Raw genomic sequence first — 72,089 nt, 5'->3', positions numbered from 1 at the left:
TGAAACCTATGGCCCACGGGTTTATTTTACATCATATTAGTTTCCCGTCAACTTGCCAATTTCTGTCGCCGTTTATTTTGCAATCTTTACTTTCCAATCTATACAACAAAAATACCAAAAATATTTACTTTACTATCTTTATTAGATCTCACTTTTGCGAGTGACCGTGAAGGGATTGACAACCCCTTTATCGCGTTGGTTGCAAGGTTCTTGATTGTTTGTGCAGGTACTAGGTGACTTGCGTGTAATCTCCTACTGGATTGATACCTTGGTTCTCAAAAATTGAGGGAAATACTTATGCTACTTTGCTGCATCACCCTTTCCTCTTCAAGGGAAAACCAACGCATGCTCAAGAGGTAGCAGCCTCCTCCGGCGCGTCGGAGCACTCTGCCTCCTCCGGCGTGTCAGCGGACTCCGCCGCCTCAGCAATGGCGGAAGAGTGACGCCGCCGCTCCGGCGGCTAGCTCTACAAGCAGGTTGGAAGCAATTCAAATACGGTCCATGTCTCAAGGCTCCAGAAAAGTTACCATATGAGAGGACCGACAAGGAAAACGATGACGTCTGTGCTACCGAAGTGAGGGACCGTTGCAAAGAAACCTCCACCTCCGAAAGAGATGGTAGATCCGGTGGAAGTGAAGCGCTCTCTGGATGCCCTGAAGCGACCACCACCGCCTCCGCCGGATTCCAACTATGTCCACTGTCTTAAAAACACATATGAAGATGCGGGGTGGTCGGGAAGTACTTCCAGTGATGCAAGGTTAGCACAAGGAAGAAGTGGGAAATAAATTCCCCAGCTCAGCGAACAGGCGAACCAATCGTTCCCCCCACTCAAGGTGTCTAGTGATATCGTTGCTAATCATCCGGGGATACTGCCTGGTACCAATCCTGGTGATTACCTTGGCGATGATGTACACTTTGAAATGTTAGAGGTGGTAGAGTTCAGATACGAGTACGGGAAACCTCTCATCAAACCTGATCATCCTCCTCTAACAACGATGATGCAAAGATTGCATGAATGGTACATGAAAACATGCAGCAAGTCTGGGAAGTATACTTTGATGATGGGAATTAAAGAGGAGCACGGCCTTGTTGGAACTGAGGTGATGCCTGTTGAATTTGTGGAGTTATTCCAGTTATACAATCAAGCGGCCCTCGACAAACAACTCATGACTTGCTACAGTCTGTAAGTATTACTTCTGTAATTAAGTCTCTATAACTCAGCTCTTCCATTGCATGTATATATAATTATCCTCACTATATTATGCAGATTGAAGATCGTCGAATGCAAAAAAGCACAAATCTATGACATTGGGTTCATTAACCCAAATACCATAAATGAATGGTCGGTTAAAAACAGAGTCAAAGATACTGAGAAGAACTTGCTACAATCCTTACTTCGAAATCAAAACAAAAGGAAAATACTCTTTCCTTACAACTTCAAGTGAGTGTTACTGTCTTGTGCATATTCGGTTTCGCTTACTCGAGGTTATCGTAATGTAATTGATGAGTTATGCATGCGTGCGCAACTTCCACTTTATTCTGCTAGAAATTAAACTTGACCGGGGAGTAGTAACTGTCTTAGACTCAAGACGGAAAGATCCCCAGGACTATGCGGACATGACTGCAATGCTCCATAAGTAAGTTCAATCGATCATTATCGCACCATATCGGCAACTTTGTTCATTTCCTAATATCAAGTAATTATTTTCTTTGTCTGGCAAGGTTTGGAAAGAGTTCACCATAATTGTTCCAGGACTGCCGAGGCAGCTGCAATTTACACACCTGAAAGTAAGTAGTACTAGCTAGTTCGGCGCATCTCCCATTGATTCTAGTTTCATCAATACCATTTATCATGCTTGATTATCAGTTTGATTGAACTCTATTTCTCGTAAAGTGCTCGTGGCAGGAGCCGGGAATGATTTTTGTGCATACTACGTTTGCGAGTTCATCTACAACGGGACCTCTCAGCGGGGCTACTCTGAAAAACAATATGAAGTACGTAAACAATAATATTCACAATTTTATTTTATTACCATCATTTGTGTTGAGTTTCATTCATATATATGTATTGACCCCTTCTTTAGATTAGATATGGCAGATGCGTGATGAACTCCTACCACATGATCGCATACGAGCAACTAAAGAGGAATTGGCGGGATTCTTTCTTGACCACGTCATCAATGAGAAGGGAGAATACCATCTGGAAATTGATATAGACTTTAGATGTTAGGGATTGTAAGAGATGTTATATTGTATATATGTAGTAGCGTCGGATAGATATACGAAAACTTGTTGTTCGACTAATCTCTCGGAGAAAGAGAGGTCACTTCTCTCTGTATATATATATGTTCATGACGATCTTGTGTAATTAATGGTTCCTTCATTTGCTTACTAGCTAGCGTGTCGAGTTCTCTCTATATGTATAGTAGCTAGCGTCGACCAAGCACGGAGAAAGAGAGGTCACTTCTCTCTATTAGCTAGCTAACACAATATGAAACTCCTACATTAACCCTCCAAAAACCCCCTAACCCCCCTCCCCTTAAAAAAACAAAAACCCCAGCTCCTGCCAGCTACTGACGCGTGGATGCCTTTTGGTCCCGGTTGGTGTTACCAACCGGGACTAAAGGTCCTCCTGCCTTGGCGCCCCACAGCGGCCACGTGGAGCCCCTTCTCTACCGGTTCGTAAGCAAACCGAGACTAAAGGTTTTGGGCTTTAGTCCCGACCTTTTTGTCCCGGTTCCAGAACCAGGACTAAAGGCCCTCTGGAACCGGGACTAATGCCTTGTTTCCTACTAGTGATCCAATGTAATCTTCTTTTGTGGTGTGTTTGTTGGGATACAATGAATTGTGGGTTCATGATCAGATTATTCATTGAACGTAATTGAGTCTTTTCTGAACTTTATTATGCATAATTGTTATAGCTTTTTATTTCTCTCCTATCTATATGTTTGGTTTAGTTTGGTTTGGCTTTGTAATGGTTCAATCTTGCGGTGTCCTCACCCAGTGACCGAAGGGGTAGCCAGGCACATGTAGTGTTTTTGCCATTAAGGGTAAAATGATGGAGTTTAGTGATATTGCTTGAGTTTACTTTGCCTATACCATATCATCTTGCTTAAGGCGTTACTCTATCTTTCATGAATTTATTACCATAGATGCATGATGGATAGCAGTCGATTGGTGGAGCAATAGTAGTATATGCAAGCAGCAGTCGGTCTACTTGTCACGGACGTGATGCCTATATGTCTGATGATTGCTGATACGTCTCCAACGTATCTATAATTTTTGATTGTTCCATGCTGTTATATTATCATTCTTGGATGTTTTACAATCATTTTATAGCAACTTTATATCATTTTTTGGGACTAACCTATTGACATAGTGCCCAGTGCAAGTTGCTGTTTTTTGCTTGTTTTTTTTTACTTTGCTGAAAATGAATACCAAACGGAGTCCAAACACAGTGAAACTTTTTGGAGAATTTTTCTGGGCCAAAAGACACAAGATGGGCCAAAGAAGTACCAGAGGGTGCCCCGAGGGGGGCACAACCCACCTGGGCGTGCCTTGGTGGGTTGTGCCCACCTCGGTGGCCTCCCGCACCGCCTCTTTGCTCTATAAATACCCCAATATTTCAAAAACCCTAGGGGATTCAACGAAATACAATTCCAGCCGCTGCAAGTTCCAGAAACCACTGATCCAATCTAGACACCAGCACTTAGGGGTTCATCATCCTCATTGGTGCCTCTCCGATGATGCGTGAGTAGTTCATTGTAGACCTACGGGTCCGTAGTTAGTAGCTAGATGGATTCCTCTCTCTCTTTTGATTCTCAATACAATGGTCTCTTGGAGATCTATTTGATGTAACTCTTTTTGCGGTGTGTTTGTTGGGATCTGATGAACTTTGAGTTTATGATCAGATCTATGTTTTTATCCATGAAAGTTATTTGAGTCTCTTGATCTCTTATATGCATGATTACTTATAACCTCATATTTCTTCTCCGAATCTTTGGTTTAGTTAGGCCGAATAGATCATTTTTTCTTGCCATGGGAAGAGGTGCTTTGTGATGGGTTCGATCTTATGGTGCTCAATCCCAGTGATAGAAGGGGAAATGACACGTATGTATCGTTGCTATTAAGGATAAAAATATCGGGTCTATTCCTACATGAATAGATCTTGTCTACATCATGTCATCGTTCGTACTGCATTACTCCGTTTCTCCATGAACTTAATACACTGGATGCATCCTGGATAGCGGTCGATGTGTGGAGTAATAGTATTAGATGCAGCCAGGAGTCGGTCTACTAATCTTGGACGTGATGCCTATATAATGATCATTACCTGGATATCGTCATGATTATTTGAAGTTCTATCAATTGCCTAACAGTAATTTGTTTACCCACCATATGCTATTTTTCTCGAGAGAAGCGACTAGTGAAGTCTACGGCCCCCGGGTCTCTTCTTTATCATAGTTTCCTTTGAGATGTATTTTTATTTGCTTTTATTTTCAGATCTATTAATCCAAAAACCCAAAAATATCTTGCTGCAATTTTTATTTATTTATTTTATCTTGTGTTCCCGCGAGATCTATTTATCCAGTCTACTACAATTTTATCTATCTTTTTACCCGGGAGGGATTGTCAACCCCTCTTTTACGTCGAGTTGCAAGTATTTGTTCTTTGTGCGCACATGCCGTTCACGTAGTGTTGCATGGTTCCCCTACTGGTTCGATAACCTTGGTCTCATCACTGAGGGAAATACCTACCATAGCTGGGCTTCATCATCCCTTCCTCTTTGGGTAAATACCAACGTAGTTCAAGCCGCATCAATTGCCATGAATAACGTCATAACTATGCGCTTTTCTATCTGCCCAAGAGTAATTTGTCTAGCCACTGTATGCTATTGTTTCGAGAGAGAAGCCTCTAGTGAAAACTATGGCCCCCAGGTCTACTTTAATCATATTATTAAAATAAAAAATACCTTGCTGCAATTTTATATTTTTTAATTTACTTTTATTTTTATCTATCTATCACTATCAGAATTAATCCTTGCAAGTAAGAGTTCAAGGGGATTGACAACCCTCTTGCCCGTGTTGGGTGCAAGTATTTGCTTTTGTGTGTGTAGGTGCTGAAGACGAGAATTTGCGTGGTTCTCCTATTCGTTCGATAACCTTGGTTCTCGCTGAGGAAAATAATTATCTCTACTGTACTACTCCACCTTTTCTCTTCGGGGAAAATCCCACCGCCGTTTACAAGTAGCACCCGACGAAGTGACGGCATGGCTAGCGCATGTCGGCACCCATGGAGCAACGAGGTCGGCCCAGTTTGACATCGGCGCAACGCATGAATTGTAGGCATGTGTATGGGATCAAAGCACAATACCTTACAAAAAAATTCCTCCAAAAAGGACGGACTTGGGGTCCGATTTGTTTCCGCGCAGAAAATGGATTCAAAAATTGATGCACTACTCGGGTATTGTCCAGAGTTTACACCGTCGAATCGAGCTAAAAAATTTGAGGGCTTGTTTATATAAGAATTTCACAGCAGATGAACGGTTAGATCTTCCGAAAGATGTCTGAGATGATGGCCAGACTCATTGCCCCGACCTCCTGTGGATTCCCATCCAGATCCGACATGGCTCTAGTATATCGGTGGTTGCAAGATCTTCCTTCATCGGGACGCGATGAAATTTTACATTGTCGTTGTACACTCAATTTTGCACAATTTTACCGAAGCAATCGTTAAAGCAACGCTTGAGGAGGCGGGGACAACGGTAACAAATCCGTTGCTAGAAAAATATGCATAGACACACGAGGGCAATGTTGATGTTCAGCCCCCGAGCTCCTAATGTCTACTACGCAACCTTTCTTCTTGTAGACTCTACTGGGCCTCCAAACGCAGAGTTTTGTAGAATAGCAGCAAATTTCCCTCAAGTGAATGACCTAATGTTTATCAATCAGTGGGAGGTTTAGGATGAAGATGGTCTCTCTCAAACAACCCTGCAATCAAGTACAAGAACTCTCTTGTGTCCCCAACATACCCAATACAATGGTAAATTGTATAGGTGCACTAGTTCGGCGAAGAGATGGTGATACAAGTGTAGTATGGATAGTACATATAGGTTTGTGTAATCTGAAATAATAATAAAACAAGGTAGCAAGTGATAAAAGTGAGCACAAACGGTATTGCAATGCTTGAAAACAAGGCATAGGGTTCATACTTTCACTAGTGTAATATCTTAACAGTGCTAACATAATTGAATCATATAACAATCCCTCAACGTGTGACAAAGAATCACCCCAAAGTTCTTATCAATAGCGGAGAACATAAGAGGAAGTTGTTGTAGGTAGAGAACCACCTCAAAGTTATCTTTCTGATCAATCTATTAAGCCATCCCTATATATAAGTGTCACAAACAACCCTGGAGTTCGTACTATAATAACACCATATAATACGCATCAATCAACTCTAATGTCACCTAGATACTCCAATGTAACCACAAGTATCCATGAGTTCATTATTCGGTATGCATCAAACAATTTTAGATTCATAATATTTAATCCAACACAAACAACTTCAAAGAGTACCCCAAAGTTTCTATCGAAGAAAGTAGGATGAAAACGTGTATCAACCTTTGTGCCTAGATTACTCCAATGTCACCACAGGAATCCACAAGTTGATTACCAAAACATATATCATGTGACTCAATAGACTATCCCATTGTCACCATGGGTATCAACATGCAAGACATACATCAAGTGATCTCAAATCCAAAATATTCAATCCCATAATGAAACTCAAAGGGAAAGACTCAATTCATCACAACAAGATAGAGAGGGAAGAACACCCTAGGATCCAACTATATTAACAAAGCTCATGGTACATCAAGATCATGCCAAATCAAGAACACAAGAGAGAGAGAGAGATCAAACACATAGCAACTGGTACATACCTTCAGCCTCAAGGATGAACTGCTCCTTCCTTGTCATGGAGACCACCGGGATGATGAAGATGGCCTCCGGTGATGATTTCCCCCTCCGGCAAGGCGCCAGGAAACGCCTCCAGATAAGATCATTTAGAACAGAGGCTTGCGGCGGCAGCGTGGAAGTTCTAGGTTTCTTTCTGGAGGTTTCCCTATTTATAAGAATTTTTGGCGTCGGTTTCACATCAGGGGTTGTGCCAAGGGACCCACGAGCTTAGTGGACACTCCCTACCCCCAAGGCATGTGGGGTGAGCTCGTGACTCCCTCGTGGGTCTTCTGGTCCTTCCTTGAAGCTTCGGGGGTCTCTAAAAAAATCACCGTAAAGTTTCGTGGCAATTGGACTTCATTTGGTATGAATTTTCTGCGAAACAAAAAATAGCCAAAAAATAGGAACTGACACTGGGCACTAGGTCAATAGGTTTGTCCATCAAAATCATATAAAGTGCACCAAAACCATGTAGAACTTAGGTAAATAAGGTGTGAAGACTTCATAAGTTATAGATACGTTGGAGACGTATCAGCTCCCTGGACGAATTTCTCCATGATATCAGTTGAGATCAAAGTTGACATTGATGAAGACACCCATCCGATCTTGATGATCCGGCATGGGGTGTAGTCCTCTACCTAGCTGAGGTGAAGGCAACGAAGATGCCGACGCCGAAGACAAAGATTCGTTCTGGTGCATAGATCATGCCGGAACCAATCTGAATTCCCATCATACCGTAGCGACTACGCGACTGGACCTGTATGGGCCACCAATAATGGAGTCAAATCTAGTAGATCTCGGGTAGGGGGTCCCGAGCTAGTAGTCTTGGCACGTAGGTAATCGGGGCAGAAGAGTTACCCAGGTTCGGGCCCTCTCGAGGGATAATACTGTGATTGTATTGATTTTGAGGGGGTACAGAGTACATGTGATCGACCATGAGATCGTGTGGGTATGGGTTGAGTTGTTATGAGATGATCTATTGACTAGCCTAGCCCCGGTTTATATAAGAGCACGGGAGGACTAGGATAACAAGAGTCCTAGTCAGCTACGTCGGTGGAGAGAAGTCCTCGTCTTGTATGCCAAGTCTTGTGGAATCTCCCATGTATGCGTCATGGCCTATCCAAAGTGGCCCAGGACAAAATTGACAAAGGGGTCGTTAGCTCAGCCCACCTAGCCAGGAGTCGTCATGGTAAGTACCCCTGGTCCAGCACACCATCAGTCGTGGTCGCTCCTCCCAGCCCCAGCAAGCTCCCTTCATGGGCTACTTTGCGTCCTACTTGATGGCCCTCTTGTCCCCACACCGGGTTTGGATGCGGGTAATGTTTGCCCAGACGTTACCCGTCTCAATATCATTCGCCCAAACCCGTACCCGCACCTTGGGTTTCAAATTGTTCTCATAGCCGTACCCGGTCGGGTGCGGGTAATACTCACAGGTAAAAATACCCATCTCGGCCAACTTACCCAATTCACACTTCATCATGTATTTTTTTAGCATTTCTGCATATATACAGAATATTTCAGCATGTATACTTTAAAATTTAAACACATATATACCACATTTTACCACTTCAGCACATATATATCATGATTTGTTGTGCGATAAAGGGTATTAATTTTCAAAAGTGGATAGTAATAAGCATGAACTAAATGACACCAAACAATGTACAATTGCATTAATGGATGAGTAGCCTGTAAGTGAACTTCTTAGAGGAACATTCATGTATGTTCTTTCTTCTTTTTTCCAATTACAAGAAAAACAAGATGGGCACAATTTTCTCTATTTTTCTATTATTAAAGTTACTTCTGCAACCCCTACTTTGAAATGATCAAATGAAGGTGATTATATAATAAGATCAAAAAAATTAGAGACAAAATGATAAGCTCACAAAGCAAGATCGACATATTTCAACAAGATCATGCACATGAGTAAAAGGAGAAGATTTTGGGTCGGGCTAGCGGTTACATCCCCGTACGTGCGTATGCGGGTCTGAGTATTGCCTTCATGTAATCATACTCGGCTTACCCAATGGGTAAAATTTTCCCCATTTATAAATCCATGGGTATCTATTTTCCCAAACCCTTACCCTAACCGGGGATTTACCCGCCAGTTTTGCGGGTTGCGGGTACACATTGCCATGCTAATAGGTCCCACCCAAGGACGTCGTCATCCTTGGTCCTCGGCCTGGATCTCATGCCTACCCGATGCAAGTGTCACTAGTGCAGAACCGGGCTTTAGCGCCAGTTCGTAAGGGCCTTTAGTGCCGGTTCTGCAACCGGCACTAAAGAGTGGAGACTAAAGCCCCCCCCTTAGTACCTGTTCATCACGAACCAGCGCTAAAGTGCCACCACGTGGCATGAGCCAGGCCCGGGTGCGTGCAGGACATTAGTACCGGTTGGTAACACCAACCGGTACTAAATGTTTGGGTGTGTTTTGGTATTATTTTTTACTTTTCCTTTAATTTTGTGTTTTCAATTTAATTTAGTGATTATTTTAGTTGTTAAATCATTAGGTGAAAGTACCGCAGATTAGTTTCGACTGGATGCATGTGCATCCTAGCTAAGTGATCAAGTATATGCCATATCCATATTATACTTGATGACCTATAATTAAGTGATCAAGTATAATATGGATATGGCATATACTTGATCACTTAGCTAGGATCCATCCAGCTGAAACTAATCTGAGGTTTCTTTTATAAATGATATAATAACTCATCATCATCATCATCATATTAATATAAAAACTCTTCCATCATATCATCAACAACAGTAAATTAGCTAGCTAAAAATCATCATAGTCGTCATTACCACTGTTTAATCATCATAGTCATTACCGCTATCTAATCAGCACCAACACTAGCTTAAAGAAAAAACATTCACTTGTACCAAAAGCAAAGATATCATCGAGTTCAACATGGTCATCATATTATAAGCGTTCATAACACCACAAAAGCAAATCATCCTTTGAGATTAAGTTCAGGACGAAGAACACGGACATGAGAGGACAAAAGTACTAAGAGCATGAACTAGCTAAATCACTCCTGATGCTCTCTCTCAGGTAAAATAGCATAGAACATGTATAGCTCTCCTGATTCATCATACTTGAGCATGCAGATGAACCTGTCTCCTAATCATGGGCTGCGCTTCTCATTGCTGCCCCCTAGTACTTCTCTGCGATCGTTAACAATTTTGCTCCAATCTTTCACTATTAAGCATTCATCGCTTTTAGAAATCCTGAATGCACTCATGTGCAGTATAGGATATCTTGGCCGTAAGCTAACCATTGACATGTGACCTTTAGTCTCGATCCACTGAGGCACAACTGTCATCGGGAGTCCCTGTTGAAGAACATCGTATAGTAATTAATATACTTAGCAATGAAAGTTTAGCAAAAAAATAATGTATGCAAAAGATGCACTGAGGACAAATAGTAAAAATCTTACCATCTTTCGTAAATAGATGTGACCGTAGTTCAATACGATCACTATTGGTCGCACATTTTGAGTGCTAACATTTCTAAGTGCAGGAAGAAAATTTGTCTTAACAGTATGAAGATCCTCAAGCCATGAAACATAATGACTTATCTCCTCGCAGTTTAGTTCAGCTCTGGGATAGTAGTAGGTCCTGTCTACCAAGCGCCGGACATGTTTGCTTGAATGGAAATAAGCTGTCAATAGAAATTAGTTGTTAACTATTTTTGAATAAACAATATCAAAGACATAAATATGGTTGAGAAACTCACATAATGGTAGAACTGGAGGCGTCTGCACATCGACCCAGATGTCTCTATTACCTTCAATATCATCTTCCGGACGAATATCAAAGGTGATAACCATATTAGGCTCAAATGCATAAGCCTTGCATAGTGCTTGCCAAGTTTTGCATTCAAAATAGGTGTACGTGTCTGCATTGTATAATTTGACGTTGAAAGTATAACCATGCTCGGTCTTCGGGTAAACTCTCTTTACCTCCATAGTTTCCATAGCACTGAAACCTATCTTATCCAAGACAAAAATTCTTGCATGGCAGGGGATGCGCTAGTAGAATAGTGAAAATTTAAAATTATAAGTTGAAGCAAATGAAGCATATATAAGTCATGCTTAATTACGAAAAAAGACTTGTCGTTGTGACTTACTGTATCCACTTCGAAGGTCTCATCCAGCTTGATGCTGAAGCACCTATCATCAACAAGGAAATTTTTGTCGCACAGGCCGCGCTGGTCTTCACAGTATTCGCACTTAATGAAATCTTTTTCGTCGTCAGACGACATTTCCTATGTTCATATAGGTGAAACATTAAACACTTACTAGTTCTATTAATTCAACTAATTCAACTACTTCTATTAGTTCAACTAGTTCTATTAATTCAACTAATTCAACAAAGCATTTAATAAAAATAAACTTGTTCTATTAATAATTTTCTTACTAAAATAAAGTAGCTAGTTCTATATAGTAATATTTTAATTAGATCATCAAATCTCAGATATCAAAATTTTCTTACTAAAAATAAATTAGTTCTATTAATTCAACTAATTCAACTAAGAATTTACTAAAAATAAACTAGTTCTACTAAGTAAACTAGTTATATTAATTCAACTAGTTCAAATAATCTCGTATACCTAAATTTTCTTACTAAAAATAAACTTGTTCTATTAATTTTCATACTAAAAATAAACTAGTTATATTAATTCAACTAGTTTAACTAAGCATTTACTAAAAATAAACTAGTTATATTAATTCAACTAGTTCAAATAATCTCATATACCTAAATTTTCTTATTAAAAATAAACTTGTTCTATTAATTTTCATACTAAAAATAAACTAGTTATATTAATTCAACTAGTTCAAATCTCATATATATACCTAATTAATATCTAGCTAATTCATCTAAAATTGACATTAATATTTAACATCTTTTCCATATAATTCATCTAACATTCTTATCTACGTAATTCATCTAACATTAATCTAAACAACAGAAAACAGAAAATAAGTAAAAAAAATATGTGTGTGTGTGTATGTGTGTGTGTACGAGCGGGGGGCGGCGGCGTACGGGCGGCGGCGCGAGACGGCGATGTGACGGGGACGGCGCGACGACGGGCGGCGGACCGGGGGCGACGGCGCGATCGAGACGGCGACGTAGTATGGGGCGGCGGCGACGGGCGGCGGGGGCGACAGCGTACGACGGGCGGCGGGGGCGACGGCGTACGACGGGCGGCGGGGCGACGGCGGTGACGGCGACGACGCGCGGCGGGGGCGGCGAGGGCGGTGGGGCCGGCGAGGGTGGCGCGCGATGGGCGACGGCGCGACGGCGATGTCGCGCGAAGAAGTTGGAGAAGAAGTGGGTCGATGAAACTGATTTTTTCGTAAGTGCCATATATATAGGAGGGGCCTTTAGTACCGGTTGGATCCACCAACCGGTACTAAAGGCCAATTTTCGTCAGGTCAAGCGGCGGGAAACGGCCCCCTTTAGTACCGGTTCGTGGCTTGAACCGGTACTAAAGGCCCACGCATTAGTACCGGTTGGAGCCACCAACCGGTACTAATGGTTGTGCGCTGCCACCAGCGGTGCACAATGTTTAGTCCCACCTCGCCGAGCGAAGGGCAGCCGCACTGGTTTATAAACCCAGCCGCGGCTGCTCCTTCGAACTTCTCTATATAGCAGGCTTCCGGGCCTAACTTCGGCGCGCTGCCCTGTGAGCCTGCTGGCCCTTGTGGGCCTGTATTTGCAAACCCTAGGTCTGGCAGGCCCACTGGGCAGCGCCCCAACAATTTTTTATATAATTTTCTTCTATTTATTTCGGAGTAGTTTTTTTTGCTGTATTTAGTTTCTTTATGAATATAACAATTTTTATATAGTTTTTTCTTTTCTGCATTATTTATTTTTTACTAATTTTTTAATATAGTTTTTGTCTTTTCTGCATTATTTATTTTCTGCATTATTTGTCTTTTCTGAAATGATGATACCATGCCAAGTTCCAACATTTTCAGAGTTCATTTTGTAGCGATTTTCAATTTCACCGTCATTTAGCTCTCTAAACAAATCGGTAAATGACTGAAAAACAACAAATGATGTCAGAACGTGTTGGAAATTGATGACGTCGCTTTGAATGATGCATACTGAACGCAAAAATAGGCTGGAGTTCAAATAAGTTTAAAAAACATTGAAGTGTCCGTGTAACAGATGAGTTCTCGTCCGAAACCCTGATACTCCGAAAGAGATTGTCCAGTTTGTACACGAGGTGCGTCCAGTTTTCGCCGTGACCCTCTCTACTCTTTTGCACATGCTATGCGGGTGAAATAATGATACCATGCCAAGTTCCAACATTTTTAGAGTTCATTTTGTAGTGATTTTCAATTTCACCGTCATTTAGCTCTCTCAACAAATCGGTAAATGACTGAAAAACAGCAAATGATGTCAGAACGTGTTGGAAATTTATGACGCCGCTTTGAATGATGCATGCTGAACGCAAAAATAGGCTGGAGTTCAAATAAGTTTAAAAACATTGAATTGCCCATGTAACAGATGAGTTCTCGTCCGAAACCCTGATACTCCGAAAGAGATTGTCCAGTTTGTACACGAGGTGCGCGCCGTGACCCTCTCTACTCTTTTGCACATGCTATGCGGGTGAAATGATGATACCATGCCAAGTTCCAACATTTTCCGAGTTTATTTTGTAGTGATTTTCAATTTCACCGTCATTTAGCTCTCTAAACAGATCGGTAAATGACTGAAAACAGCAAATGATGTCAGAACGTGTTGGAAATTGATGACGTCGCTTTGAATGATGCATACTAAACGCAAAAATAGGCTGGAGTTTAAATAAGTTTAAAAAACATTGATTATCATAAAAAATACATTGATTACCAATGATCTTTTTTGTACAATCTGAATTGTTAATATGAGTCCTCAACGGTTTCTACACAATGAGGACTCATATTGGGACCACAAATTCTACACATAGAGTTCAATGAAGACCAAGTGCTTGTGATAGTTTGAGAAGTAACATATTTAAGGTGGTAAAAATCTTGCTAGGGGAGCGAGGTGGGACTAAAAACAGCCTGCCACAACCTCTTTACTACCGGTTCGTGCCACGAACCGGTACTAAAGGTGTTGGCCGGGCCCCATTCTCTTTAGTACCGGTTTGTGGCATGAACCGATACTAAAGGTTCACCCCAAACCGGTACTAAAGATCTCCTCCCGCCTAGCTTTTTGAACCGGCACTAATGGACACATTAGTGCCGGCTCAAATGCAAACCGACACTAATCTCATATTTGACCCTTTTTCTACTAGTGTGTCTCCACCACCTCCAGCACCATATTGTTTGCCGTCGTGGGAGTACATGGCAATGCTCCAAGTGCCTCACAGTAGCAGCGCAAAGCTTCCCCAACCAGATACATGCGTTTGAGTGGTACTTTGATAGCGGCGCCTCTTCACATGTGACTGGAAACCATGGTAATCTTACCTTGTCAAATTCTTCTTTATATCTTCATCATTCTACTATTATTGTTGGCAATGGGAATCATCTACCCAGTACTGCTACCGGTTCTACTGTACTTCCCCCTCATAATTTTTATCTACGCAATTTCATAGTCTCTCCATTCATTATTTGGAGCATTATTCCAGTTAGGCAATTTACAAAAGACAATTCTTGTTTAATTGAGTTTTACCCAGTAGGCTTTCTTGTGAAGGGTCTTCGCACTCGGAGAGTCATCATGATGTCCACCAGCTCTGGCAGTCTCTACTCCTTGCACGACGATAACATGCGTTGCGCACCGTTCTCACTGCCACGACTTCGGATTTGTGGCATCAACTGCTTGGTCACCCATGCACCCAATCTCTTTCTATCTTAGTTGGAGATTTTCTTTCATCATGTAATAAAGCTCCACATACTCCATGTACCCCCTATCAATTAGGCCGCCAACCAGCCTCCCTTTTCCGTCCTCGTTTAGCAAATCTTATGAACCATTTTATTTATTTCACTATGACTTGTGGACTTCTCCGGTTGTAAGCTTTTCTAGTTTTCAATACTATCTTATTATTCTCGGTGACTATAGTCATTTTTCTTGGTCATTTCCTTTACGCCAAAAATCTGACACGTCCACCACCCTACTAAGTTTCTTATCTTTTGTTCACACGCAATACAATGTTACTATATGGAGCATGCAGTGTGACAATGGTGGTGAGTTTATCAACTCTTCACTCCGTACATTTTTCTCTACCAACTGTGTTGCTTATCTCTTCTCTTGCGCCACACCTCGCCCAAAAATGGCAAAGTAGAACTTATGATCCGTACCACCAATGATGTCATTCACACATTACTTCTACATGCAAACCTCCCTCCGGTCTTTTGGGTAGAGGCCCTCCACACCTCCACCTACCTCTTAACACTATCATTCTCGTGGTATCATCGGTCCTACGCCATACTACCTACTCCACGACACTCCTCCCTCGTATGATCACCTTCGGGTATTTGGTTTCCTATGTTTTCCCAACTTGCATGCCACCACCGCCAACAAATTATCACCTCGTTCCACTACATGCGTTTTTCTTGGCTACCCTCTCGAACATAAGGGCTACAGGAGTTTTTACTCTCGCGATGGGTGATCGTCTCTCGACACGTTATCTCGGATGAATCAACGTTTCCCTATATCCCATCCACACCATCACCCACACACCTTCCCCTCACACCGGATCAACTAACTCCTATCCCACCTACCACGATCATCTCGGATCCCACCGCCGCCCCAATCAGGTACGGGCCCCACTCTGGTTCCCCAGCTATGTTCGCACCAATCAGCTCCCATCCACCATCCGCCTAAGTACCGACTATGGACAGACCGCCCAAGAGACCAGCCCGCCCTCGATCCACACGCTTGCCTCCTCTGTCCTAGATCTGTCGGGATATTCCTCCATTTCCACACCCCAATCGCATGCCTCCAAATCATGCTTCGTTTACGTGCCCGACCGCACTGATCCGTTGGCAACCTTCCCCAATCTTCCTCGATTTCTGCCCCGCCCTCTAGTCCTTCGCCACGTTTGCCTCGCCAAGCAATTCCGTAGAGCCACCCAGAAACTCCCACAAGATGTCCACCCGCGCCAAACAAGGACATTTTATGCCCCGATTAATCCTTGCCGCTGACTCCTCGTCACCCACATCTCCTATCCCTTCTACACACCGGTCTGCTCTCAAAGATCCCCATTGGCGACAAGCAATGAAAGAAGAATTTGATGCTTTAATTAAAATTTTGACTTGGTCTTTGGTTCCTAGGCCTGCTGGTGTGAATGCCTTCACTAGGAAGTGGATTTGTTTTTGCCACAAATTTAACACAGATGGATCCATGGTGTGGTACACAATGAGATGGCTCGCTCGCGTGTTTACACAACAAGAGGGAGTGGATTATGACGAGACCTCCAGTCTGGTGGTCAAGCCCGCAACCATTCAAGTCGTTTTAAGCATCGGCACGTTCAATTCTTGGCCCAACCATCAACAGGGCATTAAAAATGCCTTCCTTCATGGTGACTTACATGAGACGGTCTCTTGTGATCAACCTTCTGGCTTCATCGAGAACATGGTACATGCCTGCATATGCCGACGAAAATGATTTCATTGGGGTCTCTTTGGTTCATAAGAATAGGAAAGTTATGGAAAATGTCAAATCATGTAGAAAAAGTGATGTCATTTGGTTCGCATGATAGGATTTGAAGTTACAAAAATGTCAAATCATATAGAAAAAGATATGTCATTTGGTTAGTAGGCTAGGATATATTTTCTTCCAGTTACATCCGAGCTAATGATTTTTCTTCCTTTGAAATGTGAAGAGCAGGAGCCAATTCTATATAGGAATAAGAATCCACTCCCACAAACAAAAAGGCTCTAAAGATTCCTTTTTAGAAATCTTATCTCATGAAATTCTTATACACAGGCTCGCATTTTTCTGGATTTATTTTAGGTCTTTCGACGATGTGCGTTTATGAAGGAGATGTCTCCGTCGACTACAAAGATGTTTGTAGCGACTTCATCAATCTTAAAATAATGTGTCGCCTCAGTCTCCCGTAGATACTTATAGAGATAGGGCGTGCGTGCATGCATGCATTTATATGGTAAATGCATATGCGTATGTATGAGTATTTATGGCTGTACTGTGATTTATTTTTTACTTTTCAGATGGTAAATTTAGTTATAAAAAATGTCAGGACGAAATTGTTTTGTGCAATACGTGTGACACTGATTGTTTGATAAAAAAACATTCGGTGCCTTGCGTATCGATGCCTAGGAAGTGCCGTTCTGAATCTCCTGGAAGTTGCCACAAGCAGAATCCCAAGATGTTTCTTGTTACAGCCACACACACACGATGGCTAACAAGGATCAAGCGTGTGCGTGTGCGCGCGCGCGTGTGCGACAAATGATGCCGCCTGGCTAATCTTATCTGGATCATGTCTCGACGAGGAGAGAAGTGCAGGACTCCACTCCGGTCCAGATCCCCCCGCCTCAGTCCTCCTTATCCACAAGAGAAGGGCGTGCCAAACAATGTGCGGCACACTGTTGTTCGATTGCTGCTAGCTACCTACTTGCGGTTATATATAACAAGCGTTGTCTGTTGCGTTGGGTTGCTACATGATAAAAAATTGGTGATATGGGCACTTTGGCTGCATCAATTCAATCATATCTGGGTGAGTACTCCCACCGTTCATAGTGTAGTGCGGATAGATTTTTTACAAGATCAAATTTTATAAAATTTAATTAAATTCATAGAAAAAACTATCTGAATTTTTTTCTATAGAGAGAACTATTTCTATTCATAATATTAAAAATATAAAATATAGATATGTGTTTGACATTCTTGATGTAAATTTTTCTCTATAAACTTGTAATGTTTAGTTTTTAGAAAAATCTATATACACTAGATTATGAAACGTAAGGAATATAACAATTCGACCGGCCGCAGCGGTAGGTGCGGCGTGGGGGCCACCACCCACGGGTCTAGAAGATTGGTTAGATCCGATAAACATATTGAGTTGATATAAGTGCCAGGCTCTATCACTCTATCCTCTTCCCCACTCTGCCGGCCGCCCCCCCTATCCTCTCTGAGCCGAGTCCGATCTGCTGCTCTGCTCCTCCTGAAAGCAGCCCAAACAAGGTAAACGGCGGCGCTGCATCCCTTCCTCTTCTTGCATGTTGATCGCTTTCTTCTCCGCCTGTACGACTTGTTTTTCCTCCCCTTTGTTGGCTGTGATATGAAGATATGATCCGGCGGCTTTTCCTCGTCTTATCCATCCCCCATGGTGTTCCTCCTCAGCTAGATCTTCTGGTCAAACTGGTGCCACGAACTGCGTCTCTGAAAGCCAGGGTTTATATTAGTTCTTTCTTTCTTCGTTTATCTTCTGTTAGGAAATACAGTACTACTAGGGGGCACTTTCACAGACTCTGTTCCATCACAAGCTGGTCTAGAACTCTAGTTACAGGCTTACAGCTGCCGGGATCATGAGCATAAACTTTGTTTCAGATGATTGGTATTTGTACAATTGTACTCTCTAGTGACTGATGTTCTTTGGAGACAGTAGAAGCTTTTATCCAACTCACCAGTAACTGATACAGAGCCTTTTCACTACAATTATGGGAGTGTTAATGCCTTTTCAGGAAAGTGTTAACATCTTTCTCAGCGTGTCGATTTAATATTTGTTTAGCTGTTGCACGTGTTTAATATCTGAAATTGAATTCCGTTAAGAAAAAGGGTTTCCCCCCGCTTTATATTATAAAGCATCCAACCATATATCTAAAATTGAATTCCGTTACTTGTTGATGTTTGAAGGTTGCTCAGTAACCATATAACTGGGTACAAGGCACTCATGTTGCAGCCAGAGGGTTACTGAACACATCACTTTCTTTGTCTTTGGATATGTCTTAACAGGCTCATCACTGAAAAAGGACTTCAAGTACATGGCCTTTAAGACTCTGCAAGCTCCACCCAGTTTAGCAAGGCCAGACAGTTGCAGCTTCAGTCCCTCCAACTCCAAGTCTTATTTTTATCAACCAAAACCTCACTCAAGACCGCAAGCAAGAATCGCCACCAAGAATCGCCTTCAGAGTTCACCAGTCCTGAAATGCAGAGCCAATCCGCGTGGCCGCATCGACGAGGTTGTCCAGTCCCATCAGGATCATCAGACTACTGAGATTCCCATACTTCTGTACCAATCGGTCGTTTTCCCTGGCCAGACGCTGCCGCTGCAGACGGTTGAGTTCAGATACCGCATCATGATGCAGACACTACTACTCCAGGAAGGCCACAGCTTTGGTATCATCTACTCCAGCAGGAAAGACAGTAGGATGGCCGATGTTGGATGCATGGTCCATATCGTTCAGTGCGATAAGCTCGTCAATGACCGCTTCTTCCTGACGTGCGTCGGCGGAGACCGGTTCCGTGTCCTGGAGGTCGTCAGAACAAAGCCCTATGTCATCGCAAGAGTCCAGGTACTGAAAGACAGAGACTCGCCTGATTCAAGTAACCTGGGGTGCCTGATGCAGCAGGTGGAAGGGCGCCTGAAGGATGTGACAATGCTTTCAGAGAAGCTCAGCTGGAAACTAATGGGAGACAAGGCTAGGCAGCTCAGCAGGATGCATTCTCCGGAGTCTTTCTCCTTGGTCGTCGCTCGGTTGTTTGTCGAAGATCGTTCAGAGCAGCAATGGTTGCTCGGGTTAGATGACACAGCACAGCGACTGGTGAGAGAACGAATGTATCTTCAACAGAGGAGCAAGTACCTGGCAGCCGTAGCGGCGATCAGGGACGCCTTTGGGCAACTGTCCTGCAATGAGAAGCAGTAGCAGACCTAGTGCATTGCAGCTGCCATTCTGGTAATAGGAGTATGTTCTTGCTGCATTGTTGTTTGATACTTTGCTTCTGTCGTAATGTGTATATATTGTATATCCTTGAACGTTTGTCTTTGTGGTGAAACTTCACTAATTTCTGGATGTACTCTGTTACTCAATCATGTATATACACACCATCTTCAAGGTTTTCAGAAATTATGAAGAGTATACAGCTACTGATCCAGAACACATCAAACTAAACAACACGCTTTCTTTTGTGTTCCTCTTCTTTTTTCTTTTCTTGGAAGGGGATTCCAATCTTTCATTCAGAGTAACTTGCGATGGCAGGTTTATTGATTGCATGATGTTGTCGCGTAGACAAAAATAAAATATAATCCGAGGACTCTGTTCTTGCTAAAAAGTCCTATAGAATTGGAGTGCAGGAAAGCATCTAATCTCAATTTTGAGAGAATTGTTTTAAGGAGTTGCTCTAGCTAAAAGTCCTAGGGAATTAGGGGTGTAGGAAAACAGTTCGAATAAACTGTGGTGGTCGCATTTTTTCAATTGAAATGCCTCGAAAATTGAAGAAAAATGGTTTCCGAGTAAAATTGGACTGAAATCTTAGAAATTAGTTTGACAATATAATAGGAAGGAGTCCAAAGAGGGGAAGAAAACGATAACACACCCATACTCCGAACCACTTGTTTGCACCACTCATTCATAGTACTTTCTCCCTATTGTAAGTAAATGAAGAGGGAGCTGAAAAACCTGAAGCTGCTTGGGCACATTCATAGAAGCGAACTTTGCTCCAGGATTCCGGAAAAATGAACTAAACTACTCCCTCGGTTCCTAAATATAGGTCTTTGTAGAGATTTCACTATGGACTACATACGGAGCAAAATGAATGAATTTACACTCTAAAAATGCATCTATATACATTCATATGTGGTCCATAGTAAAATTTCTACAAAGACTTATATTTAGGAACGGAGGGAGTAGTTGGGTTGAACAGTCAGTTTAGGAGAAGTGGCAAGTGATAAACACAATTGTATTGTACAGTTTGGTATAGTGATAAACACAATTGTATTGTACAGTTCGGTATACATGTACCCAGTTGTATTGTACGTCCTCTCCTAGATTGTAGGGTCCCAAATCTTGGTCATATAGGTGAGTACGTATGCTTTCATCTTGAATAACAGATCATATATATTTCGAGATTTATACTATTTCTGGTTTGTTCATTGAAGTAATGGTCAAATCAACTGGTTGTTGTTTCTATTAAAAGAACATGGATCTTACTGACTACCAGCATGAGGTAGTGGGCTGGTCAACCATGATTCAAGCATCACTTCTATCTAATTAAATTTGGTCCCTGGTTCCTACTAGGACCAACTCATATATTTTTCATGTTGTTTCTACCAGATTCAGTCTGTAACAGCTACAAATCTATCAGTATGTTCTGAGGTTTGAAATTCGTAAACTATTATGCGGTACCCTTGATAGATCTCGTTTCAAACAGACAAACAACTTAACTCGTTTCAGTTTTCCACTATTTTTTGGTAGTTGTAGTCGTTATCTGTAATTTCCTATGTACATGTGGTGTGCAGTTCATGAGGTACTTCGTTTGAATGACCTGTACTCGAAATTCATGCCAACATCTGAATGCCTGTATATTTCCCTTCCACCCGAGTCTATTTGGAGCTTGGCGCATGATCAGATCGTGGTATCATATAATTATCATGTATAGTCATGTGAGTATCAGAAACAATGTGGACAGTGGCGGAGGACCAAAGAAAATTAAGGTGGGGTGCACTTAAAGTATAACTAAAGCCACAACATTTTTTTTGGATCAGAGGGAGTAGTACAATACAAAATCAAAGTAATCTATACACACTATTTTTTTTCATCATATTGAATAGAATTATAGAACTATAAACATATCTAGTTTAAAGTTCCACTGTAATTCCGGTACTTCTTAAGTTACCCCTGTTAAAACTTCAAAAAGATGCTTTTGGATTCAAATAATAGTGCACTGCAGACAAGTTAAATGGTTTGTAATCGGGAGGGAGCTGGCCCTACTATTATCTTGTGAATTTGTGGTTTTGTTCTGTCTAACGTGGTCTAGAAACACATGCTTGTATTGGAACTTAACTGTCTTTTCGGTTATATACAGAAGTATCTGAAGTTTACTTGCTGATTTGATTTTTCACGTGCGTGTGGCATTGTTCGTTGCTTAGCAAAGGTCAACTTGTAGGTTAGGCCCGTATGCTTCTGTAGCTAGGAAGGAGACGTTTCTGTAAATTTCTAGCTAGGCAACAGAATACTTTGCTCATATAACTTACCGGATGATTTGTATACATCTGATATTTGATTGGTAAAAAGAGAAGGAATAGATATATACAAGACTTCCGGTAAATTGCAACCAAATCATCGGTAAGTTATATGAGCAAAGTATTATGTTGCCTAGTTGCAAAATATTTGGGCAACGAGTGGATAGACACTGTACAAACCAGGGTAGTGTAGAAGGTTGGGTAACCAACCTATGTCAAACCGATATAATCCACCTGCCTTTGCTTAGGTGGTACCAGCAACAGGTGTCCTGCTTTCGTGTAGTTGCCGTGGGCTATAAATAGCATTTCGGTCGCACAGTACTACTCACCCCACCCAGAAAATTCTCCACCCTTGTTCCTATCAAACGGAGGACGGCGACCCATCGGAGAAGATTAGGATGAACTTGAAGAAAGCAGGTATGGCCTGCTAGCTTTGTCCAGCACCGATCTTGCCTCGTGTAGTCTTCATAGAATCTTTGGGTAGTTGTAGCTAGCATCACTCCTCATAAAGGCTACATATTCTTTCTTTTCATCAATCCAGATCCTATGTACTGGATATGATGTTCTTGCTCAGCGCTGGCAGGAGATGTTGTGTTGTTGATAGATGGATAGTCAAGATTATAAAATACTAGGAATTGCATCAGATCGCTTCCATGCTATTTGATTCATACCTTATTTCACTAGCGAATTTATTTGCTGGCTTAAGAAAGAAGCCTGTTGCAGGTAGATCCAGTATGGGTTGGGCCAGAAATTAGAGCGGGATATATAAACAAGAGAAAGAACAGCTTATCCAGTTGATTCAGGCGCTGGACTTGAGAGCGAAAACGAATCTGCTGGATGAAATAGAACAAGTTGTTAAGTCCGAAGCAGAGTTGAAACTCTGTGCTCTTCTTAGAGAAGAAGAAATGAAATGGGCCTTACGCGCTAAGGTTCTTAAGGTCGTTCAAGGTGATGACAACACACAATTTTTTTCATATGATTGCAAATGGCAAACAAAGGAAAAAGAAAATCATCCAGCTTGAGCAAGATAAAGGAACTGTTGTGGGTCACGAGAATCTCAAGTTATATATCTCCAATTATTACAAGCAATTATTTGGGCCTATGGCAAACAACACAGTGTCCCTAGATGAGCTTGTAGTTGGGGACATACCTCAATTGCGGTCAGATGAGAATGAGATTTTATCTGCGCCTTTTACTAGAAGGAGGTTTTCGAGGTGATCTCTCAGATGAAGCCGAATAAAGCACCGGGACCAGATGGGTTTCCGGCAGAATTCTATAAGAAATGTTGGCATATTGTGAAGGATGACCATATGCCTATGTTTCATGACTTCTTTAATGGCCATCTGCAACTCTTTCATCTCAACTTTGGCATGATAACGTTGTTGCCAAAGAAAGAGGAAGCAATTCGCATGGAGCAATTCAGGCCAATTTGTCTTTTGAGTGTGAGCTTCAAGATCTTTACAAAAGTAGCCACTAATAGATTGACATGGATTGCCCATTCGGTGGTGCAACCCAGTCAGACTATTTTTATGCCTCGAAGACATATCCTAGAAGGGGTTGTAATCTTACACGAAACTTTACATGAAATCCATTCGAAGAAACTAGATGGGGTGATCATCAAAATGGATTTTGAGAAGGCATATGATAAGGTCAAATGGCCATTCTTACAGCAGGCCATGCGCATGAAGGGTTTTAATGGGGCATTGAGGAATCAGGTGGATTCTTTTGTCCAAAAAGGTAGTGTCGGGATTAAGGTGAATGATGACATTGGTCATTATTTTTAGATGCATAAAGGCCTAAGACAAGGAGACCCGATGTCTCCTATTCTCTTCAACATTGTGGCAGACATGTTGACTGTGCTCATAGGTCGGGCCAAGGAGAAAGGCCTGGTAGGTGGTCTTGTTCCCCATTTGGTGGATGGGGCATTTCTATCCTATAATATGCGGACGACACTATTATATTCATGAAGCATGACCTTGAGGCGAGGAATATGAAACTAGTATTTTGCCTCTTGGACAATTGTCAGGTCTAAAGATCAACTTTCACAAGAGTGAGTTGTTTTGCTTTGGTAGAGCCAAAGATGAACAAGAAAATTATCGACAATTGTTCGGTTGTGAACTAGGATCATTACCGTTCAGCTATCTAGGTATTCCAATCCATCATAGGAAGTTAACTAATAACTAGTGGAAATGTATTGAAGGTCGATTTGAGAAAAAACTAAGCTGCTCGAAGGGTAAGCTTATGTCATATGGAGGATGGCTAGTATTGATTAATTCAGTGCTAACTAGTATGCTGATGTTCCTTCTATCTTTCCTTGAGGTACCTAAAGGGGTACGAAAGAGACTTGACTTCTATCGATCTTGTTTTTTCTGGAAGTCAGACGAGATTAAGACAAAATATCACTTAGCAAGATCGGATATTATTTGTCGACCCAAAGACCAGGGGGTCTTGGGATTGAGAACCTAGAGATTACAAATAAATGCCTTTTGAGCAAATACCTATATAGGCTATCTCAGGAATCGGATGGTGTATGTGGTCACAAATTGTAAGGAATAAATACTTACACTCTAAAAATCTCGCTCAGGTTACCGTAAGACCTAATAACTCGTCGTTTTGGAAGGGACTCGTGAGAACAAAAGAGACTTTCTTCCATAGGGTGAAATTCGTTGTTAGGGACGGAACGACAACAAGGTTTTGGGAGGATACATGGCCAGGCGACATGCCGCTGGCTCTCCAGTACCCTTTCATGTATCATACTGTGCAACGTAAGGAGGATTACCTGGCAACAGTATTGCAAACGGCACCTTTGAATATCCAGTACATCAGGGCTCTAGTAGGGGAAAGATGGAATTCTTGGCTACACTTGGTGCGGAGGTTGATGGACGTCAACTCTCATACCAGGGAGACACCTTGAACTGAAAGTTAATGGGTAATGGGGTGTTTTCGGTTAAATCTGTGTACTTAGACCTCGTTAACTCTGGCCCAATCCCAAGATCGATACATATTTGGAAAGTGAAGGTGCCCTTGCGAATGAAAATTTTCATGTGGTTTGTACACAAGCAGGTGATCCTTACCAAAGATAATTTACTCAAGCGACGATGGGTCGGCAGTTCATGATGTTGCTTTTGTATTCATGACGAAACAATTCAAACTTATTCATCGATTGCCCTCTCGTGAAATTACTTTGGCGGTCCATTCATATAGCTTTTAATATTATTCCTCCATGCATTGTTTGGGACGTGGCTAAATGGAGTGAAACCTGATATTGCGTCAAGTATTCGGATTGGAATATGCGCACTTCTTTGGGCTATATGGAACTGCAGGAACGATATGATTTTTAACAGATTTTATGTGCTAAACTTTTTGCAGGTTATTTTCAGAGCTACGACATGGATCCATACGTGGTTGCTACTCACTCCTATGGGCTCCTGGGACCATTTGGCTACTGGGTGCAACCAATAGGAGATGGTAGCACGGGCTATCTTCAACCGGTTTTGTTGAGTATTATGTTTAGTTAGGAAATATGAGATAGACTAGGATATGTTCCGGCTTGTCTTCTACTCCAAGTTGACAATGTACTCCTATATATGCCCACGAGGCTCAAGCAATACAACGAACTATTCCACCAATCCTCTCTCTCCCTTCTAACATGGTATCTATCGCAAGTCAATCCTAAACCCTAGCCGCCGCCGCTTCCGCACCCGCATGCCGCCTCCGGGGCGGTCGGCCTCCATGACCGCCGCCGGGGGCCGCGCCACCCGTACCCAGGGTTCGTTCGCCGGTCGTGTTGACCGGCTGCCCTAGAGAGTCTTTTCCCCGAGCCTTGCTCCGGGGTTTTCTCTCTCCCGTCGGTCATCTTGATCGCATGGTTTCTTTTTGGTTTTCCGATCTATTCTTGATCGGTTTGCGTTGCCCATCGCCGCCGTCGACCCCGAGCGCCTCTACTCCTACCCTGGCGCGACCAGCCGGCCTCTCCTCCAACCCGGCGGCCACGCGCGCCGAGGCGGCCCGTCAGGGCGAGCCACCGTCCGCGCGTCGGTCCGCCCGTCGCCCTACGCCGGCCATGACCGCCCTGCTCCGACCGGGACACCTGCATCGCCCCGACCCGCCGGCCTCGCGCCATGGGACGTCCAATCATAGATGTCCCTCGCGCGCCGGCCCGCCCATCGATCCACATCACCCGCCTCCGCCGTGTCTGCATGGCGGTCCGGCGGTCTACCTCGCCGGCCTCGTCCTCGGCTGCTTCGGGACGGCTGCGGCAGGCTGGTCGGCTGCCTCAACTCGGGCGCCGCTGCTCCATTGGTCGCTCGGGCCTCGCTGCCCGGGCGCCGGCATTGCTTTGGCAGCACGGGTGCCGGTGCTGACAAGCTCGTCTGCACGGCGTCCGACGCCTTCCGTCATCGTCGGCTTCATCACGGACTACGCCGCTACCACGCCTCCACCGAGCGGCGTCCCCGACCTCGCGCGCGATCGGCTTGATCACCCGCTCGCCGCTGCGATCCGCCTCATCTCCACCGCGCGACCGACCTGGCCCGTCGGTTACGCACGCCTCCGCAGGTCCCGTGAAGATCGTCCCCGAGTTCAGCGCGCCTCTCCACCGATCGAGCATCGAGCTGCCGTTGCGTCGCCCCGTCGGGCCGCCGCCCCGTGGTTCTTCTCGCGGCTGCATCATCTCGTGCGTCGCCCCTTTGGGCCGTAGTGCCACGATACGCGGTCCCCACCGCCGCCCCGAGGCCGTCCCCGCGGTTGCACCGACTCGCAAACCGCCATTGTGTCGCCCCTTCGGGCCGCAGCGTCGCGGCCCGCAGTCCTCGCCGCCACCCAGAGGTCTTCCCGCCGTCGCCCCGACCCGCCTGCCGCTGCTGCGTCGCCCCTTCGGGCCGTAGCGCCGCGGCCCGCGGTCCGCTCCGCCGTCACCGCACGTTGACCTCCCGTGGTATGCGCCACGTCGTCTTCCTTGGCGCGGGAACGCCACCGTCCGCGCCGGTCTTCGTCACGCTGTTAGGGTTCTTTGCCTATTTCGAGCACCGCCGCCGCCGTCAGGCCGCCGCCGCCGCTCTCCTTTAGGCGCCGCCGCTGCTACCTTCGTAGCCGCCGCCGCCACCCGTCCACCCCCTTCGTCTTCGTCCAAGCACCAGCCCGTCGCCGTCATCTACCCCGACCGCTTCATCTACTCGGACAACCGCAGGTGACATTGGCCCCGCGCCGATTGGTGCCGCAACCCGTCGTCGAGTCCTTCTCTGCTGGCCTCTCCGACCTCTTCGACATGGCGTACAACTTGTGCAAGTCCCAGTCTACGCATGCCCGGTGCTGGCAACACCGCCGCGTGCCTTCGTCCACGACGTGTCCCCGGGCCTGGCAAGCCTGGTGCGGCGCTTCGTCAACTTCGTCTTCGACCGTCTACGCATGCCTGGTGCTGGCAACACCGATGTGTGCCTTCGTCTACGACGTGTCCCCGGGTTTGGCAACCCCAGCGCGACGCCTCGTCAACACCGTCTTCTCCACAGAGCACCAGTACTTCGACACCACTGCACCCATGCTAACTCGGCGCCCCCTTGCACCCGTGGTTCCACGGCGACTTCCTCGACACCGGCTACCCCGACTCGACATCGACCACGACATTCTTCGCACGGCTACCTCGACCACGCCTCCACCACATACATTATCAGCTACATCGACGAACGGCACAAAGGGCTACCGCCTTGCTTGAGCAACCTCGTCGGTTGCCACTCCAGCCACGACTCCGCGATGCGTCGACTGTTACGACTGTGGGGGGGGGCTGTCCGTCGGCTTTCCATCGGACTCTTCTCTAGTCTCACCGTCTGCGTCGCTACCGTTGTGACGGCGGGGGGATGTTGAGTATTATGTTTAGTTAGGAAATATGAGATAGACTAGGATATGTTCCTGTTGGGGAACGTAGTAATTTCAAAAAAATTCCTACGCACACGCAAGATCATGGTGATGCATAGCAACGAGAGGGGAGAGTGTGTCCACGTACCCGCGTAGACCGAAAGTGGAAGCGTTATGACAACACTGTTGATGTAGTCGTACGTCTTGACGATCGACCGATCCTCAGTACCGAACGTACGGCACCTCCGTGTTCAGCACACGTTCAGCTCGGTGACGTCCCGCGAACTCACGATCCAGTATAGCTCGAGGGAGAGTTTCGTCAGCACGAAGGCGTGATGACGATGTTGATGAAGCTACTGATGCAGGACTTCGCCTAAGCACCGCTACGATATAACCGAGGTGGATTATGGTGGAGGGGGGCACCACACACGGCTAAGAGAGATCAATGATCAACTTGTGTGTTATGGGGTGCCCCTGCCCCCGTATATAAAGGAGCAAGGGGGAGGCCGGCCGGCCCTGTAGGGCGCGCCAGGAGGAGGAGTCCTCCTCCTAGTAGGAGTAGGCCTCCCTTTTTCCTACTCCTACTAGGAGGGGGAAAGGAAGGAGGAGAGGGAGAAGGAAAGGGGGGCGCCGCCCCCCTTCCTAGTCCAATTCGGACCAGAGGGGGAGGGGGTGCGCGGCCTGCCCTGGCCGGCCCCTCTCTATCTCCACTAGGGCCCAACAAGGCCCATTAACCCCCGGGGGGTTCCGGTAACCCCCCCGGCACTCCGGTAAAATCCCGATTTCACCCGGAACCTTTCCGATGTCCAAATATAGGCTTCCAATATATCAATCTTTATGTCTCGACCATTTCGAGACTCCTCGTCATGTCCGTGATCACGTCCGGGACTTCGAACTATCTTTGGTTCATCAAAACATATAAACTCATAATACCGATCGTCACAGAACTTTAAGCGTGCCGACCCTACGGGTTCGAGAACTATGTAGACATGACCGAGACACGTCTCCGGTCAATAACCAATAGCGGAACCTGGATGCTTATATTGGTTCCTACATATTCTACGAAGATCTTTATCGGTCAAACCGCATAACAACATACGTTGTTCCCTTTGTCAACGGTATGTTACTTGCCCGAGATTCGATCGTCGGTATCTCAATACCTAGCTCAATCTCGTTACCGGCAAGTCTCTTTACTCATTTCGTAATGCATCATCCCGCAACTAACTTATTAGTCACACTGCTTGCAAGGCTTATAGTGATGTGCATTACCGAGAGGGCCCAGAGATTCCTCTCCGACTATCGGAGTGACAAATCCTAATCTTGATCTATGCCAACTCAACAAGTACCATCGGAGACACCTGTAGAGCACCTTTATAATCATCCAGTTACGTTGTGATGTTTGGTAGCACACAAAGTGTTCCTCCGGTAATTGGGAGTTGCATAATCTCATAGTCATAGGAATATGTATAAGTCATGAAGAAAGCAATAGCAGTAAACTAAAATGATCAAGTGCTAAGCTAACGGAATGGGTCAAGTCAATCACATCATTCTCCTAATGATGTGATCCCGTTTATCAAATGACAACTCATGTCTATGGTTAGGAAACATAACCATCTTTGATCAACGAGCTATTCAATTAGATGCATACTAGTGACACTTTGTTTGTCTATGTATTCACACATATATTATGTTTCAGGTTAAACAATTCTAGCATTAATAATAAACATTTATCATGAAATAAGGAAATAAATAATAACTTTATTATTGCCTCTAGGGCATATTTCCTTCAGTTCCGGCTTGTCTTGTACTCCAAGTTGACCATGTACTCCTATATATATGCCCACAAGGCTAAAGGAATACAACAAACTATTCCACCAATCCTCTCTCTCCCTTCTAACAGGTTTGGATGGCGGTCGCATAATTGGATCGGTCCTTAATGTCCTTCCGTCCAGCCGGTTGTGGTGATGATTTGTTTTCCTAGCTTTTATTTCTCTTTGCTCCTTTTGTGAGCTTACTTTAGATATTAGACTATTTGTTTTCCTGAATTTTCTTTAATAAAATGGCCGCATGCATCTTTCCGATGCAGAGGCTAGAGGAAAACCTCCTTTCAAAAAAAAGAAAGAACAACTAGTACTGGCTGGGATGAAAATGTGAGAACAAGTAGTACTAGTACTACAGGATCCTGACATGCGTACATCTCTTGTGAAAAGAAATACTTCTCACGACTAGCTAGCATGCATGTAAGTCGTTGCGCGTCTCAAACTAATAATCATGGATAGTACCAAAACTAAAGCTAGCCATGCATGTCTCACTCCACATGGCCAAGTACTATAGAACGAGTTGTTACAGCCCAGTACTACACATAGCTATCCATGTCTCTACTGTTGGTACCTGCAAGTTGCATGAACTAATAGGCTAATGTGAGTGTCTAATGTGCTTAAGTTGGAGCTCAGATTTAACCGAGGAACAACATCAAGGCAAGAATGTGCATACCAGTCTTCTTTCTTAACTAAACTCTTAATATATGTTGATAGACTAATTGATCAGTAGCACTAATGTGTTTACACATGAAGATAAGTGATGCGCTAGCAATAATTATAATGGCAAAAACCATTGATGAATGTTTGACGAATTGATCAAACGATAATGTTTGAGTAATTTAAGATCGCACATCATCGTGATCATGGCAAGTATGGTATATCAAGCCTGGGGCAGTCAATACCTAAAATATCAGTAGGCGGCTAATTTAGTCAGTAGTAGTGTGAGATGGAAGATGCCTCAAACAAATAGGGGACTCGGCGTCATGATTGCCATAGATAGGTATTACCATTGGTGGAGATTACGATGGTTATTAGTATGTCTCTGTAGAGATTATTTTTATAGGCCTGCCCTAGTTGGCAAATTTCTTTGGTCCTTTGAGGTAACGAAAACACTAACGCCCACACGTGTGGGCGTTAGCCAACTCACCCACACGCCTCCATCGCCGTTCAGCAATTTCTGCACGAATCTTGGCACATTTTGGGCGATTTTGTGTGCCACGTAGGACAACTCGCGTGTGTGGTGTGTGACAGAGTTCGCCCACACGCCGGTTTCCTCTCTGCGGTCAACGGTTGCCACTCGGGGGCGTGTGGTGGAACTGCTCGGCGCCCGCACGCCACGCCCGACTACGGTTGTCGTCAACCACATCTCGCACTTAGCCCCCCTCCCATTGCGGTTCCATTTACTTGCTCCACTCCATTACTCACCCAACCCACCCCGCAGTTCATTCGATTGGAAGAGAAGCCGAGAGGAGAAGGCGGTGGCGGAGGCGAAAGAGTCAACGGCATTCACGGCCGTCGGTGGGACTCGCCGGACCGGAGCGTCATCGCCGGAGCGCCTGCAGATTGAAGGTAATGCTCCTCCCCACGCCCACATTCCTTGCTTGCATTCCCCCCTCTCCTCCGTGGTCAATGTTCCGCTCGAGATTCATCGAGATTCCGGCGGATTCGCGGTGCTCCGGCGTTCACGTTGGCGGCGGAGTCCCGTGCTTGCCGTTTTGGGTGGCATTGCGCAGTTTCGTCGCTGCCGCGGTGGCAGTCATGCCGGTGTGGCTCGGCCTGTCCGCAGCCACATCCTGGTTCTGCCTTGCGATTGCGCCGGCGTTTTTCTAGTTGTTAGTTATGTGTTGCCTCGAAATGCTATTTGCGATCAGTGGGGGAAGTTTTTCGTTGTTGAATTTCATGTTATGATAGTTGCCAACGAACCCTAGATCTAGGTAGTTGTATTTTTCAAAGTGTAGTATAAAACAGCCATGGCAGTTTTCAGCAACTATCTGCAATGGATGGCAACTAATTTCCTGATCAACTGTGTCAGTTGCCACAAATATGCTTTCCATGTGGCAACTATTTTTGTGAACACAATATGGCTGTTGCCATGCTGTAGGCAGGATAATGTGGCAACCTCACTATACTATAGACTCAATTTGTGTTTTGCCATGCTGACTAGTGATATCTGAACATAATTGGTTGTATTACACGGCAACTCATTTTTAATATGAGGCCAGTGTGTGAATTGCCACATTACATGTTGTTTACTGGATGTTTTGAGCACTTTTTGATTTGTCTTCCATTTTTACATGGCAACTTCAACCTAGTACATTTGCCTTTGAACATATGGCAACTCGTTTTTATAATGAGGACAGCGTGTCAGTTGCCACATTATATGTTTGTGCAGTGGAATATGTGTGCCTTTCTTTTGTACTGTCTTGTGCCAGCATGGCAACTTGAACATTTTTTACGTAAGTGCCTTATGATCTGTACATTTTTCAAATGAGGCCAATGTGTTTAGTTGCCACTTTTCTTCTTGGACAATCATAGGGAGGTGTGGGTGTTCCTATGATATTGCCTAGTCTTTTTTGCCACTTTCAATTGAGCCCATGTGGCAAGTACATTCTGTTAGGTGGCAACTGCTTCCTTCGTAAGTTCATTTCACCCTGACATTTTGATTTGTTCTTACGCAGCACAATGGCTCGCGGCGACATCCAAGACAGCGATGATGATTTCATGGAGTTACCTCAACAGAATCGCCGAACTGGACGGACAAAAGATGGCGATGAGGTAACTTTCCACCCCCATATGCTTTTGATTGTCACATTGAGTTTGCAATCGTCTGCTAGGAACTAAATTTTCATGATACTAAAACATGGCAACAAATGAACATTTGTCTGTTTTGCAGAAGAAGAAACGTTATCGCAATAGGGCTTCACAGGAACGCCTGACTATATTGACCGATGGATTTACCGACGAGCAGAAGGGAGCTGCTGCTGAGATGGGTATGTAGGCTCTGATGGATGTTCGGTGCAAGAACCTAGTGAACCCTGTATGCGACTGGCTCGGTGAGATTTACGACACCGCCTCCAAGGAATTTGTGATTCCGGGATGTGGAAGACTCCCGTTGGACGAGGAATCCGTGTTCTGCACTTTGGGTGTGCCCCGTGGAGAAATCAAAGTCCCGTACGAGGTCAATAATAAGATTGAGGAAACGTTGTTTGCCCGTTTGTTTCCTGGGATGGCATCCATGCCGAACACGACTGTGCTGGGAAATTCGCTGGAGAGCATGAAAACCCATGGCGAGGTTTTTAAGATGAAGCTACTCATGTACCTGATCTCAGCTGTATTTGCGCCTACCACGTCTCTTCGCCCAAGCAACAAATGCTTCCCATCCTGGTTAATGATCCATCTCTACTCCTTTATTCCTTCAATCTTTTGACTCTGATATCATTTGTAAGCTAGTAACTGCCAGTTTTTTGATGTTTTTTCATTTGATTTCTGATGTCAACTTCTTGTCCTGAAATTTGTGTCGTGCAGGCGAAGCTGAAAGATGTGAAGAACATGAATTGGCGTAAGTTCATCGCGGACTTCCTGCATGATGCATTCTCAAACAAGATGTATCAGAAGGGTTGTCGACTCCATTTAATGGTATTTCTTCCCTACTCCTTTGCAAACACTCTTACCACGTTGAATGTTTTCCCAAATCAACATGTCAGCTGTCGACAAGTGCGAACCGTACAAGATCATGCATGGCAACCCGTTTTGTTTTCATTTGTTTTATATGAATTTTTTTTACATGTGAAGGCGACTTCTGTATGATCCATGGCATCCGTGGTTTGCTGCCTACAAGGCAATATCATTCGTCAACAACATACAAAAATAAATAAATTCATTTCATACATCCACTCTCTGTTTTATACACTATGCATGGCAACCATGATGTTGACCTTGTGGCAAGTATCATCATAACAAGATGGCAACTATCCTCACATCATGATGGCAACTAACACATATATATGGAAAATATTTTCCCTTTACATCCCCCTTCAACTTGATGACTGCAGTATTCTCCATTAGCTTCTTTTTCAACATAACATGATGGCAACTGACTTTTTTCTTTTAAATTGTGTACACCAGCTCATGTACGTCGATCGTCTTGATCTGTCCACCGCCGACTTTACTGGGATAGGAGGCCCGCTGCCTCCACATAAGTTTGATGTCTTTGCATGGACGTACGATGCTGTCAAGTTTGTGCTTGCCGCAGACAAGATAACTGATAAGAAATATGGGAAACTGCAGGTTAGTCCTGCCTCCTTTCTTGCACGACATTCTTCAATTTTGATGCTGCATAACATATGAAAAAAATCCCCATACGGCAACCATATGTGGCTAACAAGAGATGAATACCTTGTTAGCCATGGGTGTCTGCGCATGGGACCCATGTCTAACGCCACACGGCAACTCCGCCATCTGTATTGAAACTTCTACTTTCTCCCTCTTTTTTTGCAATACATGAATTGTTAGTCGCTGTTCCTTATTTTCTCTCTTACATCCTAGTTTTTTTTTATGTTTTCCAGCTGATGGCTAAGCATGCTATTGACTACATCGTCTTTGGTGGGCCTCAAAACTTTGGAAAGTGGATGGACGTGCACTCAGCTCCGTCTTGTCCTCCTGAGGTAATCAAGGATTTTTATTTTGTTTTTTCAAATTGTTTTTCTATTTTTTGATATATCTCTATCGTTGTTTTTGGTTTATTTGATCTTGTGAACGTGACTCTAACATGGTTGATTACTGTCGCTTCTTGTTTCTGCACAGGCGAGGGCACCTGTTGAGCATCTAATTGGGCAGTTTGCTTCCGGAATAATCGGCTTGCTCGGGAAGTTGGTTGAGGGTTGGACGTCCCTTAATGGCTCTGATAGCGACGTGGTTGCAAGGCAGTTCACTCCATTTGTTGCAGAACGGACACATCGGCCAACTGGTTGCCGTGGCCGGTACGACTACAACAGCTCCCAGGAGCTTCCTGACACGCAAGATGAACTAGATGGAGATGTTGCTCTCGACAAGGACGATGATGATGACATGGAGAACGTGCAACATGACACCGACGATGGTGAACCTGTTGAAGTTTGTGTAGGTGGCGATAAGGGCAAGACAACACCAGATGTCCCCCCGCCGGAGAAAGTCAAAGAACAGACAGCTGCGAGAGACAAGGGGGATTCGTCCTCAAAGAGGGGCAGGGCTCCAGAGGATGTTGGGCAGGGCTCTCCTGGCAAGAGGACTAGGACCGATCCCTTAGCTGCTAGGAGGAGGTTCGACATCTATTTTTAGTGTCTTGTTTGTCTCTCCTTTTGAACAGACCGACCCTTTTTTCCATTTTGTTTTGCTAAGCGTGGCAATGAATTTTGTGTCTGACACTTGGTACCTTTTTTTGCCTTTTTCTTATACGTGCAGTGAGGCGACAGCTGGTGGACGAGCAGTTATGAAGAAACAAGCACCAACGCCAACCCGTGTTTCTGCTTGATTGAACAAGGGTGCCCCCATTGCTGGTGACACCCCTTCCACTAGGTCATCTCCTCGTACGTCGACGTCCCACACCGGGGATCCTGTCTTGTTGGTAGACTTGATGAAGACAATTAAGAAGTAGGTTATCCCTGTTCTTTTCATTGTCATAGTGCTATATTTTTGCTTTTCAATGCAGCTGTCCAGCTTGCCACATGGGCTACTGCCATCAGCCCCACCTGGCAACTGCTGTTTTCCCATGATCTCTTTTTTCTACTGCATGGCAACTCCTACCTGTCCTGCATGGCAACTGCTAACTAGGCCACATGGAAATTCTTTTTCCACCTATATGGCAACTACCAACTTTCCACTGGCTTCCACCCCCTACTTTGTCTTGTGTGCTCATCCATACCTAGTTCTGAAATGGCAGCTCCGGCACATCACACATTTTTCCATTCTATAAGATGGCTACCATGGCAACTATTTTTGTTTAATTTTTAACACTATTCATGTGCTTTTTTGCAGGGTGAAGAAGACTACGACACGTGTGACCAAGCAGAACCCCAGAGACCCACTCGAACGCATACACTCAAAGCTGTCGACAAATCTGCTACTGCACTGTCAACTGTTCCCACTAGCTCTGATGCAAGCGGCCGACCATCTCCACCGATTGCAGATGTGCGGGCTACAACAACAGGCATCCGCACATCTGGGAGTGATGAGTCCGTATCTGCCAGGACTGCTAAGATATTGCCCACTCTGCTGGCAATGAAGGATGCTTTTGTGAGCCATGCCACCCAATCAGCCTAAGCAAGGAAGATTCCCGCTCATCTGATACGGATTCCAAGCGCGTGGGTGGTGGCACCTCTGCGTCCACGAAAGAAGGGGCTGAGGTGACAGTTCAGACTGATATGCCATCCACAGGTGAGAGTCTTGGCACAACAGCTCCAGCTTCTGGTGGTCTAGAGGTTGCTAAGGCGACCGTTTCACGAGCTGGTCTTCCACCTAGGCGTCGTAGCCCCCGCAAGCAATCAGCAGACATACCCAACGCACCAGCTATAGCTAGGAGCAGCAGAGATGACTCTGGTTATGTGCCTGCGTCCACACTATTCCCACCACCTGCCAAAAGCAATGTTATGGAGAAAACAGAAGACCAGAGTACAACTGACCCAGGTGGCAAGCCGGGCACGACCGACGGAGGTGAACGTCCGGAGCAGACTGCATCTTTACCCGCCGTGGAGACCCCTAGCATAAATCTGCGCACTTCTAAGCTCCCAGTCAACATTGGTGTCCCCTACAGCCCAAACAAGAAGATTGGCAAGAAAGTTGCAGCTGATACCGCTGACAACACTCCCCGACCTACTGATAAGCCTGATGATTCTGCAGCAGACGAGGCCGAAATGTTTGTCGATCTTTCACCCCTAGAGGGGCAAGTTGTTCGTGGTCCGGCTAGTAGGCAGGAGAGGCACCCAATGGCCTTCACCCCACCGAGCTTTAGCCTTGGCATCAGTCAAGATCAACCAGTGGTGCACGATCCTATGCCAGTTGCCTTTGCTTTCCCGGCAGGCATGGCCCCAATGATGGCGTAGCCAATGGCTGAGGGCAGGAAGGCTGTGAAGTTCGCAGAGCCGATTGTGCAAGGTACATTTTTTCTGCATTTATCATTTTGTTGTACACATTTTTTAGTTTGAATTTTGTCCCAAGCTTTTTTTAGCTTCTCACTGGATGTGGCAAATGTTATCTGATGAACATGGCAACTGGATTTGCTGCACAATGTCACCTACATTCTGTTGCCATGTTGCATTTTCCATTCGGCAAGCACATGGCAACTGGAGTGGATACAACATGGCAACTGCAGTTCAACCCACATGGCAACTGCAGTTGTTGCCATGTGGCAACTACATTTGTTGCCACATGGCAACTACACTGAATTACACCCGGCAACTATAGTTGCCTCCACATGGCAACTCCTTAATTTTGCACCTACATTTTCACATTCTACACTCTTTCTTTGCACAATTAACTTGTTTTATTTCCCAGGTACCCTAACCCACTTTTTGATCATTGCAGCCACTCCTGAGGAGATTACGCCGTCACTTGATGAAGCTTACCGCAGGATTGAGGAGGCAGCATTGCAGAGGAGGTCCTCACGAGGTCAGGGGCAATCAAGTTCTAGCATGCATACTGAGTCCGTATCTGAGGATACCGTTAGAACTGCCACCCCTGGTTCTGTGAGGCAGCATAGGGTAGTTCACGCACCACCCGCGGATGACTATGAGCCAGAAGTCAAGGCCACAAAGGATCAGAACCAGCTTTACGAAATTGTCAAGCGCTTTGGAAATGCGAGGTCCAATGGCAAGCACATGAAGGAGTTGAAAGCGTAATGACCACACCGCATAACCCCTCATTTTCTTTCCGTTTTACTTTTCTTCCTTTTTTCTATTCTATAGATGCTCTGTTTTACGATTTATTTCTTTTTTCTACTTAGTAGACATGATTCTTTCAAGTTATATCATTTTCATACAGCTCATGTTTGGACAGAACCAAGATCATACAATGCGATGCGACGTACGTTGACCATGGTGATCTTGCCGAGTCTGTGAGGCCACTCGGCAAAATGTCGAAGAATGTAGTTGCATGTGGGATTGACTTCACCAACATGCATATGGATATGTCTCCCGACAAAACAATCATGCAGTATAGCGGGACCTGCAAAATATGGGATGGTGACTTCCACCACAAAATCCTGAGGAAGCATTTTGCCGCGCATGGTGATTTCAAGCTCACAATGAAGAAATGTGTGAGTATTCCTTTCTTTTTTGCACATATTTCCTGCCTTGGTATGTTTTGCCAGTAGATATGCTTCACATGTGGGCTACACCCTGTTCTGTGACAACTGTTTCATGTGGCAACAGCTGCCATGTAAAATGAGTTTGATTTGCTTCTTAATACAACCTATGTGGCAACTTCAAACTAAAATATAGGGCAACTTTGTTCATACATGGATGGCAACTTCTTTTAATTACACAGTGTTAATAAACATTCTATGTGGGTTTACTTTTGGACACTTGCTGCTTTATGTCATTCATGTGCCTCTTAGTGTAACCGGTGATATCTTTGCACACCATTTTCCAACTACTTCATTTATGTTCTTGATGTGAACTCTGCTTTTTCTTTCCTTCATTTTACTTGCAGGTATTGTTCCCCATGTTCCAGGAGCTTGCATCACAGGACCCACATGACAAGTGTGGTCACCACTACGCGATTTGCCTGGACCTGAAGAACCAGCGTTTTGAGGTGCTTGATTCAATGCATTCAGAAGCTGATGCAGACCTTACTACGCATGCTGAATACTTCATCAACAACCTCAAAGAGACATGGAACCATCACTACGAAAACTCAAAGGTCCACATCAGACATTTTCCAATCGAGTACGTGGCGACTACGAAGCAAGGAAACCGGTAATTACTATCTTTTCTTCATGTGTCCTGTACATCAATGCTAACCCTCTTTGTCACCTCTGAATTGAAGTGTGTGATTTTTCTCTGTTCTCGTGAGTTCACCTTATTCTTTTCTTGTATAGGCATGACTGTGGCTTTCACACGTTGGAATACCTTGCTGAGTGGGAAGGTCGACGGGTCCCTGTCGTCACAGCTGCAATTGTCGTCGAGCTCCGCAAAATTTACACATGGAACTGGTTGATGAATGAAGATTTCAACACGTGGTCCAATGCACGAGAGTTTATAGAGGAAGCTGTCAAGAAAGCCACCAAGAAGTACAAGTGATCACGTGGTGCTCCACACCGAACGCCTACCTTACATTCTGTTGCCCAGGAATGTAAGGTATTACCTTGTTCTTTTTCAAAACTATGTCCGTGTAATATGCTATGACTGCATCTCCCCGTAGCCTAGTATATGGTGGTGGCGTGTGAGCGACATTTGAATAGTTTGTAATATATGTGTGGATGTGAACCTACTTAGGTGTGACAGCAGATACGTTTATGTGCTTTCAGTATTATTACGCGTTTGTGGGTTGGCAGTACCAGTTTGGTGTTTTGAATGCGTCCTTGATGTCCGCTAACATGGCAAATGTAGTTGATCAGTCATGGTTAGTGAAAGTTATCGTTCTTTCTCATTTGTCTTTTTGGTTTTTTTGCACTACTAACTGTATCGGCTAGTAGGGTAGTTTGTACGCAGCCGTAGCCTTGCGGTTTTTGCACGTGATCGTTTCAACTTGTTTTCCATAGTTTCCACACAATACAATATGTGTGGACTAAAATGTGTTGGCTGCACATGAAAATCTACGCGATGACAGACTCAGTATAAATGACATGGCACATTCACTAGAACTAACATGGCAGATTCAGTAGAAAAGGAATGGCAGATTCAGTAGAACAGGCATGGCAGACTCAGTTGAAATAACATGGCAGATTCAGTAGAAAAGGCATGGCAGATTCCAAAGAAATAACATGGCAAATTCAGTACCACACACGTGGCAACTGCAGTCATTGATTCATGGCATTTCCTTTTCAGATTCTGATTCCCCTCAAGATTCGTTTTACCATTTTATAATTTTTAGAACATCTAGCTTGCAAAAAATATCACCAACAACCAAGTCACAATGCTCCAATGTTGCTTACGGATTGCCCGTCCCTTTCTTTGTTTTCTTGTGCTTTGCTTGAATCTCCAATTCCAATTTGTATCTTATCTCTTTTGGACGCCCTTTTGTGATGGAACGGGGCGGGTTCCTGATCTGGGTTTGTGTGCTTGCTGTTCTAGATCCTACCTCCAAGTTTTCAAATGATGGACCCGTGGATGAAGGCACACTTGATGTGCGGGGGAACCTGTGTAAGGCTTCCTCAGCTTTCCTCTGCTTGATCTTATCAAGCTCTCTTTTCAGGGCCTTCCTGTGTTTTTCTGCAACTCTTGCTGTCTCATCACTCTGCACGCTTCATCTATTAGTTCAGCATAGTTCTTTGTCAACACAACGTGCCTCACGGCTTCCATGGTTGACTCTCGTCTCTCATCATGCACATCCAAAACTGCATTTGATGTTTGCGGCCCCAATGCGTCGTCAGCGTCCCAAGTCCATCGCCGCCGTATGAAATGGCTGTCTCATCACTCTTGCATGCTTCATCTATTAGTTCAGCATAGTTCTTTGTCAACACAACGTGCCTCACGGCTTCCATGGTTGACTCTCGTCTCTCATCATGCACAGCCAAAACTGCATTTGATGTTTGCGGCCCCAATGTGTCGTCAGCGTCCCAAGTCCATCGCCGCCGTACGAAATGGCGGGGCATTCGTGTCACCGCGTTCATGTCCATTACTTTTAGTATGTGACAGCACACAATCCCGTCCCGTTCGAATTTGCAGCATTGGCAGTAGTATTCACCTTCGCTTATCAAGGCCTTCACAAAGTAGTTCCTTCCTTTTGTCTGGGTCTTCAGGTTCTGAATCCGACATGCCTAACAGAGAACACACCTTGAACGTATGTTCGTCCACCTGGTAAGCCGTGTACATGCTAGCACGCTCTATTTCTTCCTGGAATCTGCAAGTTTTGTGTGGTTTTGTTAAACTCTTATATGATGTTTTTTGTAGCACCTTTATGTTGAAGTAGGATGTAACGTAGGAAAGGCATCTAAAATGAATGATGGCTATGGCAACTGCATGATATTTTTCACATGGCAAATGCATAACATTTTAATTGGCAAGTGCACTCCATACCATCAAGGGAACTGGACCTACAGTTCATTAAACATGGCAACTATAGTTGATTTCACACGGCAACTACAGTTCCTTAAACATGGAAACTATAGTTCATTAAACATGGCAACTACAGTTTATTAAACATGGCAACTGTAGTTGACTTCACATGGCAACTATAGTTGACTTCACATGGCAACTGCAGTACATTAAACATGGTAACTACACATCATGGTTACCATGTGCTCAATGGCCATTTTCAATATACCAGCATTTCCAAAAGAGCCGACAACTACATTGCATTTCTATATGGCACCTATTTACCTTCATGCTTGTGCAAATAAGACTGTAACACACACTGACTTACTTGTTAAAAATCTTGTTGGTATATGTCTTGCTCATCTGCCTCTCCATTGATAAATATGTTAGCAATTTAGGCTGATTTGGCGCGGTGTTTGCTTCTTGCTGTAGCTCAGATCCCAGTATTTTTTGTTGCAAAGCCGTATATTGCTTGGCAAACTGTAGCAATGAGTTGCCAGGGCTCACGTACCGCTTCAGAACAGCATTGAACCCCTCACTGCGCTGCGTAGTCTGCAGAAATGGGAAGAAGCAGTGCATGAAGTAGGCCAGCACCCAGTACATTCGCTTCTGCCACAGGCTAGCAAGCGTCTCGTTGTCTTGGACTTTATATGTTTCAATCATAGCCATCCAGCTCCGTTCAAACTCCTCCACCGTCAAGCTATGGTCCACACACAACTCGAATGCCTCGTGCAGATCCGGACGGTCAGCAAAGAACGGTCCTAGCGTCTCCTCAGCCTTCTTTATAATGTGCCACCTGCAGTGCCTGTGCACTGCCAACGGAAAGACCTACTCTATGCCTGCACGCATGCTAAAATCCTGGTCTTTTATTATGTTCATTGGAGCAAGTCCACCCATGCACTCCAAGAACGTCTTGAACAGCCAAGTGTACCCATCCGTGTCTTCGTTGTGAACGAGCCCGCATCCGAATTGCATTGACTGATTGTGGTTACTTATTCCTATGAATGGAGCGCATGGAATCTTGTACATATTAGTGAGATATGTCGCGTCGAACGAAATGCAATCTCGGAAATGTTTGTAGGCTCTTCTTGCAGCACCATCCACCCAATACATGTTCCTGACACAGTCCTCATCGTCCAATCTTATCCTGTAGAAGAAATCTGGATCTTCTTTCGCTTTCTCATCGAAGTAGGCTATCGTGTCTTCTATGTCAGCCTACCTGCTCTCCCTACGGTACTTTGCCTTTAGGTTTGTGACGTCTGCTGGTATGTACGGCATTCTACTCAGAGTCCCATTTTTGCTGTGGATGAGAGACAGTAGCTGGACCATTCTTGATGGACCGACGTTACAATCATGTAGCAGCTTTATGAATTTCTTCTCGAGTGGGGTGAATCCTCTGTGGGCGGTCAGAAATTTTACCAGGTCAAACTTCTTTATGAGTTTGTGGTTGTGCTCATCAAAATATTCAGTGACCACCCACCGTGCTCCATCTACATTCAGCTTACACCGGACAGGGCATTCCGTCTTGACAATGATACCTCTCTTTCGTTCCGGCACGACATGCGCAACACCTTTACCCTTCTTGTTCCTTCGTGCCTTGTAGCACCTCATCTCACATCTGCTGTACTCGTTAGTTTCTTTAATTTTCCTATGGTATTCGCTGTTGACCGCAAACCCATGGAACTTTGCATATGTCAGGTAGAATTCCTTTGCATCTTCAAACGAATCAAACCTCTGCCCAACATACGGTGGCTTAGGTACCATGATTTCTGATTGCCCATCTTCTGCATCCCCTTGTGGTTCGTCATCAGTTTCATCATTCACTTCAGTATCGGCAGCTGTTTCATCTACTTAAGTGTTGCTTGTGCTGGTGTGCAAAGGTGTGCTTGTCGGCATTGCTGGAACAATTGCCATTTCTGACACTGACTCTGCATTGTTTGTGGCATGATTGTTGGCTTGCTGGTGGAACGCTTCTTCCGTGCGCTCAGAGCTTCCCACAGTAGATGTCCCCGCGCCGCTGTTGATTGTAGTTGAAGGTCCTGCAATAAAAAAACAGGTACGAGCGTAAGTATTTGCTTGAATGGCATGTCTATCGTAACGGAATACATCAACTGCATGTGATTTGGCATGAGATCATTCACACAACAAGCCGTGAATCTGCATATGGCCATGCATGGTAACTGTAGTTCTCCAGTCATGGCATCTACAGTCCAACAAACATGGCAACTACTATTGCCAAGACATGGCAACCAGCGTCTTTTAACATCAAAACTTGCATTCTATAGCCACGACATCTACAGTCCAACATACATGTCAACTACTGCTGCCAAGACATGACAACCACTATCCTTTAGCATCAAAACTTGCATTCTAGATTCGAGCTCACTAGGCAAATGAGATCAATCATGAATGTTGCACACAATCATATAGCAACTTCCAAATCCCGAAGACAATCACTAGTAGAAAAAGGGACATTTGTCCCGGTTCATAAGGGCCTTTAGTCCCGGTTTTGGAACCGGGACTAAAGGGTCGTTACTAAAGGCCCCCCCTTTTAGTCCCGGTTCTTATATGAACCGGGACTAAAGGCCCTCCACGTGGCCGCTGCATGGATGTCCATCTTTAGTCCCGGTTGGTAACACCAGCCGGTACTAAAGGAAATTTTATGATTTTTTTTTGAATTTTTTCCTGAATTTTCAAATTTCTGAATTATTTTAACCTCTAATCTCTAATCACCCCTCATCACTGCTCAATTTAACATCTAATCTCTAATCACCTCTCATCATTCCAAATAATCTAACTTCCCGGACGGTCACCCATCCTCTCACTACCCCAGCCTGAGCACGCTTGACTTCCGGGTTCTATTCTCCCTCGTTTCCAAGTGTGCACTTGTTGTTTTCCTGACAATAGTAAGATGTCAATCCTATTAACCCTCAAGAGTTTAGCTTGAGCATGAAGTCACACATTTCACTGTTTGAGTTTGAAACTACCGTTCTAAAAAACAATAATTATTTAGTAACACTAATATTTCTTGAATAAGTAGTTTGACCATTGTTTGACCATAGTTTGACCAGATTTGACCAAAATTCAAAAAACTGAAATAATTATTTAGTAACACTAATATTCTTGAATAATTATTTAGTAACACTAATACTTCTTGAATAAGTAGTTTGACCATAGTTTGACCACATTTAACGAAAATTAAAAAAAACAAAAATTTGAGCATAACTTTTTTTCCTTTTAGAATTTGAGGACTCTAAAAATTCGTGCTGAACATTTTGATATATTATACGTTTTTTTCTGACATCGTATGCAAAAGTTATAGCCGTTTTACATTTTCCCTACACTTTTTGCAAAACATGTCCAAATTTAAGTTTTTAAATTTTCCTAACTATTAGATATAGTAACATAAGTACATCTCGTAGGATTTTAACTTCTGAAGTTTTTATCATTTTCTTTTGCTTTTTACAAAACTGAAAAGGCGATACACGGGGGGGGGGGGGGGGGGTAGAATTCGAAAATTGCACCATTAGTACCGGTTCGTGGCACCAACCGGTACTAAAGGTTAGACTAGTACTAATGCCTCAACCCCATTTGTACCGGTTCGTGGCACGAACCGGGACTAAAGGTCTAAACTTTAGTACCGGTTCGTGCCACGAACCGGTACTAATGGGCATCGCACCCTTTAGTCCCGGTTTGTGGCACCAACCGGGACTAAAGGTCCCATTTGAACCGGGACTAATGCCTGTACGGTCCCCTAGCCGCTCGAACATGGACTAATGCTCACATTAGTCTCAGTTTGTAATGCAACCGGGATTAATGCTCTTTTCTGGCCGAACCAAAGCCCTGTTTTCTACTAGTGAATAGATGACTCTTTGCACGCAACCACTTGGTAGCATTTTTTGTTTGTTTTTTCCACCACCACCGTTACAAATCTACATTTTCCTCACATGCTATTCCCACAAAAGCAAATGCAGCACTTTGTTCTGGTTCACATTTTTTTACCTTGTTGTGCCGCATGTGCTGATCTTATCTGGTCTGTCATTCCAATTTGATGCGCTCTATCTGCAATAGCGTTGTCCTGCAACTGTGAAGCTTGCCATGAGACGTTCGCCGATGTGGTTCTACCGTAACAACCTGTGATCATGTTAGCAGTTGGTCAATGCATGGCAACTGTAGTTTGTTCAACATGGCACATGTAGCGGTGCATCCATGCCACACATGTTTGTCCACACGTGTCATCCACAATTGTTTAGACATTTGCAATCACATTTTTATGACACATGGCAACTGCAACTGTGCAGGCATGGCAACTGCAGCTGTCAGCTATGTTCCTTCTACTAATTCACTGTCCACAACTTTACTTCATGGACTCACCTGTGTTCGACGTTGATGGCAGGTACACGTTTGCCACCTGATGCCACGTGTTGCATGAAGGTCCTACATTTTCCCGACATAACTCGTGAGTCTTTTGCCATCCTTGCAAGTTTAATTTCATGTTGACACCAGTATGTTTCTTTTTCGTATGAGTTACCTTGATTTGCCACATTAGCTACTTGGAGTTGGTTGCCCGTACATTTGTCATTGTTAGCGCCCTTTGACTGAACTTGCCATGGTGCCCCCCCCCAAATGTGGTTTGGTCATAAGAACCTGCGGAAAATGACATTGTAGGACATAAGTAGAATGCCATCTTCATCGACGCGAACATGGCAACTGTTCTTTTTTTAATCATGCATCGTACGGATGCCCGCGTACTGCTCTAGTAGTGGCAGCAACGGCCCTGCAGAAATGAGTTGATTGTACTCTGCTGCATCCCAAGGGGGCGTTTCCGGCCTTTGAGAAAACCAAGGATCAATGTCGTCTTCGTGATTCATTCTTCCGCTTTTTTTCCTGCCAGAGTGTTTTCAGTCACTGCATGAACAAGAACGCATCAACAAACTGCAAAATGCATTCTTGCTGTTTGCACGTAGAAGATTACACGGCAATCTTATCACATTTCCTGCGTAGGCAACCAACACATCATGGCAAGTATGACATGCACATTTATTCTCTTTTCTCAAATCTGGGTGCCAGCTATCATTTTGAAGCGATGGCAACAGCCAATAAAATAGGATGGCAAGCAACAAGATAACATGGTGGCAGCTAACGACAACGATAGGTGGCAACTAATGTTAGATAAAAGTGGCAATTATTCTTCCTACCTCCCTCTGCCAAATTTCTCCTTTCTCTCCCTATTTTTAGTGATTCCTACGCATCCTTCATTACCAACTACTGGCACCAAGCCAACCCAGAAGCTTAGCTCAACTCTAGCATAGTACATGGCAGATCTGGCGTATGTTGGTGGGCAAATGCGAATACACGCAAATCCGTGGGGTGTTTTCCCTGATAGCGTGGATCCAGTCACCAACTTCGTGGGCAAATTTGCAATTTCAAATTTCTGGGCAGAAGAAGGACGAAAAACAGAAGGAGATCGGAGATCCACCTTTTTTTAGCTCGTCGTCCTGGGAGGGCGGGGTTGGGGGGGGGGGGGTTGGTGGGTGGGTGGTTAGCGGTGGGAAGGCGCTATGGATCTGCTCTGGTTGCCATGGCAACCAGAGAAGGAAGGCGATTTAGGTAGGGGATCGAGAGGTAGGAGACGACGGCGGCGGGTCGGACTGGGGATCGAAAGGAGGCCGGGACGACTGGCGTGCTGGGTCGTGCAGGCAGCGCGGTCGTTTGCCCGGACGTGTGGGTGATGTTGCCACACACCGGACGTGCGGGCTATGGCTGCGCGCGCCCGGACGCGGTCGTGCGGGCGGGTTCGTCTTCGTGCCACACAGGGCTTGCGGCACAACCACCCGATACACCACACATGTGGCAGTTATCGGCATCCTTGAGGTAATAGGGGCCGAACCATCTCTACCTTATGTGTGTTTAATTTGTAACCTGCTAATCCTTGCATACTTTATATTCTTGCTGAGTACGTCCCAACATACTCACTATTATTTTGCTTATCTTCTATCTGATATGCGCAGTGTGTGCGGGAGGTGGGCATGGTGAGGAGTTAGAGGAACCTGAGGAATCATCAACACCCAGGCCAGGGTGTTAGATTAGGGGTCTTTGTTTAATCATTGAATGAAGTGGGAGAATAATCTGCAGCTATGGTAGGCTACACTAGTCTACTAGTTGCTATGGTAGGCTACACTAGTCTACTAGTTGTCTCTGATTAATTATTTGATGGTGTAAGCTACTATGTAAGGAATAACAAGAAACTAGAGCATCCTTTGTACCCTCATGATATGATGTTTGCTACTTATGCCTTGGGCGGTTATGAGTTGCTTAAATTCGTAAGGACTCGGCAGCTGTCACTTTTATATTCCCAAACCCTCGGGTCGTGACAGTTTTAGTGGCACCAGAGCCTCGTTATAACTAAACCATTTATAAACCAAGTTTACTAGGACTGGTGAGGGTACAAAGTGACTTAAATGAGCAAACTAACTTGGTAATAACCCTGGGGTAGCATAGGAACATGTACTGGTTGGTTTGAGTATGGTCATGGGCGTACTAGTAAAGATTGTATAGTAGGACTAGGGAGATGTTCTCTGGTGTAGGGGTAGTAGCTATGCTTGTTTCTCTTTACTTTGTTTCTAATGTGATAGATGTGTTGTGAAATCCAGGCATAGAGTTTGTTGATATCCCAATCAAGCATTTTCTGGAGCAGTTTGTGGTAGTGCTTGGTCATTCCCCACCAATTCTCTATTGGAGGCCTGCTCCTGATGGACTATACATCGTGGGAGTTCAGGTCAACCTTGGTCCAGTAGATAGGGTTCCCCACGTATAGTCCGAGGTTGCAGGAGCAACTATCCCTGAAGCTGAGCAAGCGGCTTGTCTAATGGTTATCCATGTTGTAGCTATTGAACATAATGTGAAAATTACGGATATTAACTACTATGCGCTGGTGTACCTGCGCCATCAGGTGGATGATCTGTGCAAGAAGCGGATGGAGGCTGAGCATCTTTGTGCTGCGTTGATGAACATTGTCCGCTCCAGCGAGAGTGAGGTCTCCTTCCTGGAGCGCCTCACTTACATATTTTACTGTCGCATTCGCTGCATGAGGGACACTGTGGTTGTACTGCAGCATGGTGGTGTAGTGGAAGTTCCAGCAACAGTGTGTGAGCAGTGGATGCGCATAAGCACCGTAGCAGTACTTTTGGGTTCTTTTCTATCATATCTAGCATCCTGAGAATAAAATCTTGCAGGGTATGAATATGGGTGGTTTAGGTTCACTACTGGAAAAATTATCATTATCGAGTACTTTTGCCTTTGCCGAGTACGGTAACACGGGATCACGACAAAAGTCTTCTAAGCCGAGTACGGCTCTGGGCACACACTAGCGGACGGCATATGAGAGAATTTGTCGAGCCCTCTGCCATAGATACTCAGCTTAGACAGAAGCACTCGGCTTATAGAGAGTATGCCGAGATCGTAGATGCGACACCCAACAAATACGAGCCAGGTGGCACGGCCGTTTGCAGTTGACGGCTCCGTGACTTCGAGTCCATGTTTCCCAAGATTCTATACTTACGTACTCGGCAAACTAATTACGAAAATACTTTTGTCCTGAAAGTAAATGTTTGCCGAGCACGCCCGATAACGTACTTGGCAGACATCTTCATGTGTGCTCAGATGTTGCCACATGTGGCATTTCTTGCCAGGTGCCTATGTTCTCGGGAAAGATGTGGTGTTGCCAGCGGACCAAGGCGCCGCGTCTGCAAAGATGTGTACTCGGCAAAGCATTGCAACGCCAAGTGTTGTACTCCAAAAAGAGTACCAGTACAACACTAAACCATTTTTTTTGTCCTAAGTCTCTGCAATCGACAAACAAGACATATACATTGTTGACATAATTTCACAAAACATATCAAATATAGATGGTGTGACATATAGATAACTCAAAGTGACATCATGGTCGAGTTAAAGTCATATATAGCAACAAGTTCACAACTTAGCTCACTAGTAGAAAACAGGGCATTGGTTCGGCCCTCGTAATACCATTAATCCCGGTTCGCTCACGAACCGGGACCAAAGAAGGCAAATGTCCCGGTTCGTGAGCCCAGGGGGCCGGGCGGGCCACGTGGGCCATTGGTCCCGGTTCGTCTGGACCTTTTGGTCCCGGTTCCACGCACGAACTGAGACCAATGCAACTCGCCCCTGGCCCATGACCATTAGTCCCGGTTTGTGGCACAAACCGGGACTAAAGGGTTGGTCCTCGTTGCGGTCAGAGTTCAGTCCCACCTCGCCAACCGAAGGGCGCTCACACCGGTTTATAAGCCCGTCCCTCTCTGCCTTGTTGAGCTCCTCTTAAAGTGAAAATAGATGCCCTTATACAGGGAATTTGACCTAAATTCAGAGTAAATTTCTTTGAAATTCATAGAAATTTATTATGAATTTAGGTTGAATTCTCTCTATAGGCGCATCTATGCTCATTTTTTTATGTTGGGGTTGGCGATCTTTACAGACTTTTGTGTGTGTTGAATATGCACCATTCAAAATCAGTCTCTGCTTTGAATGGTTCATTTTGAACACACAAAAAGTTTGGAGTTCAAATAAGTTCAAGAAAATGAAATCCCTTTGTAACAGATGAGTTTTCGTCCGAAACCCTAATACTTGGAAAGAGATTCTCCATTTTGTTCACGAAGTACATCCAGCTTTTGCCGTAACCCTCTCAACTTTTTAGCACATGCTATGTGGGTGAAATGATGATACCATGCCAACTTTCAACCTTTTCAGAGCTCATTTGTAGGGCTTTTCAATTTCAGGGTCATTTAGCTCAAAACAATCCGTCACTGCATGAAAAATAATAAATGAAGTCAGAAAGGGTTGAAAATTGATGATGTGGCTTTGAATGGTGCATTTTGGACACACAAAAAGTCTGGAGTTCAAATAAGTTCAAGAAAATGAAATCCCTTTGTAACAGATGAGTTTTCCTCCGAAACCCTGATACTTCGAAAGAGATTGTCCATTTTGTTCACGAAGTGCATCCAGCTTGCTGCTGGGACCCTCTTAACTTTTTAGCACATGCTATGTGGGTGAAATGATGATACCATGCCAACTTTCAACCATTTCAGAGTTCATTTGTAGGGTTTTTCAATTTCAGGTTCATTTGAAATGCTTTTCAATTTTAGGGTCTTATAGCTCAAAATAATTAGTAAATGCATGAAAAATAACAAATGAAATCAGAAAGGATTGAAAAATGATGATGTGGCTTTGAATGGTGCATTTTGAACACACAAAAAGTCAGGAGTTCAAATAAGTTTAAAAAAATGAAATCCCTTTGAAACAGACGAGTTTCCGTATGAAATCCTGATACTTTGAAAGAGATTGTCCGTTTTGTACACGAAGTGCATCCAGTTTTTGCCGTAACCCTCTCAACTTTCTTGCACATGCTATGTGGATGAAATGATGATACCATGCCAACTTTCAACCTTTTCGGAGTTCATTGAAATGCTTTTCAATTTTAGGCTCTTATAGCTCAAAATAATCAGTAAATGCATGAAAAATGGTGCATGAAAAATAACAAATAAAATAAATAAGTAATTAGAAACAAAATAATATAAACTTTATTAAAATATATAAGTAGAAACAAAATAAAATAAACTATAATAAAATTTATGAAACTAAAATTAACAAAGTATTTTCTGTTCAAAACATTATAAGAAACCTCTAGTATTATTGAAACTAAAATTATATAAAATTGCTGCAACTAAAATTATTGAAGTATTTTCTGTTCAAAATCATTAAAAGCAAAAAGAATTTTCATAAAGAACTTTTTTTGTTAGAAACTTTAATAGCAAAAAGAATTATCATAAAGTAAAATAAATAAGTAATTAGAAATAAAATAAAATAAAATAAATAAGTTTTTTGTTGTAAGTAGAAACAAAACAAAATAAATAAAGCAAAAAAGAAAACAAAAAAACAGGCAAAAAATAAAAAATATGCCACCTACTGGGCCACCACGGCCTGAATACGACTAGAAACCCATCGAGGGGCCAGGATTCAGGCCCGCAAAAGGCCCAGTAAGCCCATCAGGCATAGCAGCGACAATTAGGTCCGTAAGCCTGCAATGGAGATGAGCTCGAGAGGAGTGCGACAGTGGGTCTTATAAACCACTGCGCGCCCCTCTCAACTAGCGAGGTGGGACTAAACTTTTGACGCGGGCGCAGCAGCACAAGGCCTTTGGTCCCAGTTGGTGGCACCAACCGAGACTAAAGTTGTGCATTGGTACCGGTTCGTGGCACTAACCGGTACCAATGCCCCCCTTTAGTCCCGGTTGGTGACACCAACTGGGACCAAAGGCCGCCGCTTCCCGCCCTTTGGGCTGCTGAAAAGAGGCCTTTGGTCCCGGTTGGTGGCACCAACTGGGACTAAAGGTCGCATTCGTCCCGGTCGCTGTCACGAACCGGGACCAATGCCTCGTCTATATAACTAGCACTTGTGAAATTTTTCAGTCAGTTCGTCTTCCCCACCCCGACGACGCCGACAGGCTGCCCCTCTGCGCCTCGCCGTCGCTGTCGTCGCCCTGCCTCTGAGGTTGTCCCGCGCCGCCCAGACGTCGTCGCCGCCCCGCGCCCCCTGCCTCCTTGTCGCCCGTCGCCGCGCCCCTCATCTCCGCCCCCTGCCTCCTCGTCGCCCGTCGCCGCGCCCCTCACCGTCGCCGTCGCCGCCCCTGCCTCCTCGTCGCCCGTGGCCGCGTCCCTCACCGTCGCCCCCGTGCCCTGCCTCCTCGTCGATCGCCGCCCCCTTAGTGAGCTCATATGAATTTTCCTAATTTAGATGTGTAGTTAATTTAGATGTGTAGTTTAGATGTGTAGTTAATTGAGTTGTTGTAATTTGTTCATAAATGAATATGCAAAAGTTAGAATATTTTTCTGTTCATAGATTTTTTTGTGATATTATTGTTGAATATGCAAATGTTTGTGTGTTCATATATATGCAAAGAATATGTCAATTTTTTCATAGAATTTTTATAAATTTTTTCTGTTGTAATTTTGTTCATAGAATTTTTATCTTGTTCATAGAATTTTTATGATTTTTTTCTTTTGTAATTTTGTTCATAGAATAAGAAGAGAAAGTGTTTAATAGAATTAGTTAGAAAAATATTAGAACTAGTTAAACTAGTTTATTTTTAGTAAGTACTACTTTATTCTATTTATAGTAAGTGCTTAGTAGTTGAACTAGTTGATTTAATAAAACTAGTTTATTTTATTATAGAAGTAGTTTATTTTTAGCAAGAAAATTAATAGAATTTGTTTATTTTTTTAGTTAAAGCAATTATTCCCGCATCGACGTCGACGATGGCAATCCCGCATCCTCGTCGTCGACTTGGTGGAGGAGGCCGGCTTGATCAGAGGGGCCATGTCCGGGATTGGGCTCCACCGGGCTGGTTTTGGGAGGTGCTACCTTCCGGGGGCGTAGGTTGGTGAGGAGCTAGCCCGTCATTGACCCGATCCTTGTTTGGTGGCGGTCGCGTGGGCCAGTGATGGTGCCGAGGCTTCCGGACACCGCGGAGGTGGTACGTCACCGTGTCAGCGAGGAGGACGAGCACGTCCGTCGCTACATGGTTGCGTTGGAGTGCAGGTTCGACAATACCTGGCAGGTTCTTCAGGGATCTCACTTGAGCTATGATCCTGTGATGGTTCCTTCTCTTTGGGTATCCACCGCCCGCCCCGATACCCGTCGGGCGCTACGGTTCTAGCTGTACTAGCGATGCTATATGTATGATAGTATTCGAGGTGTATTTGTGATAATATTCGACGATGTACGAACGCATGGAGATGATGTAGTTTTGCTTATAATTGAATGCATCCTAATTTGAATACTACTTTATTTTGTGATTTGATTTTGCTTATTGAATGCTCAAATTGGAAAACTACTCCTACTTTGAATGCTAAAATTGGAGAGCACTATGCAAGGCGTATGCATATGATTAGTTGATAGCTTATAGGGTTTTTGTTTTCGCAAAAATCTAGGAGCCCCCCTCCATCATCCCCGCCGCCGTCCCCGTCACCGACCCCCTCCGACCTCGAGGTGAGACCAGCCACGAACCTATTTTAGAAAGATAATTAAACGATATTTTGGGTTGACTTTAAGTCTATTGAGTCGCCACCATATATGAGAGGATGAAGAATCCCGACTGTTGTCGTGGGGGTAGCTTCTCCTTCGTTCCCGTGTGCTAGACAATTTGGTGTAATGCACTTGGGAACGAAAGGAAGGAGCTACCATCACCGACGGTCGCAAATGTCTGAGAGGAATCGGTGAGGGAGAGTTCCACCATATATATATGAGAGGGCGAAGAATCCCTACTGTTGTCGTGGGGGTCACTTCTCCTTCATTCCCGTGTGCTAGACATTTTGGTGTAATGCACTCGGGGATGAAAGGAGGAGCAACCATCACCAACGGTCGAATGTATACACCACGTGAGCTGAGAGTTTTCAAGAAAAGACTCGACAAACCGATAGTCAACCCGTGATGAATAATAATGATCTAACTTAGGTTTTTTAGTACATATATTTAATTGTAGGCGTTTAATATTTGAATTATGAACATAGGAAATGTCGTACTCGGACGACGAAAGTCTCCCTGGAGAGTGTGACTGGTGCCACGACGACCGAGGGCTGTGCGATAGGCCTCACCTGGACGAAGATCGGCGCTTCAGTATTAAGCTGGAGGAGACCTTCGATGTTGAAACGGTACGCAACGACGACAAGTGTTATTTTTTCATAATTAAGCACGACTTCAACTATTTCAACGTGTACTTTTCATCTTTTACAATTCAACTAGCTTATCCCATGCCATGCAAGACGCTACGTCTTGGAGAGGATGGGTTTTGAAGACCATGAAAGTATGGAAACAAAGAAAATTCACCTAAGGACCCATCATGATATAGATTTTGAAGTAAATCTGTATAATTCTGAGAGCGTAACCCATTTTGGTTGCAAAAATTGAGAAGCATTTTGCAAGATGTATGGTTTTGATGAGGGTATGCTTGTCACCATGGATCTTGGCGATCCTGATATCGAGCAAGACAATATGGACATTTGGGTCCTTGTTGATACGCCTCCAATTCTACCGCTATGTGAGTTTCTCAAACATAGTTATTAGCTAATTTATATTGTTCATTTCAAAATAGTTGACAACTTATTTTCGTTGACAGCTTATTTTGATTGTTCAAACAATGTGCGGAACATGGTAGACAGAACCTACTACACCGATGGCTCTGAGTTAACTTATAAGGAGAAAACTCATCTGGTCGGATTTTGTACTGATCTTGAGAATTACAATATCTATTGTAAAACTCCTCCACATTATGGTCAATACGTGCCACTAGTGCACGTGTTGAACTACGGTAACTACTATGGAGATACCCTGGTAAGATTTCTTACTATTACGACATCCGTGCATCTTTTGCATACTTCTAAAACTAGTACATCATTGCTAACTATGAAGTTATTACTATGTTTTTCAACAGATAATCCCAGAGGATTGTGTGCCTCATTTGATGTATCAGACTGGTAGCCTTGATGTTTTGAACATACAACCAGGTTCAGATACTTCCGATATTGCGAAGGAGGGCAACGCATTGGGATCGTCCAATCCCCAGATTGGAATTGGTATCGGAATCCTGGTTGGTAGAAGGAAGCTCGGGTATTGCTTATTGTTGAAAGCACTCGTTTGTTCCGGCTCGTGAGTTGAAAGCACTCGTACAAAAACCTCCTATAGGAATACACAAGGAAATAATAGAATCGGTCAAAATAAATAATGTGAAGCAGAAACATAATGTACTCCCATTAATGTGGAATAGGCGGAACTTAAATTAGTCAATTCAATTCAGCATTGTCAATTTATCCAGAACATCCTACGAATCTCAACTGTCCATACCGGATTTCTAAAAGAAGTGGAGACATGAAAATCAAAGAATGGAAAAAATGTATGGACAGTCGCAAGGAGGTTCTTGGAAGCAAAAGGAAGCGAAGCGCAAAAATTGGAGAGAGGATGATCTCCATTCTCCATAATGGAGAGTCGGGCTCTATATTGTTTTATGCTATTTTACCTTAAAGAGGGTATTTAGGTCCTACCTAATACTGATGATTATGTGCTAAGAACAATTAAGTAGGGTTGGTTCGATGACTATGAGGATGATGATCATATGACTTGTTATTAACAACGAGTAGACGTTGTATGATGATGATTAGTAGGACTTGTTATTATGATGATGCATGATGCAGGCATGAAGAGTTATTATATATCAGTGGGTGAAATAAACATGGATTGGAATGAAGTGAAGGCAACAAGCATGTGGTGCATGTCGAAAGTAGTACTAATCCAAACTTGATCAAGTTAGGATTAATATTACTTTCGACATGCACCACATGTTGCCTTCACTTTAATCTAAGCCATGTTTAGGCATAGCAGTAGCGTTGGTAAATCAAGCACGGAAATAAGAGAGGACAGTTCTCTCTGTTAGCAAGCTTACACACCCTAAATTACCCCCTAAACCCTCCCCCCTTTAAAGAAAACAAAAACGCCAGCCACTGAAATGCTGACGCGTGGATGCCTTTTGGTCCCGGTTGGTGTCACCAACCGGGACCAAAGGCCCTCCTGCCCGGGCTCGCCGCACCGGCCACATGGAGGCCCATCTATCCCGGTTCGTGTAAGAACCGGGACTAAAGGCCTAGGGAATTAGTAAACGACCCTTTATTCCCGGTTCAACAACCAGGACAAAAGGCCCTTACCAACCGGGACAGATGACCCTTTTTCTACTAGTGGCTCCCGACAAGTTCAAAACAACATAGTTCACAAGATCACTCTAATCCATCAACAAAGACAATACATAAGAAACAACTAATTAACAAATTCAGAACATAGGAGGAGGACGATGGTCGACACATCACGACGATTTCAGAGGAGGAGGGTTTCCTCTCATCATCATCGCCTACATTGCCCATAACCCCTACAGAGGATGAGGGTCGACATGTCAGCATTGTTCCAATTTGTTTAATTGGGTAATATGGATAGGCGCCGATATGGGAAATTAATAACCGCTAAGTCTTCCTGGATCTTCTCCCCTTCCATCTTTTCAGCCTTCATCTGTTCCTTCTGTTCGGCGGCCTGCTTCTGTCTAGCCACCACTTCAGCCGACAGCCATGCCACCTGTTCGGCCGCGTCTCTTGCACGTGCGGCCTTGGATGCCTCCAACACGGCCTATTGTACATGTTGTTCCTCCACATATAGGTTGCGACACAAAGAATCCAAAGACAATAGTATATATTAACTTTTCATACCTTGAGCTTCGAAATCTCAATGGACTAAGTCGTCGGGCGACTCCTTATGGAGGGAATTCATCTTGTGCTTTGTGCTCGCATCTGAGATAGCTTAGGATGTGAGGACATGGAGATCACGCCGTCACCGGTCAAGTGGCGGTAGCTCTTCTTCCTTGGGCCTGCCCTCATGACCACCAAGGGATCGAGGTCCAAACTCCTCTCTGCAAGCTTCCTTGAAATGGGTTTCATAAAACCCATATCTGTGCTTGGCCGACGTGCTGCAGAACTCTGCGCCATCCTTGCCTCTATGCCCATGTTTCCACGCCTGCATGATGTTTATGTTGGCCTCAGGCTGTTCTCTCACCTAGAAAAGAAAGACGGTCATGATTAGTAAAACCCAGATGAACCTATAGACGACATTGACCTTGGGGTTGCACATACCATTCATTCATGGTATGCTAAGAGGTTGAGGCTCCCTTGCATGTGTGTCGGACCGGGCATCTTCAAGCGATCTCCTCTTTTTACCTCATGCGTCACCAGCCACCACTGATGCAGCGACTTTCTATACAAACGGTTTTTAACCCCTTTCCTAGATAGAGTTTTAAACCGTCGCCTTGGCTGTGTACGATAGGGGGGCCCATCCCACACGACCCAAAACCTATCGACGATAGGTCCTCTGGTCACACACGCGGGGTAAAAAGAGCTCGTGTACGATTGGGCAAGCCATCGCAGACAATTATACAGGTCCAATTGTTTCCGTTCGTATGTACATCCCACATAGTGAATCCCTGACAAACGCTTACATTTGTATGTACATCACACACAATTTTCCTTCCGTGTGCGATCGAAGAAGATAATGCAAACGCTTTCATAGGACATGCCGTGGGAGATCGTCTTGCCATCCGACACAACTTCCTGTATAGCCTTGTCTGTGATAGGTGTAGCGATCACAGGCGCTCTGCCTCCGTTAATTTGCCTTATTCAAGTATACCACACACGATTCGATGAAGAGAACTATATGACATTGGTCTATCCATCACACATGCTTTTACTACTAGAAATGTTTGTAAAGTTTCATGACTCATTTAGTAGGTTTATTAGTTTACTATTAATACTTTGAGTATTAAGCAAATTCACATTTCATATCGAACAGTTGTTTACCGCTTTCATATCAGGCAGAAAACTATATTTTAACATCACATTACGATACCTACCTGACAACAGCGCATGACATCATACAACTAGTTCACCTTCATAAGCACAAATTATGTTGAGCACAATATTAGAACAATATATTCATTTCCCTAATCAACTGATGCATGATCAGCTAAATTCGCCTTCTCCATCTCTAATTTTAGTTCAGTATGAACATGTTTTGCACTGTCCAACTAGGAAAGTGACTCCTCCTTCGCAACACCATCTTAGGAAAGTCTAATTCAAAAAACCTGAGCTCATTCTCCATCTTCCACTTTTTCCCGTATCTTAAAATATTCTTCAGCGTTGACAACATTTTCTCTAAGCCTATCTCTATTTTCTTGCTCATACATGCTCCACAGCTTTGCTAGGCACATCTTCAAAGACAGTGACCACTCTTGATCAACCCACTCCAGGTAAAAACACTTCCGTTCATCCTATAATATTTAAAACTAAATTAGTTACAATTGTAGGGAAAATGGGTTTCTAGCAATACAGAAAATCACCACATACATATTTTGAAAAACTGAAGAAACACGTTAATTATGAGATATCTTCTAAAAAAGATCAATGCGCAAATGAATTAATTGCTCATGAGAAAACAACCAAATTCAGGAACATCACAACCTATAATTAACTGCAACAACACTACAAGTTCTTAGTCATGTACTATAAATAACAAATTGATCATTTTATGAGGAAGCTAAATATAACTTCAATAGCATAGTGAGAGTGTTTGAATGACATCAAATTAATACTAACATGTATGTACATGCACAAATTTAATAACATAGAACTAATAGCACTAAGGTCATGATGGTAGGCGAAAAGTGGTGTCAAATCAACTATTGGTACATTTGGCATTGGTGCCCTGCATTGCCGAGCCGATGCATGGAAAAAAAATCAGGGAACCGGACTCAAGAGCACCTAGTTGCTCTGATGCCTAGTTCATTTGTGCCATAAAGTATTAGTATTTTACTTCTTGACTGCTCGGATGTGTGGAGCAAAGTTGGCTGCACAAACTGCTGAACCGGTATAAAATAATTTTCTTGGGGCACCGCTAATGAGATGGCAACATTTTTAGATACTAGGTAGAAATTGTGGCAGTGTCTTAATCACCTCCAGAATAACATAGCACAGTGACAATGTCTGAATCACATCTAACAAATGATTTGTAATAATGAAAGTAGGGATAACCTTCTCTACACATGCCAGAAACATCCTCCCATTGTCCACTAACTTCACGCATGGAGATTGATGGTGACAACGAGCAGGTAGATCTTCAGCTACCCCTCTTCATTCGTTGCAAGTGATGGTCCTAGGGAGCTACAAGAGGAAGAAATGGTTCAAAGCGATTGCCGGGTCAAAATCATTTATTCGAAATCAAAACCCCGGCCTAAGCCTAGGGGGTCAGAGAAAGGAGAGAGTCATAACCGGCTGGTGACAGAGTCGTTGTGGGAGGAGGAACTGCTGGAGAGGTCATTGAAGAAGACTATGGCGTCTGCGGCGGTTGAATGCGAGATGGCGAGAGCGAGGAAGCAAGCAAGGAAGCGACTATAGCTTAGGAACGAATAAAGGAGGAAATAGGGGAAATGTGGCTTGTGGTCATGGAGAAAATGGGTGTCCGTCGAGGTCAAGAAAGGACGAAATATGACGCAGGTGGGAGGAGATGGGTGGGTCCGTTTCATCGCCCACATGCGTATCACCGGTGGTGAGTTGATCAGCTTCTCCTTCAGAGCAGAAAGACCCAAGCTGGCCATGATTTATGTCAACAAAGAAGAAGATGATGAAGATGATGAGGATGATGAGGATGATGATGACCCACTTGGTGAAGCCATCGTAGCTCAAAGAATGAGGTTGAGCGAGGAGGAGGTGTGCAACCTACGGGACATCATTCCGCCACGTGCTGACTTCGTCGGGGTACCATCCGTGACCCGCCTGACAAGTACCATGGTTGATCGGCATATCATGGTATGTTGCATTTACTGTAGTAATTTGATGATATGCTTTATTGTTATACTTAGTGTAGAGTCCGATGATATATGCTTAGTGAATTTTATATGCTTTATTGTTATACTTAGTGTAGAGTCCGATGATATATATGCTTAGTGAATGTTATATGCTTAGTAAATCCGATGATCTATATGCATTATTGTTATACTTAGTGTAGAGTCCGATGATATATATGCTTAACGAATCTTATATGCTTAGTGAATCCGATGATATATATATATATATGCATGCTTCGTGTAGAATCCAAAGAACTGTTAATAGTGTAGAATCCATATATACTTATTAGTAGAATTCATGCTTAGAAGAAATGTAGTACTGTCTTTTGATAGTGTAGAATGTGTGAGGCTACTTATTAATTGATATGTCTTTCTTATTCAGAAATTGCCAAAGAGCCTATCTGAGAGGTGTGGTATCAAGCCTGATGAAGAAGGCTCTGCTGGAATACGCCTTACCGCGAGGGGCTCCATCACCACTTGTGCGTACGGCGTGGACACGGACGGTTGCGCACACTTCAACTCGGTTGGGTGGAAGAGCTTCCTCGCCAGCAAGAATCTTCATGTTGGACAGGCAATCCTAATTACTATCAGGAACAACCACTGCCCAGGCTTGAGGATGATGGTCGTCATCGATATCATCTAGAACTACATATGCATGCGTGTGGCTGCTGAACCATATATATGTTAGTATGACTACCTAGTAGACTTATCAACTATGATCTATCCATGCATTGTTGACTACTATATATGAGTTTGTGAGATTGTGTGGTTATATTAAATGTGGTATTGTCGTTAATGTTTGTGAGATGGTTCTGTGAACTTAGTTTATTTGCACTGGACTTGTCTTAATTTCCATGAATATTGCATCTGACTTCTTTTTTTTTCTATTTACCTAGTTGTAGCGTGGGTAGAAAATAGGGCGCTACTACGAGATGATAGTAGTAGTGTTGGTGGAGAAAGAGGCGCTACTACTAAGTATTTTAGCTGCAGCGCTTGTTTAGAAATGCGCTACTGTTAAATAATAGCTGTAGGGCCCTAACAGTAGTGCGGGTGCCCGCGCTACTAGTATGTAAAAAACCAGCGCCCCTACTAAGGTTTTCTCTAGTAGTGAGCGCATACATGCGGATGAACAGGAAATCCAGCTTGGTCATGTGGAACATGTCGTAGATGTAGTCAAATCACATGATCAACTTATTCGCGGGCTATCCCTAGACGTACAACCTCCCACCCGGCACCTGAGCCGCATAAAGCGGGTATCCTGGTTTTTCCGCGACCAGAAGGCTTTTCTCTCTGGTCAGCACATCTTCATGGAGTCTCCTTAGATCATTGTTCACTATGTGCTCTAGCCTTTCGCAGGTAGGATCGGCTGGCCGGCGACATGGAAGCGCTGAGCACCTTCGACAGGTATTCTGTCTACCACCCGGGGCTCCAGAGGCGGCTGGCTGCTTGAAGCAGCTCTGGCTCCTTTAGGGCCTTTCTTGTCCGGTCTCCTCCTTTGCTTCTTGGTGGGTGGTGGTAGTGAGCCTAGCATACCTTCCCTAACCACCACCCCCAGTGTCGTCGGGCTAATCAGTGGACGGGCATCCAGGGGTTGCAGGGTACGGGCGGCATCTCGAGGCGTCTCCTGCGAGGATCGCTTGAAGAGAGACTTTTTGCATTCCTCCTTTGGACGTTCCAGCTCCGGCAAATCAGGCAGCATCAAGTCATCATCTCCATGCTCATAGACTGAGTCTTTGCCATCCTGAGCCATCAATCCTCCATCATCATAGGCGGTATTGAAATACTTGTCTGGGTCATCATCATCATCCTCCATGTCATCATCAACATTTGCTTCTTTAACAACGGGGGCTACAACATCTGGCACTAATGGAGGCTCTCCCTCGCGTCGTCCGCTATCACTCGCCACGACATGTGCATGTAATGTGGTAGGTAGGGTGGTGTTCATACCTTCTTGAGAAGGTGGCGTTGGCGTGATACTGGGAGCCTTGAGACAAAGAAGAGACTTGGGCCAAGGCAATGACCAGCTCTTGCATGCGCCAATCATCTTAGGGGTCTCGTCGTCATCGACTGGTACCGGAGGAGGCAAATCCTCAAAGCCCGCCACGTTAACCTTGAAGACGCCATCGGGCATCTCTCGATTGTGGAACATGCGGTCCTTTGCCTTCACGATCGTTGCCTTTCCCATGGCCACCTTCTGGCCCTTGATGTCGTAGAGTAGGGTGCACGGGGTGTCGTCGGCCTACGAAGGAGACATGTCTGCGATGTCAAACATCCGAAAGGCAACTGAAACCGAAGACTATAGACATGCTGGTGAAAAGGGTATGACACGTAATTACCGTGAGGGCATCGAGCTCAGCCAGCGATGAAGGCCCACCGACCATGCAAGAGACGGAGGTCGGGCTTCTATGAACAGGAGCGGGACCTTTTCGGTTGCTTGAGCAGGTGCTGGTGCTCTGGTGTTCACCGAATTGCTCCCAACAAAGCTGGGAAGGGGAATGTCCTCCGGCCGTGCAGTTGGATATTCTTCGTGAAATCCCATAGTGCCGGAAGCAAGCTGACCACCGCGTCAGTGACCGCTGCATTGACGGCCCCGAGCAACTCTTCTTTGTTCTTATCGACCGCAATCTTGACCTTCTCGTCGATGCTCTGCTGAGTGACGACCGAGCATCACTTCCGTCTTTCCTCTAGCTCCTCGGGGTAGCACGTCTTCCACGAGGCGCCATCTCCGACGCCGTGCACACGTCCATAGGACGGCGGCTTGTCCATCGGGACCTTCTTCAGTATGTTCAGGCCCGGTTGAATGGGGTGTCCCAGTTGCGCCTCGCCGATGACTGTGCCGACTCATCGCTTTCGGCTGCCTTTTGGTGCTGCTCTTTCTGCAAAAGGAACATGGATGGTTTACTAGTGTTACAAAACTTGAAGTCGAATTGATTAGAAGTTATAATATGATAATGTGGTAATATAACAATTACCAGAAGTATCATGAAGTCCCTCGTGATCGGGTCCGTGTAAAAGAGCTTTTATTCTTTGTCCCACTTGTACCGGGCCCTGATCCAGTCATGCTCTAGCGGATCGGTGAACTCCGCCAAGGGGTCTGGGATTCCGTGACTTTCGCGTTCGGCGTCCTCCTTGGAGAGCCTGAAATTTGCCGGAACGGAAATGAATCAACATTCCGGCAAAACATAGGCCACTCTAATATTTTTCGATAATTGGCACAAGTTCATATAACGGATTTGATGCTATCTCAAGAGAACATGGCAACATTATATGATAGATTTCCAGGACTTAGCAAATTAACCATTAGCTACTGCCCTAAACAAATTTTCCCTAGCTAAATTTGCTCATTTGCTAAAAAAATGGCCCTAGCTTTATTTGCTACTGCCCTAATTAGCTATAGTTTTTAATTTGCTGCTGTTTTATTTATTTGCTACTGTTTTATACCTAATTTTTTGCTACTGTTTTTATACCTATTTTTTGCTACTATTTTTATACCTATTTTTTTGCTAACTTGCTACAAAAATTTGCTAACTTGCTAAAAAACAAAAAACAAAAATTTGCTAATCAGCTACTGCCCTAAGTTGCTAAATTTGCTAATTTTGTTTGCTAATTTGCTAACTTGCCCTAAAATTTTCTAAATTTGCCCTAAACAGAGGCTAAATTTGCCCTAAACAGAGGCTCGGGCAGGGGAGAGGAGAGACTTACAGCGAGGGAGCTCACGCTCGGGCGGCGGCGGTCGAGGGCGGCAGACGGCGGTGGTGGCGGCGAGGTCGAGGTCGTGCGGGCAGGGGAGAGGCTGGGGCGGCGTTGTGGTCGAGGGCGGGCAGGGGAGACGACGGTGAGGTCGAGGCGGGCTCGGGAGACAGCTGGCGACCAGGTCGACGGAGGCGAGGGGAGACGGCCGGCGGTCGAGGGCGATGAACGGCACGAGGGCGGGCAGGGCGACGGCGGCGGGGACAGAGTGGGGGAAGAGGGGTGTGGGGAGAGTGGGGTTGGGACTTGGCGGACTTGCCAAAATTTGAGCCTCGCGGTGGTTAACTCAAAATAGCAGTAGCGCTGGTTTAGGATCCCGCATTATAGCTATATTAGCTATAGCGTCGGGTTGTAAAGCAGCGCTACTACTAATGGCACATAGTAGTCGCGCTTTTTTAGGATCCAGCACTATAGCTAAGATAGCTATAGCGCTGGATCCTAAAAAAGTGCTACTACTAACTGTTCCTATTTTTATTATTTTCCTTTTCTAGTTTTTAGTTTTCTTTTCTTTTATTATTTTCCTTTTCTTTTCAGTTTACTTTTCTTTTTCTTTGGTACTGCTTTCTCCCTTTTGTTTTTGTTTTCTTGTTTTTCTCCCGACGACAGCGTCTCCCTCCACTAGTAGAAAACAGGGCTTTGGTTGGGGCCCGGCCAGCCCATTAGTCCCGGTTCAGTCACGAACCGGGACCTATGGGGCCATACGTCCCGGTTCGTGAGCCCAGGTGGCCGGGCGGGGCCTCGTGGGCATTGGTCCCGGTTCATCTAGACCCATTTGTCCCGGTTCCTGGCATGAACCGGGACCAATGGGCCTCGCTCCTGGACCACATACATTGGTCCCGGTTCGTGGCTTGAGCCGGGACAGAAGGGGGAGCTTTAGTCCCGGTTCGAGCCACGAACCAAAAAAAATGAGAAGCCTATATATACCCCCTCGCCGCAGCAGAGCACTCCATAGTGCTCTGTGTTTTCTGGCCGGCGAGCGGAGGGCATTCGGGTGCTCTAGCTCACCTGCTATGCACATGAGGTGTTCGATGAAATGCCCGAGCCACACTAGTTAAGTTTTCTCCTCTGGAAGCTTGACCTCCAAGCTCCATTTTCCCTGAGATTTGCATAGGTTTAGCGGTCCGTCACGTCCCGTTCCCGTCTTCACCGCCATTGATCGCCCGCGCCGATCTCGTCGCCGGCACCACCGTGGTGAGCCTCTTGTTCTTACTTTAGATAGATACTTGTCTAATTTTCTTACTTTTGACAAACATAATTATATATAATGCACGAAGATGAACCGGCAATGGATGTACTGTGACAGACACACCTCCCAGTACATTAAGGGCCTGCATAATTTTCTCGAAGTGGCTGAGGCAAACAAGCAGAATTGTTTTATGTGTTGTCCATGCCCTATATGTGGGAATACAAAGTCTTACTCTGACCCGGAAAATCCTTCATACCCACCTGCTTTATAAGGGTTTCATGCCACACTATAATGTTTGGACCAGGCACGGAGAAATAGGGGTTATGATGGAAGACAGTGAAGAAGAAGAGGATGATGATAGCTATGTGCCCCCTGAATACGGTGATGCTGCAACGGAGGAAGCTGCTGAAGATCAAGAGGAACCAGACAATGTGCCCGATGATGATGATCTCCGCCGGGTCGTTGTCGATGCAAGCACACAATGCGAAAGTCAAAAGGAGAAGCTGAAGTTCAATCGCATGTTAGTGGATCACAAAAAAGGGTTGTACCCAAATTGCGAAGATGGCAACACAAAGCTCGGTACCGTATTGGAATTGCTGCAGTGGAAGGCAGAGAATGCTGTGCCTGACAAAGGATTTGAGAAGCTACTGAAAATATTGAAGAAGATGCTTCCAAAGGATAACGAATTGCCTGACAGTACATACGCAGCAAAGAAGGTCATATGCCCTCTAGAATTGGAGGTGCAGAAGATACATGCATGCCCTAATGACTGCATCCTCTACTGCGGTGTGTACGAGTATTTGAACGCATGACCGGTATGCGGTGCATTGCGGTATAAGATCAGACAAGATGACCCTGGTGATGTTGACGGCGAGCCCCCTAGGAAGAGGGTTCCTGCGAAGGTGATGTGGTATGCTCCTATAATACCACAGTTGAAACGTCTGTTCAGAAACGAAGAGCATGCCAAGTTTATGCGATGGCACAGAGAGGACCGTAAGAAAGACGTGATGTTGAGAGCACCCGCTGACGGGTCACAGTGGAGAAAAATCGAGAGAAAGTACTGGGCTGAGTTTGCAGGTGACCCAAGGAACGTATGGTTTGGTTTAAGCGCGGATGGCATTAATCCTTTCGGGGAGCAGAGCAGCAATCACAACACCTGGCCCGTGACTCTATGTATGTATAACCTTCCTCCTTGGATGTGCATGAAGCGGAAGTTCATTATGATGCCAGTTCTCATCCAAGGCCCTAAGCAACCCGGCAATGACATTGATGTGTACCTAAGGTCATTAGTTGACGAACTTTTACAGCTGTGGAATGGAAACGGTTTACATGTGTGGGATGAGCACAAACAGGAGGAATTTAACCTGCACGCGTTGCTATTTGTAACCATCAACGATTGGCCCGCTCTCAGTAACCTTTCAGGACAGATAAACAAGGGATACCACGCATGCACGCACTGTTTAGCTGACACCGAAAGTATATACCTGGAAAAATGCAGGAAGAATGTGTACCTGGGCCATCGTCAATTTCTTCCGACCAACCATCAATGTCAAAAGAAAGGCAAGCATTTCAAAGGCGAGGCAGATCACCGGAAGAAGCCCGCCATGCGTACCGGTGATCGCGTACTTGCCATGGTCAATGATTTACACGTAATCTTTGGAAAGGGTCCCGGCGGACTAGCTGTTTCGAATGACGCTGAGGGACGCGCACCCATGTGGAAGAAGAAACCTATATTTTCGGACATACCCTACTGGAAAGACCTAGAGGTCCTCTGTTTAATCGACGTGATGCACGTGATGAAGAACCTTTGCATGAACCTGCTAGGCTTCTTGGGCCTGTATGGGAAGACAGAAGATACACCAAAGGCATGGGAGGACCTGCAACGTTTGCACGAAAAAGACGGCATGCCTCCAAAGCAGTATGAAGGTACTGCCAGCTACGCTCTTAACAAAGAAGAGAAGGAAATCTTCTTCGAATGCCTGCTCCGTATGAAGGTCCCGTCTGGCTTCTCGTCGAATATAAAGGGAATAATAAATATTCCAGAGAAAAATTTCCAGAACCTAAAGTCTCATGACTGCCACGTGATTATGACGCAACTGCTTCTGGTTGCATTGAGGGGGCTTCTACCGGAAAACGTCCGATTAGCCATTGTGAAGCTATGTGCATTCCTCAATAATATCTCAGAAGGTTATCGATCTAGAAATCATACCAAGGCTAAGGAGTGATGTGGCGCAATGTCTTGTCAGTTCTGAGCTGGTGTTCCCACCATCCTTCTTCAATATCATGACACACGTCCTAGTTCATCTAGTCGACGAGATTGTCATTCTGGGCCCCGTATTTCTACACAATATGTTCCCCTTTGACAGGTTCATGGGAGTTCTAAAGAAATATGTCCATAACCGCGCTAGGCCAGAAGGAAGCTTCTCCATGGGCCATCAAACAGAGGATGTCATTGGGTTTTGTGTTGACTTCATTCCTGGCCTTAAGAAGATTGGTCTCCCTAAATCGTGGTATGAGGGGAGACTGACTGGAAAAGGCACGCTTGGAGGGGACTCAATAATATGCGGGACGGGCATTCTTGGTCTCAAGCACACTACACAGTTCTACTTTATTGACTTACAAAGGATACGAGATACGAGATGAGCTGTACTCGTTGTCCAGGGGACCATCTTCGACTTTATTGACTTACAAAGGATACGAGATAAATGGGAATACATTTTACACGATCGCCCAAGATCAAAAGAGCACCAACCAAAACAGCGGTGTCCGCTTTGATGCAGCAAATAAGAGGCGAAAGGACACATATTATGGTTACATAGTGGACATATGGGAACTTGACTACGGACATGATTTTAAGGTACCTGTGTTGAAGTGCAAATGGGTCAATCTGTCAGGAGGCGGGGTACAGGTAGACCCACAGTACGGAATGACAACAGTGGATCTAAACAATCTTGGGTACACAGACGAACCGTTCGTCCTAGCCAATGATGTGGCGCAGGTTTTTTATGTGAAGGACATGTCAACCAAACCGAGAAAAAGAAAAGATAAGGAAGCGAACACATCATACGATGAGCCAAAGCGCCACCTAGTTCTTTCAGGAAAAAGAGACATCATGGGAGGGGAGGGCAAGACGGATATGTCCGAAGATTATGAAATGTTTCAAGAAATTCCTCCCTTCAAAGTCAAGGCTGACCAAGTACCCTAATAAACGATGAAGATTATCCATGGTTGCGGCGCAATAAGCAAAGGACACAAGCGAAGAAAAAGTGAAGACTTTCTCTCCACAACTATTATGATGATCCCTTTGATCTAGAATATCACTTCAGTTACATGTGAAGAAATGAAATGCCTGTTGTAACAGACGAGTTTCCGTATGAAACCCTGATACCTGGAAAGAGATTGTCCGTTTTGTACACGAAGTGCATCCAGTTTTGCCGTAACCCTCTCTACTTTTTTGCACATGCTATGTGGGTGAAATGATGATACCATGCCAACTTTCAACCTTTTCAGAGTTCATTTGAAATGCTTTTCAATTTCAGGGTCTTATAGCTCAAAAAATCAGTAAATGCATGAAAAATAACAAATGAAGTCAGAAAGGGTTGAAAATTGATGATGTGGCTTTGAATGGTGCGTTTTGAACCCACAAAAGTCTGGAGTTCAAATAAGTTAAAAAATGAAGTCCCTTAGTAACACAGGAGTTTTCGTTCGAAACCCTGATACCTCGAAACAGATAGTCCGTTTTGTACACGAAGTGCATCCAGTTTTTGCCGTAACCCTCTCAAATTTTTAGCACATGCTATGTGGGTGAAATGATGATGCCATGCCAACTTTCAACCTTTTCAGAGTTCATTTGAAATGCTTTTCAATTTCAGGGTCATTTAGCTCAAAGAATGAACTAATATAAAAAAGAACGAACTCGAAAACTTTTATGAATCTCTAATAGCAAAAATAATAAACTAAAAGAATGAACTAGAAAACTTTAATGAAACTCTAATAGAAAAAAGAATGAACTAGAAAACTTTAATGAAACTCTAATAGCTAAAGGAATCAACCAAAAAGCATTGATAAACCTATAGTATTATCGAAACTAAAATTATATAAAATTTATGCAACTAAAATTATCAAACTATTTTCTGTTCAAAACATTAAAAGCAAAAAGATTTTTCATAAAATAAATAAATAAAGCAAAAACGAAAATAAAATAAATAAGTAGAAACAAAATAAAATAAATAAGTAGAAACAAAATAAACTTTAATAAAGTAAAATAAATAAAAATAACAACAGTAAGTATTTTGTTGTAAGTACAAAAAAATAAAATAAATAAAGCAACAAAATTAACAAAATAAAAATAAAAAGTGCTACCTACTGGGCCACCACGGCCTGAATACGACTAGAAACCCAACCATGGGCCAGGATTCAAGCCCGCAGCAGGTCCAGTAGGCCCACAGGCACACAGTCACAGATTAGGCGTGAAAGCCTACAGTTGAGAGGAGCTCGAGAGGGTGGGTGCAGCCGCGCTTATAAACCACTCTCGAGCTCTCTCAACTAGCGAGGTGGGACTAAACTTTTGGCCGCGACGCGGGCAGCACAAGGACTTTGGTCCCGGTTGGTGGCACCAACCAGGACTAAAGGGGTGCATTGGTCCCGGTTCGTGGCACCAACCGGGACCAATGTCCCCCTTTTAGTCCCGGTTGGTGGCACCAACGGGACCAAAGGCCTCTGCTTCCCGCCCTTTGGGCTCCTGAAAAGAGACCTTTGGTCCCGGTTGGTGGCACCAACCGGGACTAAAGGGGGGCACTGGTCCCGGTGGGTGGCACCAACCAGGACCAAAGCCTTTGCTATATAAGGAACACTTTGCAAAAATTCAGAATTTCATCGCCAGTTTCCCCCGACGACGCCGACCTCCTCGACGCCGCCAGGCTGCCCCGCCGCCGTCGCCGTCGCCCGTGCCCCCGAGCCCACGCCGACGCCGTCCGCCGCCCATGCCTTCGCCGTCTGCCACCCCCGAGCGCGCCCGGCCGCGCCCTGCACCACGACCCGCCCCCACCGTCGCCGTCGTCGCCGTCGTCGTCGGCCACGCCCATGCCCCGGCCCGCGCCCCCCACCGTGGCCGTCGCCAACGCCTTCGCCGCCCCCGCCGTCGCCCTCGCCGGCCACCCCGATGTGAGCCGCCGCCGCCACGGCTCTGTTCAGTGCTTTTTTCGTATAATGTGTATTATTTTTCTGTTCATTGCATTTTTTCATATATATATATATATAATGTATATATGTATGTGGTAGCTATATGATGAATGGGTAGATATTGATTTTAGGTTAGTGCATTTTAGGATAGTGTAGAGGAAAAAGTAAAATAAGGAAAATAAGAAGAGGAAGAAGGAGAAGAAGAAGGAGAAGAAGTGGAGAGGAAGAAGAGGAGAAATAAATAAGAAGAGGAAAAATGAAGAAGAAAAAAGAGGAGAAGAAGAAAGGAATAGAGGAGAAGAAGAAAAAATAGTTTTTCCTTCTTCGCCTCTATTCATTTCTTTTCTCCTCTTTTTTCTTCTTTTTTTCTTCGATCTTCTCCTTTATTGCTTTCTTCTTCTCCTCTTTTTTTTCTTCTTCTTCCTCTTCTTATTTTTTATCGGGTATATCGTTGTCGATATAGCCCCTCCCCGATAGCTTCGACATGAGGGGGGGGGGGGTCGATAAATAATAGAACTAGTTAAACTAGTTTATTTTTAGTAAGTACTACTTTATTTTATTTATAGTAAGTGCTTAGTAGTTGAACTAGTTGATTTAATAAAATCTACTTTATTTTACTATAGAAGTAGTTTATTTTTAGTAAGTACTACTTTATTTTATTTATAGTAAGTGCTTAGTAGTTGAACTATTTGATTTAATAAAACTAATTTATTTTAATATATATAGAAGTAATTTATTTTTAGTAAGTACTACTTTATTTTATTTATAGTAAGTGCTTAGTAGTTGAAGTAGTTGATTTAATAAAACTACTTTCTTTTACTATGGAAGTAGTTTATTTTTAGTAAGTACTACTTTATTTTATTTATAGTAAGTGCTTAGTAGTTGAACTAGTTGATTTGATAAAACTACGTCATTTTACTATAGAAGTAGTTTATTTTTAGCAAGAAAATTAATAGAACTAGTTTATTTTTTAGTTCACGCAATTATTCCCTTATCAACGTCGGCGATGCCTATCCCGCATCCTCATCATCGACTCGGTGGAGGAGGCCTTCTTGATCAGAGGGTCCATGTCCGGGAATGGACTCTGCCGGGCTGGTATTGGGAGGTGCTACCTTCCGGGGGCGTAGGTTGGTGAGGAGCCAGCCCGTCGTTGACCCGAACCTTGTTTGGTGGCGGTCGCGTGGGCCAGTGACGGTGCCGAGGCTTCCGGACACCACGGAGGTGGTACGTCACCGTGTCAGCGAGGAGGACGAGCATGTCCGTCGCTACATGGTTGCGCTGGAGGGCAGGTTCGACAATACCTGGCAGGTTCTTCGGGGATCTTACTCGAGCTATGATCCTGTGATGGTTCCTTCTCTTTGGGTGTCCGTCGATACCCGTCGGGCGCTACGGTTCTAGCTGTATTAGCGATGCTATATGTATGATACTATTCAAGGTGTATTAGTGATAATATTCGACGATGTACGGACGCAAGAGATGATGTAGTTTTGCTTATAATTGAATGCATGCTAATTTGAATACTACTTTATTTTACGATTTGGTTTTGCTTATTGAATGCTCAAATTGGAAAACTACTCCTACTTTGAATGCTAAAATTGGAAAGCACTATGCAAGGCGTATGCATTTGATTAGTTGATAGCTTATAGGGTTTTTGTTTTTGCAGAAATCTAGGAGCCCCCTCCATCATCCCTGCCGTCGTCCCCGTCACCAGCCAAATCTCCATGTCAATATGAGTCCTATAAGATATTTTGAAATGTTTTTGCTCATATTTTCAACCATTGAAATATAATGGCCATTAAAGTTTGAATGCTCATATGATGTAGATAAAAATATGTATATTTCCATTCCGGCAAATTTTAGGCCCTCGATATGTCCTTTTTTAGAAAGATAATTAAACGATATGTCGGGTTGACTTTAAGTCTGTCTAGCCATATATGAGAGGACGAAGAATCCCGACTATTGTCGTGGGGGTAGCTTCTCCATCCTTCCCATGTGCTAGACAATTTGGTGTAATGCACTCGGGAACGAAAGGAGGAGCTACCATCACCGACGGTCGCAAATGTCAGAGAGGAATTAGTGAGGGAGAGTCTCCACCATATATGAGAGGACGAAGAATCCCGACTGTTGTTGTGGGGGTAGCTTCTCCTTCATTCCCGTGTGCTAGACAATTTGGTGTAATGCACTCGGGAACGAAGGAGGAGCTACCATCACCGACGGCCGAATATATACACCACGTGAGCTGAGAGTTTTCAAGAAAAGACTCAACAGACCGATAGTCAACCCGTGATGAATAATAATGTTCTAATTTATTTTTTATAGTACATATATTGAATTGTACAAGTTTAAAATTTGAATTACGAACGTAGGAAATGTCGTACTCGGACGACGAAAGTCTCCCGGGGGAGTGCGGCTGGTGCCACGACGAACGAGGTATGTGCGACAGGCCTCACCTTGACGAAGATCAGCGCTTAAGCATT

At 44.4% G+C, this 72,089-nt stretch overlaps 2 protein-coding genes across 2 annotated transcripts; one reads left to right on the top strand and one right to left on the bottom strand.

Moving 5' to 3' along the window:
• Window positions 1-17,990: 17,990 nt before the first annotated feature.
• LOC109755118 (uncharacterized) lies at window positions 17,991-20,015 on the top strand. The gene is made up of 2 exons (XM_020313996.4): window positions 17,991-18,101; window positions 18,873-20,015. The coding sequence occupies exon 2, from the start codon at window positions 18,902-18,904 to the stop codon at window positions 19,781-19,783; it is 882 nt and encodes a 293-aa protein (XP_020169585.1). The 5' UTR covers window positions 17,991-18,101; window positions 18,873-18,901; the 3' UTR covers window positions 19,784-20,015.
• Window positions 20,016-41,320: 21,305 nt separating this feature from the next.
• LOC109755110 (protein FAR1-RELATED SEQUENCE 1-like) lies at window positions 41,321-42,760 on the bottom strand. The gene is made up of 2 exons (XM_020313990.2): window positions 42,216-42,760; window positions 41,321-41,792 (listed from the first exon to the last, which is right to left on the bottom strand). The coding sequence occupies exons 1-2, from the start codon at window positions 42,758-42,760 to the stop codon at window positions 41,321-41,323; spliced, it is 1,017 nt and encodes a 338-aa protein (XP_020169579.2).
• Window positions 42,761-72,089: the final 29,329 nt, after the last annotated feature.

Source organism: Aegilops tauschii, chromosome 6 (assembly GCF_002575655.3).
Source record: "Aegilops tauschii subsp. strangulata cultivar AL8/78 chromosome 6, Aet v6.0, whole genome shotgun sequence".
Lineage (NCBI taxonomy): Eukaryota > Viridiplantae > Streptophyta > Magnoliopsida > Poales > Poaceae > Aegilops > Aegilops tauschii.
Note: the sequence above shows the minus strand (reverse complement) of the source record. Positions and strands in the feature narration are given on the sequence as shown.

Excerpts from the sequence above, each read along its gene's own strand:
- LOC109755118 (XM_020313996.4), top strand. The coding sequence starts at position 18,902 with ATGGCCTTTAAGACTCTGCAAGCTCCACCCAGTTTAGCAAGGCCAGAC.
- LOC109755110 (XM_020313990.2), bottom strand. The coding sequence starts at position 42,760 with ATGGTACCTAAGCCACCGTATGTTGGGCAGAGGTTTGATTCGTTTGAA. Across the intron at positions 41,793-42,215 it reads AAGTACCGTAGGGAGAGCAG|GTGGCACATTATAAAGAAGG; the intron begins GTAGGCTGACAT and ends CAGGCACTGCAG.